This window comes from Triturus cristatus, chromosome 4_1 (genome assembly GCF_964204655.1).
Source record: "Triturus cristatus chromosome 4_1, aTriCri1.1, whole genome shotgun sequence".
NCBI lineage: Eukaryota > Metazoa > Chordata > Amphibia > Caudata > Salamandridae > Triturus > Triturus cristatus.
This window is the reverse complement of record NC_140585.1, coordinates 192630669-192691616: the sequence shown is the minus strand read 5'-3', so window position 1 is coordinate 192691616 and position 60948 is coordinate 192630669. Positions and strand designations below refer to the sequence as shown.

Sequence of the window (60948 nt, the reverse complement as noted above, 5' to 3'; positions counted from 1 at the left end):
AGCCGCCCGGGTGGCCCTGGCCGTGAAAACTCTACACCTACCCACTTCCCCACTTGCCCTGAGTAAGTGACCAGGAGCTCAGCTCCCACAGCCGCGTGGCTTGCCAGTCAGCAGCCACCAACCAAGGCCCCCCTATCCCTCATAGGATAACATTGGGCCTAACTCTCTCTGCACCCGGCCACCCTAGAGCCGCTGAGGGTGAACCAACTTTACCTACCTTACCCTGGGGGACCCCTGAGTCTATGCCCAGAACCTCAACTCTGCCAGTCGAGTACTTACCCTTAAACCGCAAACTCTATTTTCCTCATATGGTAACATTGACTGGCTTTTTCCTGAAATTTCTTCTAAGTGTGGATTTTTCAAATCTTAAAATATTCACTAAAAATCAGCCGAGTAACGAAAACGAAATTACTCACCTTCTCTTAGGTGAGCTCCCTGTGCTGGATCTTGGTACCCAGCACTGACTCTGAAAAATACTTACAACTGCACTTACCCTTAACTCAATTTTCTTCCGTAGGAAACCATTGACTGTTTTTCTGTGAAATTTCTTCAAAGTGTCGATTTCTTCAATCTTTAAATATTCTTCAAAAATCGTATAATATCTTCAAACGTAATTACTTACCTGTTTTGGATAAAGATCCCAGTACTGAGTCCAGGCACCCAGTACTGGATTACAAAAGTAACTAGAAAGTACTATACCTGCAATTTGAATTTCTTGCCATAGAGAATCATTGAATGTTTTCAAGGAAATATTTTCGAAGTGTCAACTTTTGAAATAACTACATATTACTTAAAAATCATCACTGCAATTAATTCGACTTGTATCACTTGATTCAAAGTACTGACCCAGGACTGAATCTGGGATCCAGTCCTGGAATTCCAAAAGTAATCCGAAAAGTAATCTGTGACAAATAACATGAAAATTCCATTGAACTCAATGCACTGTTGTGTTTGAAATAGTGTTGCCTATTGCAACCACTTGTAACTGTTTACAAAAATCAATTGCTCATTGCAAAAGTATTTATATTCAACATCTCATTCTGAGAAAGTATATTTTAATTCCAATTGTTGGTTCGAAAATAAAACAAGCAGATATGTTTTATATAAACTATTGGCCTAGAGTTCAGTTATTGAGTGTGTGAGACCATTTGATGACTGAGTGTGTACAACAAATGCTTTACACTGTCCTCTGGTACTGCCTTACTGCTCGACCAAGCTACCACTTTAGAGAGTAAGGTTATACCTAACTTTAACCTCTCTCAGCCCCTGGGGGACTGTGGACTCTGTACACCCTGTACCTATTAAGGAACAGTATATACAGAGCCACTTTCTCACACACAGAGAAACAGATAGAATCAATGGATTGTCAGGATTTAGTGGAAAAAAATGATGCCATCATTGATAAGGTCATAGAGGAGCACTAACAATACCTCAGAGACAAAAAATGAGAAAGAGCAAGAGGGATGACCGTGATTAGCAGGATGGCGGGATTTACACGTTTGCTAAAAAGTATGATAAGCCCATCAGCAACAAGGATAGAAAAAGGTGCAGGGAAGAAAGTCTAGAAACCAAATCAGCCAGTAGTATCTCTCTGGCATCAAGCGAAAGTACCACCTCCAGCACAGCACAATCAGAAATCCCTTTAGGCGAAGGTACCACCAACTTCCAAAGGGAACTGGAGAGACTACGCATAGGCGACAGGCAGACAATTATAACTTTTCAACATAATGCACAGCAGCCACAATGCTCTACAACATAGTCAAAAGCTCTGGCTAAACACATAAGGTCCAAAAGGCGAGACCTATTGGCTATGCCAATGCTTGCCTATGATTGTCTTTTAAACGCTGGAAGTTGATGACAGCCGCGTGACCGGTAACATAGAGGAAGGACTAGCAAAGTCAAATTTTTTTGGTACTTTAATTTTACAGTGGCGGATTCAGCCTAAACATGGTTGTATTGTTTCCATCACTTGCCTTTTCAGCTTTATATATTCCAATAAAAGATACAAAATGTCGAAAAGTAGACACCGTGAAATCTTTCATAGAATGCAATTTGTTTAAAACGGAAATGGCCCGTGTATTGTCATTCAACTGTCTGACAGTTAGTACCCCCCACGTCAAACGTCATTCTCTCGGCGTCCCGCCCACCGTTTCACAGGCTCACTGGCATATTAACAAATCCCCGAGTTGCTCTGCCCTGCATCCGATTTCCCAGTTCGGTTCCACCTGACGCTTAGCAAGTAACAAATTATGAGAAAAGCAATATTGTGTAAAAATAAAATACGGAAAAATAAACTGAGCTGCCAAATTAAGATGCTCGTAATACAACGTGGCTCTTTCAAATTACACACGGCCGCTTCCAAAACGTAGACCTAGAATGGACTGTGCATGTTGTGAGGGAGAGAACGCGAGCAGCGTTTTCACTGTTTCATTTCTACTTCCTTTGCCTGAGCTTGATTAACTCATGATGTGCTTATTCAAGTGTTTCATCGGCTGCTCGTTTCTGTTGCAAGTTGTCTTCCTCGTGGCTTTGCTTTGATCACGTTAGAAAAGCAGGAAGCAGACGGGTCTCATTTACCCAGAAACCCTTGTTTTAATTTGCATAAATTGAAGATTATCTCCTGAAAGTCTGGCTTCAAGCAGTAAAGATATTCAAACAAATTGACGTGCTATCTCAGAGATAGGGGTGAAGAAAATGGATTACAAATCATCATATACCTTACCCTATTAATAAAGTGTGCTGTATTTTTGGGTTATATATAAGTCTCTACCTAACATCTGTATCTGCCCGGATGAACCCCAGTGGTCTGGGGTGCAGGCTTCAAACCTGTAGCTGTTTAGCGACAGAGTGGTTCAATTCCACCTTCTGGGCGGACTAATTAAATAGATCAGCTGTGTGTTTTGCTACAATAATCATAATTATAGCGTTATTTCTGATGACAGTTCCATGTGATTTATAGACAGACAAACGGAATATCACCTTTGGAATGGCAGGAGGACATAAATAGGTTGGGCTTCGCATATGACGCTGCCTCTGATTTTCGTGTGTACATGATGCTCTCATACTGATCTGCGCAATCACCCTGTGGCACACAAAGTGTGTGTGTATTTGTGTGATTCACTGCCTTTAAGGAGACAGCAATCATTAACTAAGTACCAAGCATTCCTGCCAATATTTGGAAGCAGGAGGAGGGAGATTTAGTAAAAACAAATTTGGGGATTTTATTTTTCACATTGAAGTCTGAAGAGGTCGCAGTTTTAGGCAGCATAATGCTAAAATAAAGCAACTTTTTGCTTTAAAAAATCGGTGCTTTTTGCTACCAGAACCTAGTGTGTTGGCATGCATAAATGAGAAAATTGCCACTGAACTTTTTCTTCAATCTAAAAACAAGGAGTTAATACTGTACCTCGAGGTATTCCTCTGTGCACTATTCACAAAATAGAAAATTATAAATTAAAAGCAGAGTCCTCTACAACATAGCACTCTCTGCCACCACTAAACTCTACACAACTCTACTCTTCACCACTGCACTCTACTCTGCACCACTCTACTCTATGCTGCTCTTCTGTACTCTACCCCAATGCATGTACGCCAATACACTCTATATCTCTCCACTCTACACCAATACACTTTAAACCACTCTAATCTACCGTGCACTACTGCACTCTACAACACTGAACTCTGCGACGCTCTACTCTATGACACTGCACTCTACACCACTCTATTCTACTCTGCTCTATTCCACTCAACGCCACTCCACTCTACGCCACTACAATCTACCCTGTGCCACTCCACTCAATGCCACTCTATTCTACGCCTCTGCACTCTACATCACTGCACTCTACGCCACTGCACTCTATGCCACTGCATTCAAAACCAATGCACTCTACTCCATTGCACTCTACACCAATCCACTCTGCACATCTGCACTGTACGCCACCATATTCTACTTTGCAACACTCGCCGTTGCTCGCCTTCTTCCATTTTGACTTATTGGACCAACCAGCACACACCTGCGCATCCCAGAAACATGCCAAAACTAATCGACAGAAGAGAAGAGATGGCACAGGACCTCTTTGGCAAAGGGTTCAGTGCGGCAGCTGCCGCACCACCAAATGCACAACGTAACACTGGACTATGATCATGCTTTATCAAATTGGAAAGGGTCAAACCGGAGATTTCCCGTCGAAATCAATTGAGCGCCCGAAGGCTCAAAAGCCCTCTGCATCCAGCCGCCCGGGTGGCCCTGGCAGTGAAAACTCTACACCTACCCACTTCCCCACTTGCCCTGAGTAAGTGACCAGGAGCTCAGCTCCCACAGCCGCGTGGCTTGCCAGTCAGCAGCCACCAACCAAGGCCCCCCTATCCCTCATAGGATAACATTGGGCCTAACTCTCTCTGCACCCGGCCGCCCTAGAGCCGCTGAGGGTGAACCAACTTTACCTACCTTACCCTGGGGGACCCCTGAGTCTATGCCCAGAACCTCAACTCTGCCAGTCGAGTACTTACCCTTAAACCGCAAACTCTATTTTCCTCATATGGTAACATTGACTGGCTTTTTCCTGAAATTTCTTCTAAGTGTGGATTTTTCAAATCTTAAAATATTCACTAAAAATCAGCCGAGTAACGAAAACGAAATTACTCACCTTCTCTTAGGTGAGCTCCCTGTGCTGGATCTTGGTACCCAGCACTGACTCTGAAAAATACTTACAACTGCACTTACCCTTAACTCAATTTTCTTCCATAGGAAACCATTGACTGTTTTTCTGTGAAATTTCTTCAAAGTGTCGATTTCTTCAATCTTTAAATATTCTTCAAAAATCGTATAATATCTTCAAACGTAATTACTTACCTGTTTTGGATAAAGATCCCAGTACTGAGTCCAGGCATCCAGTACTGGATTACAAAAGTAACTAGAAAGTACTATACCTGCAATTTGACTTTCTTGCCATAGAGAATCATTGAATGTTTTCAAGGAAATATTTTCGAAGTGTCAACTTTTGAAATAGCTACATATTACTTAAAAATCATCACTGCAATTAATTCGACTTGTATCACTTGATTCAAAGTACTGACCCAGGACTGAATCTGGGATCCAGTCCTGGAATTCCAAAAGTAATCCGAAAAGTAATCTGTGACAAATAACATGAAAATTCCATTGAACTCAATGCACTGTTGTGTTTGAAATAGTGTTGCCTATTGCAACCACTTGTAACTGTTTACAAAAATCAATTGCTCATTGCAAAAGTATTTATATTCAACATCTCATTCTGAGAAAGTATATTTTAATTCCAATTGTTGGTTCTAAAATAAAACAAGCATATATGTTTTATATAAACTATTGGCCTAGAGTTCAGTTATTGAGTGTGTGAGACCATTTGCTGACTGAGTGTGTACAACAAATGCTTTACACTGTCCTCTGGTACTGCCTTACTGCTCGACCAAGCTACCACTTTAGAGAGTAAGGTTATACCTAACTTTAACCTCTCTCAGCCCCTGGGGGACTGTGGACTCTGTACACCCTGTACCTATTAAGGAACAGTATATACAGAGCCACTGTCTCACACACAGAGAAACAGATAGAATCAATGGATTGTCAGGATTTAGTGGAAAAAAATTATGCCATCATTGATAAGGTCATAGAGGAGCACTAACAATACCTCAGAGACAAAAAATGAGAAAGAGCAAGAGGGATGACCGTGATTAGCAGGATGGCGGGATTTACACGTTTGCTAAAAAATATGATAATCCCATCAGCAACAAGGATAGAAAAAGGTGCAGGGAAGAAAGTCTAGAAACCAAATCAGCCAGTAGTATCTCTCTGGCATCAAGCGAAAGTACCACCTCCAGCACAGCACAATCAGAAATCCCTTTAGGCGAAGGTACCACCAATTTCCAAAGGGAACTGGAGAGACTACGCATAGGCGACAGGCAGACAATTATAACTTTTCAACATAATGCACAGCAGCCACAATGCTCTACAACATAGTCAAAAGCTCTGGCTAAACACATAAGGTCCAAAAGGCGAGACCTATTGGCTATGCCAATGCTTGCCTATGATTGTCTTTTAAATGCTGGAAGTTCATGACAGCCGCGTGACCGGTAACATAGAGGAAGGACTAGCAAAGTCAAATTTTTTTGGTACTTTAAATTTACAGTGGCGGATTCAGCCTAAACATGGTTGTATTGTTTCCATCACTTGCCTTTTCAGCTTTATATAATCCAATAAAAGATACAAAATGTCGAAAAGTAGACACCGTGAAATCTTTCATAGAATGCAATTTGTTTAAAACGGAAATGGCCCGTGTATTGTCATTCAACTGTCTGACAGTTAGTACCCCCCACGTCAAACGTCATTCTCTTGGCGTCCCGCCCACCGTTTCACGGGCTCACTGGCATATTAACAAATCCCCGAGTTGCTCTGCCCTGCATCCGATTTCCCAGTTCGGTTCCACCTGACGCTTAGCAAGTAACAAATTATGAGAAAAGCAATATTGTGTAAAAATAAAATACGGAAAAATAAACTGAGCTGCCAAATTAAGATGCTCGTAATACAACGTGGCTCTTTCAAATTACACACGGCCGCTTCCAAAACGTAGACCTAGAATGGACTGTGCATGTTGTGAGGGAGAGAACGCGAGCAGCGTTTTCACTGTTTCATTTCTACTTCCTTTGCCTGAGCTTGATTAACTCATGATGTGCTTATTCAAGTGTTGCATCGGCTGCTCGTTTCTGTTGCAAGTTGTCTTCCTCGTGGCTTTGCTTTGATCACGTTAGAAAAGCAGGAAGCAGACGGGTCTCATTTACCCAGAAACCCTTGTTTTAATTTGCATAAATTGAAGATTATCTCCTGAAAGTCTGGCTTCAAGCAGTAAAGATATTCAAACAAATTGACGTGCTATCTCAGAGATAGGGGTGAAGAAAATGGATTACAAATCATCATATACCTTACCCTATTAATAAAGTGTGCTGTATTTTTGGGTTATATATAAGTCTCTACCTAACATCTGTATCTGCCCGGATGAACCCCAGTGGTTTGGGGTGCAGGCTTCAAACCTGTAGCTGTTTAGCGACAGAGTGGTTCAATTCCACCTTCTGGGCGGACTAATTAAATAGATCAGCTGTGTGTTTTGCTACAATAATCATAATTATAGCGTTATTTCTGATGACAGTTCCATGTGATTTATAGACAGACAAACGGAATATCACCTTTGGAATGGCAGGAGGACATAAATAGGTTGGGCTTCGCATATGACGCTGCCTCTGATTTTCGTGTGTACATGATGCTCTCATACTGATCTGCGCAATCACCCTGTGGCACACAAAGTGTGTGTGTATTTGTGTGATTCACTGCCTTTAAGGAGACAGCAATCATTAACTAAGTACCAAGCATTCCTGCCAATATTTGGAAGCAGGAGGAGGGAGATTTAGTAAAAACAAATTTGGGGATTTTATTTTTCACATTGAAGTCTGAAGAGGTCGCAGTTTTAGGCAGCATAATGCTAAAATAAAGCAACTTTTTGCTTTAAAAAATCGGTGCTTTTTGCTACCAGAACCTAGTGTGTTGGCATGCATAAATGAGAAAATTGCCACTGAACTTTTTCTTCAATCTAAAAACAAGGAGTTAATACTGTACCTCGAGGTATTCCTCTGTGCACTATTCACAAAATAGCAAATTATAAATTAAAAGCAGAGTCCTCTACAACATAGCACTCTCTGCCACCACTAAACTCTACACAACTCTACTCTTCACCACTGCACTCTACTCTGCACCACTCTACTCTATGCTGCTCTTCTGTACTCTACCCCAATGCATGTACGCCAATACACTCTATATCTCTCCACTCTACACCAATACACTTTAAACCACTCTAATCTACCGTGCACTACTGCACTCTACAACACTGAACTCTGCGACGCTCTACTCTATGACACTGCACTCTACACCACTCTATTCTACTCTGCTCTATTCCACTCAACGCCACTCCACTCTACGCCACTACAATCTACCCTGTGCCACTCCACTCAATGCCACTCTATTCTACGCCTCTGCACTCTACATCACTGCACTCTACGCCACTGCACTCTATGCCACTGCATTCAAAACCAATGCACTCTACTCCATTGCACTCTACACCAATCCACTCTGCACATCTGCACTGTACGCCACCATATTCTACTTTGCAACACTCGCCGTTGCTCGCCTTCTTCCATTTTGACTTATTGGACCAACCAGCACACACCTGCGCATCCCAGAAACATGCCAAAACTAATCGACAGAAGAGAAGAGATGGCACAGGACCTCTTTGGCAAAGGGTTCAGTGCCGCAGCTGCCGCACCACCAAATGCACAACGTAACACTGGACTATGATCATGCTTTATCAAATTGGAAAGGGTCAAACCGGAGATTTCCCGTCGAAATCAATTGAGCGCCCGAAGGCTCAAAAGCCCTCTGCATCCAGCCGCCCGGGTGGCCCTGGCCGTGAAAACTCTACACCTACCCACTTCCCCACTTGCCCTGAGTAAGTGACCAGGAGCTCAGCTCCCACAGCCGCGTGGCTTGCCAGTCAGCAGCCACCAACCAAGGCCCCCCTATCCCTCATAGGATAACATTGGGCCTAACTCTCTCTGCACCCGGCCACCCTAGAGCCGCTGAGGGTGAACCAACTTTACCTACCTTACCCTGGGGGACCCCTGAGTCTATGCCCAGAACCTCAACTCTGCCAGTCGAGTACTTACCCTTAAACCGCAAACTCTATTTTCCTCATATGGTAACATTGACTGGCTTTTTCCTGAAATTTCTTCTAAGTGTGGATTTTTCAAATCTTAAAATATTCACTAAAAATCAGCCGAGTAACGAAAACGAAATTACTCACCTTCTCTTAGGTGAGCTCCCTGTGCTGGATCTTGGTACCCAGCACTGACTCTGAAAAATACTTACAACTGCACTTACCCTTAACTCAATTTTCTTCCGTAGGAAACCATTGACTGTTTTTCTGTGAAATTTCTTCAAAGTGTCGATTTCTTCAATCTTTAAATATTCTTCAAAAATCGTATAATATCTTCAAACGTAATTACTTACCTGTTTTGGATAAAGATCCCAGTACTGAGTCCAGGCACCCAGTACTGGATTACAAAAGTAACTAGAAAGTACTATACCTGCAATTTGAATTTCTTGCCATAGAGAATCATTGAATGTTTTCAAGGAAATATTTTCGAAGTGTCAACTTTTGAAATAACTACATATTACTTAAAAATCATCACTGCAATTAATTCGACTTGTATCACTTGATTCAAAGTACTGACCCAGGACTGAATCTGGGATCCAGTCCTGGAATTCCAAAAGTAATCCGAAAAGTAATCTGTGACAAATAACATGAAAATTCCATTGAACTCAATGCACTGTTGTGTTTGAAATAGTGTTGCCTATTGCAACCACTTGTAACTGTTTACAAAAATCAATTGCTCATTGCAAAAGTATTTATATTCAACATCTCATTCTGAGAAAGTATATTTTAATTCCAATTGTTGGTTCGAAAATAAAACAAGCAGATATGTTTTATATAAACTATTGGCCTAGAGTTCAGTTATTGAGTGTGTGAGACCATTTGATGACTGAGTGTGTACAACAAATGCTTTACACTGTCCTCTGGTACTGCCTTACTGCTCGACCAAGCTACCACTTTAGAGAGTAAGGTTATACCTAACTTTAACCTCTCTCAGCCCCTGGGGGACTGTGGACTCTGTACACCCTGTACCTATTAAGGAACAGTATATACAGAGCCACTTTCTCACACACAGAGAAACAGATAGAATCAATGGATTGTCAGGATTTAGTGGAAAAAAATGATGCCATCATTGATAAGGTCATAGAGGAGCACTAACAATACCTCAGAGACAAAAAATGAGAAAGAGCAAGAGGGATGACCGTGATTAGCAGGATGGCGGGATTTACACGTTTGCTAAAAAGTATGATAAGCCCATCAGCAACAAGGATAGAAAAAGGTGCAGGGAAGAAAGTCTAGAAACCAAATCAGCCAGTAGTATCTCTCTGGCATCAAGCGAAAGTACCACCTCCAGCACAGCACAATCAGAAATCCCTTTAGGCGAAGGTACCACCAACTTCCAAAGGGAACTGGAGAGACTACGCATAGGCGACAGGCAGACAATTATAACTTTTCAACATAATGCACAGCAGCCACAATGCTCTACAACATAGTCAAAAGCTCTGGCTAAACACATAAGGTCCAAAAGGCGAGACCTATTGGCTATGCCAATGCTTGCCTATGATTGTCTTTTAAACGCTGGAAGTTGATGACAGCCGCGTGACCGGTAACATAGAGGAAGGACTAGCAAAGTCAAATTTTTTTGGTACTTTAATTTTACAGTGGCGGATTCAGCCTAAACATGGTTGTATTGTTTCCATCACTTGCCTTTTCAGCTTTATATATTCCAATAAAAGATACAAAATGTCGAAAAGTAGACACCGTGAAATCTTTCATAGAATGCAATTTGTTTAAAACGGAAATGGCCCGTGTATTGTCATTCAACTGTCTGACAGTTAGTACCCCCCACGTCAAACGTCATTCTCTCGGCGTCCCGCCCACCGTTTCACAGGCTCACTGGCATATTAACAAATCCCCGAGTTGCTCTGCCCTGCATCCGATTTCCCAGTTCGGTTCCACCTGACGCTTAGCAAGTAACAAATTATGAGAAAAGCAATATTGTGTAAAAATAAAATACGGAAAAATAAACTGAGCTGCCAAATTAAGATGCTCGTAATACAACGTGGCTCTTTCAAATTACACACGGCCGCTTCCAAAACGTAGACCTAGAATGGACTGTGCATGTTGTGAGGGAGAGAACGCGAGCAGCGTTTTCACTGTTTCATTTCTACTTCCTTTGCCTGAGCTTGATTAACTCATGATGTGCTTATTCAAGTGTTTCATCGGCTGCTCGTTTCTGTTGCAAGTTGTCTTCCTCGTGGCTTTGCTTTGATCACGTTAGAAAAGCAGGAAGCAGACGGGTCTCATTTACCCAGAAACCCTTGTTTTAATTTGCATAAATTGAAGATTATCTCCTGAAAGTCTGGCTTCAAGCAGTAAAGATATTCAAACAAATTGACGTGCTATCTCAGAGATAGGGGTGAAGAAAATGGATTACAAATCATCATATACCTTACCCTATTAATAAAGTGTGCTGTATTTTTGGGTTATATATAAGTCTCTACCTAACATCTGTATCTGCCCGGATGAACCCCAGTGGTCTGGGGTGCAGGCTTCAAACCTGTAGCTGTTTAGCGACAGAGTGGTTCAATTCCACCTTCTGTGCGGACTAATTAAATAGATCAGCTGTGTGTTTTGCTACAATAATCATAATTATAGCGTTATTTCTGATGACAGTTCCATGTGATTTATAGACAGACAAACGGAATATCACCTTTGGAATGGCAGGAGGACATAAATAGGTTGGGCTTCGCATATGACGCTGCCTCTAATGTTCGTGTGTACATGATGCTCTCATACTGATCTGCGCAATCACCCTGTGGCACACAAAGTGTGTGTGTATTTGTGTGATTCACTGCCTTTAAGGAGACAGCAATCATTAACTAAGTACCAAGCATTCCTGCCAATATTTGGAAGCAGGAGGAGGGAGATTTAGTAAAAACAAATTTGGGGATTTTATTTTTCACATTGAAGTCTGAAGAGGTCGCAGTTTTAGGCAGCATAATGCTAAAATAAAGCAACTTTTTGCTTTAAAAAATCGGTGCTTTTTGCTACCAGAACCTAGTGTGTTGGCATGCATAAATGAGAAAATTGCCACTGAACTTTTTCTTCAATCTAAAAACAAGGAGTTAATACTGTACCTCGAGGTATTCCTCTGTGCACTATTCACAAAATAGAAAATTATAAATTAAAAGCAGAGTCCTCTACAACATAGCACTCTCTGCCACCACTAAACTCTACACAACTCTACTCTTCACCACTGCACTCTACTCTGCACCACTCTACTCTATGCTGCTCTTCTGTACTCTACCCCAATGCATGTACGCCAATACACTCTATATCTCTCCACTCTACACCAATACACTTTAAACCACTCTAATCTACCGTGCACTACTGCACTCTACAACACTGAACTCTGCGACGCTCTACTCTATGACACTGCACTCTACACCACTCTATTCTACTCTGCTCTATTCCACTCAACGCCACTCCACTCTACGCCACTACAATCTACCCTGTGCCACTCCACTCAATGCCACTCTATTCTACGCCTCTGCACTCTACATCACTGCACTCTACGCCACTGCACTCTATGCCACTGCATTCAAAACCAATGCACTCTACTCCATTGCACTCTACACCAATCCACTCTGCACATCTGCACTGTACGCCACCATATTCTACTTTGCAACACTCGCCGTTGCTCGCCTTCTTCCATTTTGACTTATTGGACCAACCAGCACACACCTGCGCATCCCAGAAACATGCCAAAACTAATCGACAGAAGAGAAGAGATGGCACAGGACCTCTTTGGCAAAGGGTTCAGTGCGGCAGCTGCCGCACCACCAAATGCACAACGTAACACTGGACTATGATCATGCTTTATCAAATTGGAAAGGGTCAAACCGGAGATTTCCCGTCGAAATCAATTGAGCGCCCGAAGGCTCAAAAGCCCTCTGCATCCAGCCGCCCGGGTGGCCCTGGCAGTGAAAACTCTACACCTACCCACTTCCCCACTTGCCCTGAGTAAGTGACCAGGAGCTCAGCTCCCACAGCCGCGTGGCTTGCCAGTCAGCAGCCACCAACCAAGGCCCCCCTATCCCTCATAGGATAACATTGGGCCTAACTCTCTCTGCACCCGGCCGCCCTAGAGCCGCTGAGGGTGAACCAACTTTACCTACCTTACCCTGGGGGACCCCTGAGTCTATGCCCAGAACCTCAACTCTGCCAGTCGAGTACTTACCCTTAAACCGCAAACTCTATTTTCCTCATATGGTAACATTGACTGGCTTTTTCCTGAAATTTCTTCTAAGTGTGGATTTTTCAAATCTTAAAATATTCACTAAAAATCAGCCGAGTAACGAAAACGAAATTACTCACCTTCTCTTAGGTGAGCTCCCTGTGCTGGATCTTGGTACCCAGCACTGACTCTGAAAAATACTTACAACTGCACTTACCCTTAACTCAATTTTCTTCCATAGGAAACCATTGACTGTTTTTCTGTGAAATTTCTTCAAAGTGTCGATTTCTTCAATCTTTAAATATTCTTCAAAAATCGTATAATATCTTCAAACGTAATTACTTACCTGTTTTGGATAAAGATCCCAGTACTGAGTCCAGGCATCCAGTACTGGATTACAAAAGTAACTAGAAAGTACTATACCTGCAATTTGACTTTCTTGCCATAGAGAATCATTGAATGTTTTCAAGGAAATATTTTCGAAGTGTCAACTTTTGAAATAGCTACATATTACTTAAAAATCATCACTGCAATTAATTCGACTTGTATCACTTGATTCAAAGTACTGACCCAGGACTGAATCTGGGATCCAGTCCTGGAATTCCAAAAGTAATCCGAAAAGTAATCTGTGACAAATAACATTAAAATTCCATTGAACTCAATGCACTGTTGTGTTTGAAATAGTGTTGCCTATTGCAACCACTTGTAACTGTTTACAAAAATCAATTGCTCATTGCAAAAGTATTTATATTCAACATCTCATTCTGAGAAAGTATATTTTAATTCCAATTGTTGGTTCTAAAATAAAACAAGCATATATGTTTTATATAAACTATTGGCCTAGAGTTCAGTTATTGAGTGTGTGAGACCATTTGCTGACTGAGTGTGTACAACAAATGCTTTACACTGTCCTCTGGTACTGCCTTACTGCTCGACCAAGCTACCACTTTAGAGAGTAAGGTTATACCTAACTTTAACCTCTCTCAGCCCCTGGGGGACTGTGGACTCTGTACACCCTGTACCTATTAAGGAACAGTATATACAGAGCCACTGTCTCACACACAGAGAAACAGATAGAATCAATGGATTGTCAGGATTTAGTGGAAAAAAATTATGCCATCATTGATAAGGTCATAGAGGAGCACTAACAATACCTCAGAGACAAAAAATGAGAAAGAGCAAGAGGGATGACCGTGATTAGCAGGATGGCGGGATTTACACGTTTGCTAAAAAATATGATAATCCCATCAGCAACAAGGATAGAAAAAGGTGCAGGGAAGAAAGTCTAGAAACCAAATCAGCCAGTAGTATCTCTCTGGCATCAAGCGAAAGTACCACCTCCAGCACAGCACAATCAGAAATCCCTTTAGGCGAAGGTACCACCAATTTCCAAAGGGAACTGGAGAGACTACGCATAGGCGACAGGCAGACAATTATAACTTTTCAACATAATGCACAGCAGCCACAATGCTCTACAACATAGTCAAAAGCTCTGGCTAAACACATAAGGTCCAAAAGGCGAGACCTATTGGCTATGCCAATGCTTGCCTATGATTGTCTTTTAAATGCTGGAAGTTCATGACAGCCGCGTGACCGGTAACATAGAGGAAGGACTAGCAAAGTCTAATTTTTTTGGTACTTTAAATTTACAGTGGCGGATTCAGCCTAAACATGGTTGTATTGTTTCCATCACTTGCCTTTTCAGCTTTATATAATCCAATAAAAGATACAAAATGTCGAAAAGTAGACACCGTGAAATCTTTCATAGAATGCAATTTGTTTAAAACGGAAATGGCCCGTGTATTGTCATTCAACTGTCTGACAGTTAGTACCCCCCACGTCAAACGTCATTCTCTTGGCGTCCCGCCCACCGTTTCACGGGCTCACTGGCATATTAACAAATCCCCGAGTTGCTCTGCCCTGCATCCGATTTCCCAGTTCGGTTCCACCTGACGCTTAGCAAGTAACAAATTATGAGAAAAGCAATATTGTGTAAAAATAAAATACGGAAAAATAAACTGAGCTGCCAAATAAAGATGCTCGTAATACAACGTGGCTCTTTCATATTACACACGGCCGCTTCCAAAACGTAGACCTAGAATGGACTGTGCATGTTGTGAGGGAGAGAACGCGAGCAGCGTTTTCACTGTTTCATTTCTACTTCCTTTGCCTGAGCTTGATTAACTCATGATGTGCTTATTCAAGTGTTGCATCGGCTGCTCGTTTCTATTGCAAGTTGTCTTCCTCGTGGCTTTGCTTTGATCACGTTAGGAAAGCAGGAAGCAGACGGGTCTCATTTACCCAGAAACCCTTGTTTTAATTTGCATAAATTGAAGCTTATCTCCTGAAAGTCTGGCTTCAAGCAGTAAAGATATTCAAACAAATTGACGTGCTATCTCAGAGATAGGGGTGAAGAAAATGGATTACAAATCATCATATACCTTACCCTATTAATAAAGTTTTCTGTATTTTTGGGTTATATATAAGTCTCTACCTAACGTCTGTATCTGCCCGGATGAACCTCAGTGGTCTGGGGTGCAGGCTTCAAACCTGTAGCTGTTTAGCGACAGAGTCGTTCAATTCCACCTTCTGGGCGGGCTAATTAAATAGATCAGCTGTGTGTTTTGCTACAATAATCATAATTATAGCGTTATTTCTGATGACAGTTCCATGTGATTTATAGACAGACAAACGGAATCTCACCGTTGGAATGGCAGGAGGACATAAATAGGTTGGGCTTCGCATATGACGCTGCCTCTGATTTTCGTGTGTACATGATGCACTCATACTGATCTGCGCAGTCACCCTGTGGCACACAAAGTGTGTGTGTATTTGTGTGATTCACTGCCTTTAAGGAGACAGCAATCATTGACTAAGTACCAAGCATTCCTGCCAATATTTGGAAGCAGGAGGAGGGAGATTTAGTGAAAACAAATTTGGGGATTTTATTTTTCACATTGAAGTCTGAAGAGGTCGCTGTTTTAGGCAGCATAATGCTAAAATAAAGCAACTTTTTGCTTTAAAAAACTCGGTGCTTTTTGCTACCAGAACCTATTGGGTTGGAATGCATAAATGAGAAAATTGCCACTGAAATTCATTTTCAATCTAAAAACAAGGCGTTAATACTGTACCTCGAGGTATTCCTCTGTGCACTAATCACAAAATAGCAAATTATAAATTAAAAGCAGAGTCCTCTACAACATAGCACTCTCTGCCGCCACTAAACTCTACACAACTCTACTCTTCACCACTGCACTCTACTCTGCAACACTCTACTCTATGCTGCTCTTGTGTACTCTACCCCCATGCACGTACGCCAATACACTCTATATGTCTCCACTCTACACCAATACACTTTAAACCACTCTAATCTACCGTGCACTACTGCACTCTACAACACTGAACTCTGTGACGCTCTACTCTATGACACTGCACTCTACACCACTCTATTCTACTCTGCTCTATTCCACTCAACGCCACTCCACTCTACGCCACTACAATCTACCCTGTGCCACTCCACTGAATGCCACTCTATTCTACGCCTCTGCACTCTACATCACTGCACTCTACGCCACTGCACTCTATGCCACTGCATTCAAAACCAATGCACTCTACTCCATTGCACTCTACACCAATCCACTCTGCACATCTGCACTGTACGCCACCATATTCTACTTTGCAACACTCTGCCGTTGCTCGCGTTCTTCCATTTTGACTTATTGGACCAACCAGCACACACCTGCGCATCCCAGAAACATGCCAAAACTAATCGACAGAAGAGAAGAGATGGCACAGGACCTCTTTGGCAAAGGGTTCAGTGCGGCAGCTGCCGCACCACCAAATGCACAACGTAACACTGGACTATGATCATGCTTTATCAAATTGGAAAGGGTCAAACCGGAGATTTCCCGTCGAAATCAATTGAGCGCCCGAAGGCTCAAAAGCCCTCTGCATCCAGCCGCCCGGGTGGCCCTGGCAGTGAAAACTCTACACCTACCCACTTCCCCACTTGCCCTGAGTAAGTGACCAGGAGCTCAGCTCCCACAGCCGCATGGCTTGCCAGTCAGCAGCCACCAACCAAGGCCCCCCTATCCCTCATAGGATAACATTGGGCCTAACTCTCTCTGCACCCGGCCGCCCTAGAGCCGCTGAGGGTGAACCAACTTTACCTACCTTACCCTGAGGGACCCCTGAGTCTATGCCCAGAACCTCAACTCTGCCAGTCGAGTACTTACCCTTAAACCGCAAACTCTATTTTCCTCATAGGGTAACATTGACTGGCTTTTTCCTGAAATTTCTTCTAAGTGTGGATTTTTCAAATCTTAAAATATTCACTAAAAATCAGCCGAGTAACGAAAACGAAATTACTCACCTTCTCTTAGGTGAGCTCCCTGTGCTGGATCTTGGTACCCAGCACTGACTCTGAAAAATACTTACAACTGCACTTACCCTTAACTCAATTTTCTTCCATAGGAAACCATTGACTGTTTTTCTGTGAAATTTCTTCAAAGTGTCGATTTCTTCAATCTTTAAATATTCTTCAAAAATCGTATAATATCTTCAAACGTAATTACTTACCTGTTTTGGATAAAGATCCCAGTACTGAGTCCAGGCACCCAGTACTGGATTACAAAAGTAACTAGAAAGTACTATACCTGCAATTTGAATTTCTTGCCATAGAGAATCATTGAATGTTTTCAAGGAAATATTTTCGAAGTGTCAACTTTTGAAATAGCTACATATTACTTAAAAATCATCACTGCAATTAATTCGACTTGTATCACTTGATTCAAAGTACTGACCCAGGACTGAATCTGGGATCCAGTCCTGGAATTCCAAAAGTAATCCGAAAAGTAATCTGTGACAAATAACATGAAAATTCCATTGAACTCAATGCACTGTTGTGTTTGAAATAGTGTTGCCTATTGCAACCACTTGTAACTGTTTACAAAAATCAATTGCTCATTGCAAAAGTATTTATATTCAACATCTCATTCTGAGAAAGTATATTTTAATTCCAATTGTTGGTTCGAAAATAAAACAAGCATATATGTTTTATATAAACTATTGGCCTAGAGTTCAGTTATTGAGTGTGTGAAACCATTTGATGACTGAGTGTGTACAACAAATGCTTTACACTGTCCTCTGGTACTGCCTTACTGCTCGACCAAGCTACCACTTTAGAGAGTAAGGTTATACCTAACTTTAACCTCTCTCAGCCCCTGGGGGACTGTGGACTCTGTACACCCTGTACCTATTAAGGAACAGTATATACAGAGCCACTTTCTCACACACAGAGAAACAGATAGAATCAATGGATTGTCAGGATTTAGTGGAAAAAAATTATGCCATCATTGATAAGGTCATAGAGGAGCACTAACAATACCTCAGAGACAAAAAATGAGAAAGAGCAAGAGGGATGACCGTGATTAGCAGGATGGCGGGATTTACACGTTTGCTAAAAAGTATGATAATCCCATCAGCAACAAGGATAGAAAAAGGTGCAGGGAAGAAAGTCTAGAAACCAAATCAGCCAGTAGTATCTCTCTGGCATCAAGCGAAAGTACCACCTCCAGCACAGCACAATCAGAAATCCCTTTAGGCGAAGGTACCACCAATTTCCAAAGGGAACTGGAGAGACTACGCATAGGCGACAGGCAGACAATTATAACTTTTCAACATAATGCACAGCAGCCACAATGCTCTACAACATAGTCAAAAGCTCTGGCTAAACACATAAGGTCCAAAAGGCGAGACCTATTGGCTATGCCAATGCTTGCCTATGATTGTCTTTTAAACGCTGGAAGTTGATGACAGCCGCGTGACCGGTAACATAGAGGAAGGACTAGCAAAGTCTAATTTTTTTGGTACTTTAAATTTACAGTGGCGGATTCAGCCTAAACATGGTTGTATTGTTTCCATCACTTGCCTTTTCAGCTTTATATAATCCAATAAAAGATACAAAATGTCGAAAAGTAGACACCGTGAAATCTTTCATAGAATGCAATTTGTTTAAAACGGAAATGGCCCGTGTATTGTCATTCAACTGTCTGACAGTTAGTACCCCCCACGTCAAACGTCATTCTCTTGGCGTCCCGCCCACCGTTTCACGGGCTCACTGGCATATAAACAAATCCCCGAGTTGCTCTGCCCTGCATCCGATTTCCCAGTTCGGTTCCACCTGACGCTTAGCAAGTAACAAATTATGAGAAAAGCAATATTGTGTAAAAATAAAATACGGAAAAATAAACTGAGCTGCCAAATTAAGATGCTCGTAATACAACGTGGCTCTTTCAAATTACACACGGCCGCTTCCAAAACGTAGACCTAGAATGGACTGTGCATGTTGTGAGGGAGAGAACGCGAGCAGCGTTTTCACTGTTTCATTTCTACTTCCTTTGCCTGAGCTTGATTAACTCATGATGTGCTTATTCAAGTGTTGCATCGGCTGCTCGTTTCTATTGCAAGTTGTCTTCCTCGTGGCTTTGCTTTGATCACGTTAGAAAAGCAGGAAGCAGACGGGTCTCATTTACCCAGAAACCCTTGTTTTAATTTGCATAAATTGAAGCTTATCTCCTGAAAGTCTGGCTTCAAGCAGTAAAGATATTCAAACAAATTGACGTGCTATCTCAGAGATAGGGGTGAAGAAAATGGATTACAAATCATCATATACCTTACCCTATTAATAAAGTGTTCTGTATTTTTGCGTTATATATAAGTCTCTACCTAACATCTGTATCTGCCCGGATGAACCTCAGTGGTCTGGGGTGCAGGCTTCAAACCTGTAGCTGTTTAGCGACAGAGTGGTTCAATTCCACCTTCTGGGCGGACTAATTAAATAGATCAGCTGTGTGTTTTGCTACAATAATCATAATTATAGCGTTATTTCTGATGACAGTTCCATGTGATTTATAGACAGACAAACGGAATATCACCTTTGGAATGGCAGGAGGACATAAATAGGTTGGGCTTCGCATATGACGCTGCCTCTGATTTTTGTGTGTACATGATGCTCTTATACTGATCTGCGCAATCACCCTGTGGCACACAAAGTGTGTGTGTATTTGTGTGATTCACTGCCTTTAAGGAGACAGCAATCATTGACTAAGTACCAAGCATTCCTGCCAATATTTGGAAGCAGGAGGAGGGAGATTTAGTAAAAACAAATTTGGGGATTTTATTTTTCACATTGAAGTCTGAAGAGGTCGCAGTTTTAGGCAGCATAATGCTAAAATAAAGCAACTTTTTGCTTTAAAAAATCGGTGCTTTTTGCTACCAGAACCTAGTGTGTTGGCATGCATAAATGAGAAAATTGCCACTGAACTTTTTCTTCAATCTAAAAACAAGGAGTTAATACTGTACCTCGAGGTATTCCTCTGTGCACTATTCACAAAATAGAAAATTATAAATTAAAAGCAGAGTCCTCTACAACATAGCACTCTCTGCCGCCACTAAACTCTACACAACTCTACTCTTCACCACTGCACTCTACTCTGCACCACTCTACTCTATGCTGCTCTTCTGTACTCTACCCCAATGCATGTACGCCAATACACTCTATATCTCTCCACTCTACACCAATACACTTTAAACCACTCTAATCTACCGTGCACTACTGCACTCTACAACACTGAACTCTGCGACGCTCTACTCTATGACACTGCACTCTACACCACTCTATTCTACTCTGCTCTATTCCACTCAATGCCACTCCACTCTACGCCACTACAATCTACCCTGTGCCACTCCACTCAATGCCACTCTATTCTACGCCTCTGCACTCTACATCACTGCACTCTACGCCACTGCACTCTATGCCACTTCATTAAAAACCAATGCACTCTACTCCATTGCGCTCTACACCAATCCACTCTGCACATCTGCACTGTACGCCACCATATTCTACTTTGCAACACTCTGCCGTTGCTCGCCTTCTTCCATTTTGACCTATTGGACCAACCAGCACACACCTGCGCATCCCAGAAACATGGCAAAACTAATCGACAGAAGAGAAGAGATGGCACAGGACCTCTTTGGCAAAGGGTTCAGTGCGGCAGCTGCCTCACCACCGAATGCACAACGTAACACTGGACTATGATCATGCTTTATCAAATTGGAAAGGGTCAAACCGGAGATTTCCCATTGAAATCAATTGAGCGCCCGAAGGCTCAAAAGCCCTCTGCATCCAGCCGCCCCGGTGGCCCTGGCAGTGAAAACTCTACACCTACCCACTTCCCCACTTGCCCTGAGTAAGTGACCAGGAGCTCAGCTCCCACAGCCGCATGGCTTGCCAGTCAGCAGCCACCAACCAAGGCCCCCCTATCCCTCATAGGATAACATTGGGCCTAACTCTCTCTGCACCCGGCCGCCCTAGAGCCGCTGAGGGTGAACCAACTTTACCTACCTTACCCTGGGGGACCCCTGAGTCTATGCCCAGAACCTCAACTCTGCCAGTCGAGTACTTACCGTTAAACCGCAAACTCTATTTTCCTCATATGGTAACATTGACTGGCTTTTTCCTGAAATTTCTTCTAAGTGTGGATTTTTCAAATCTTAAAATATTCACTAAAAATCAGCCGAGTAACGAAAACGAAATTACTCACCTTCTCTTAGGTGAGCTCCCTGTGCTGGATCTTGGTACCCAGCACTGACTCTGAAAAGTACTTACAACTGCACTTACCCTTAACTCAATTTTCTTCCATAGGAAACCATTGACTGTTTTTCTGTGAAATTTCTTCAAAGTGTCGATTTCTTCAATCTTTAAATATTCTTCAAAAATCGTATAATATCTTCAAACGTAATTACTTACCTGTTTTGGATAAAGATCCCAGTACTGAGTCCAGGCACCCAGTACTGGATTACAAAAGTAACTAGAAAGTACTATACCTGCAATTTGAATTTCTTGCCATAGAGAATCATTGAATGTTTTCAAGGAAATATTTTCGAAGTGTCAACTTTTGAAATAGCTACATATTACTTAAAAATCATCACTGCAATTAATTCGACTTGTATCACTTGATTCAAAGTACTGACCCAGGACTGAATCCGGGATCCAGTCCTGGAATTCCAAAAGTAATCCGAAAAGTAATCTGTGACAAATAACATGAAAATTCCATTGAACTCAATGCACTGTTGTGTTTGAAATAGTGTTGCCTATTGCAACCACTTGTAACTGTTTACAAAAATCAATTGCTCATTGCAAAAGTATTTATATTCAACATCTCATTCTGAGAAAGTATATTTTAATTCCAATTGTTGGTTCTAAAATAAAACAAGCATATATGTTTTATATAAACTATTGGCCTAGAGTTCAGTTATTGAGTGTGTGAGACCATTTGCTGACTGAGTGTGTACAACAAATGCTTTAAACTGTCCTCTGGTACTGCCTTACTGCTCGACCAAGCTACCACTTTAGAGAGTAAGGTTATACCTAACTTTAACCTCTCTCAGCCCCTGGGGGACTGTGGACTCTGTACACCCTGTACCTATTAAGGAACAGTATATACAGAGCCACTGTCTCACACACAGAGAAACAGATAGAATCAATGGATTGTCAGGATTTAGTGGAAAAAAATTATGCCATCATTGATAAGGTCATAGAGGAGCACTAACAATACCTCAGAGACAAAAAATGAGAAAGAGCAAGAGGGATGACCGTGATTAGCAGGATGGCGGGATTTACACGTGTGCTAAAAAATATGATAATCCCATCAGCAACAAGGATAGAAAAAGGTGCAGGGAAGAAAGTCTAGAAACCAAATCAGCCAGTAGTATCTCTCTGGCATCAAGCGAAAGTACCACCTCCAGCACAGCACAATCAGAAATCCCTTTAGGCGAAGGTACCACCAATTTCCAAAGGGAACTGGAGAGACTACGCATAGGCGACAGGCAGACAATTATAACTTTTCAACATAATGCACAGCAGCCACAATGCTCTACAACATAGTCAAAAGCTCTGGCTAAACACATAAGGTCCAAAAGGCGAGACCTATTGGCTATGCCAATGCTTGCCTATGATTGTCTTTTAAATGCTAGAAGTTCATGACAGCCGCGTGACCGGTAACATAGAGGAAGGACTAGCAAAGTCTAATTTTTTTGGTACTTTAAATTTACAGTGGCGGATTCAGCCTAAACATGGTTGTATTGTTTCCATCACTTGCCTTTTCAGCTTTATATAATCCAATAAAAGATACAAAATGTCGAAAAGTAGACACCGTGAAATCTTTCATAGAATGCAATTTGTTTAAAACGGAAATGGCCCGTGTATTGTCATTCAACTGTCTGACAGTTAGTACCCCCCACGTCAAACGTCATTCTCTTGGCGTCCCGCCCACCGTTTCACGGGCTCACTGGCATATAAACAAATCCCCGAGTTGCTCTGCCCTGCATCCGATTTCCCAGTTCGGTTCCACCTGACGCTTAGCAAGTAACAAATTATGAGAAAAGCAATATTGTGTAAAAATAAAATACGGAAAAATAAACTGAGCTGCCAAATTAAGATGCTCGTAATACAACGTGGCTCTTTCAAATTACACACGGCCGCTTCCAAAACGTAGACCTAGAATGGACTGTGCATGTTGTGAGGGAGAGAACGCGAGCAGCGTTTTCACTGTTTCATTTCTACTTCCTTTGCCTGAGCTTGATTAACTCATGATGTGCTTATTCAAGTGTTGCATCGGCTGCTCGTTTCTATTGCAAGTTGTCTTCCTCGTGGCTTTGCTTTGATCACGTTAGAAAAGCAGGAAGCAGACGGGTCTCATTTACCCAGAAACCCTTGTTTTAATTTGCATACATTGAAGCTTATCTCCTGAAAGTCTGGCTTCAAGCAGTAAAGATATTCAAACAAATTGACGTGCTATCTCAGAGATAGGGGTGAAGAAAATGGATTACAAATCATCATATACCTTACCCTATTAATAAAGTGTTCTGTATTTTTGGGTTATATATAAGTCTCTACCTAACATCTGTATCTGCCCGGATGAACCTCAGTGGTCTGGGGTGCAGGCTTCAAACCTGTAGCTGTTTAGCGACAGAGTGGTTCAATTCCACCTTCTGGGCGGACTAATTAAATAGATCAGCTGTGTGTTTTGCTACAATAATCATAATTATAGCGTTATTTCTGATGACAGTTCCATGTGATTTATAGACAGACAAACGGAATATCACCTTTGGAATGGCAGGAGGACATAAATAGGTTGGGCTTCGCATATGACGCTGCCTCTGATTTTCGTGTGTACATGATGCTCTCATACTGATCTGCGCAATCACCCTGTGGCACACAAAGTGTGTGTGTATTTGTGTGATTCACTGCCTTTAAGGAGACAGCAATCATTGACTAAGTACCAAGCATTCCTGCCAATATTTGGAAGCAGGAGGAGGGAGATTTAGTAAAAACAAATTTGGGGATTTTATTTTTCACATTGAAGTCTGAAGAGGTCGCAGTTTTAGGCAGCATAATGCTAAAATAAAGCAACTTTTTGCTTTAAAAAATCGGTGCTTTTTGCTACCAGAACCTAGTGTGTTGGCATGCATAAATGAGAAAATTGCCACTGAACTTTTTCTTCAATCTAAAAACAAGGAGTTAATACTGTACCTCGAGGTATTCCTCTGTGCACTATTCACAAAATAGAAAATTATAAATTAAAAGTAGAGTCCTCTACAACATAGCACTCTCTGCCGCCACTAAACTCTACACAACTCTACTCTTCACCACTGCACTCTACTCTGCACCACTTTACTCTATGCTGCTCTTCTGTACTCTACCCCAATGCATGTACGCCAATACACTCTATATCTCTCCACTCTACACCAATACACTTTAAACCACTCTAATCTACCGTGCACTACTGCACTCTACAACACTGAACTCTGCGACGCTCTACTCTATGACACTGCACTCTACACCACTCTATTCTACTCTGCTCTATTCCACTCAACGCCACTCCACTCTACGCCACTACAATCTACCCTGTGCCACTCCACTCAATGCCACTCTATTCTACGCCTCTGCACTCTACATCACTGCACTCTACGCCACTGCACTCTATGCCACTGCATTCAAAACCAATGCACTCTACTCCATTGCACTCTACACCAATCCACTATGCACATCTGCACTGTACGCCACCATATTCTACTTTGCAACACTCGCCGTTGCTCGCCTTCTTCCATTTTGACTTATTGGACCAACCAGCACACACCTGCGCATCCCAGAAACATGCCAAAACTAATCGACAGAAGAGAAGAGATGGCACAGGACCTCTTTGGCAAAGGGTTCAGTGCGGCAGCTGCCTCACCACCGAATGCACAACGTAACACTGGACTATGATCATGCTTTATCAAATTGGAAAGGGTCAAACCGGAGATTTCCCATTGAAATCAATTGAGCGCCCGAAGGCTCAAAAGCCCTCTGCATCCAGCCGCCCGGGTGGCCCTGGCAGTGAAAACTCTACACCTACCCACTTCCCCACTTGCCCTGAGTAAGTGACCAGGAGCTCAGCTCCCACAGCCGCATGGCTTGCCAGTCAGCAGCCACCAACCAAGGCCCCCCTATCCCTCATAGGATAACATTGGGCCTAACTCTCTCTGCACCCGGCCGCCCTAGAGCCGCTGAGGGTGAACCAACTTTACCTACCTTACCCTGGGGGACCCCTGAGTCTATGCCCAGAACCTCAACTCTGCCAGTCGAGTACTTACCCTTAAACCGCAAACTCTATTTTCCTCATATGGTAACATTGACTGGCTTTTTCCTGAAATTTCTTCTAAGTGTGGATTTTTCAAATCTTAAAATATTCACTAAAAATCAGCCGAGTAACGAAAACGAAATTACTCACCTTCTCTTAGGTGAGCTCCCTGTGCTGGATCTTGGTACCCAGCACTGACTCTGAAAAATACTTACAACTGCACTTACCCTTAACTCAATTTTCTTCCATAGGAAACCATTGACTGTTTTTCTGTGAAATTTCTTCAAAGTGTCGATTTCTTCAATCTTTAAATATTCTTCAAAAATCGTATAATATCTTCAAACGTAATTACTTACCTGTTTTGGATAAAGATCCCAGTACTGAGTCCAGGCACCCAGTACTGGATTACAAAAGTAACTAGAAAGTACTATACCTGCAATTTGAATTTCTTGCCATAGAGAATCATTGAATGTTTTCTAGGAAATATTTTCGAAGTGTCAACTTTTGAAATAGCTACATATTACTTAAAAATCATCACTGCAATTAATTCGACTTGTATCACTTGATTCAAAGTACTGACCCAGGACTGAATCTGGGATCCAGTCCTTGAATTCCAAAAGTAATCCGAAAAGTAATCTGTGACAAATAACATGAAAATTCCATTGAACTCAATGCACTGCTGTGTTTGAAATAGTGTTACCTAGTGCAACCATTTGTAACTGTTTACAAAAATCAATTGCTCATTGCAATAGTATTTATATTCAACATCTCATTCTGAGAAAGTATATTTTAATTCCAATTGTTGTTTCTAAAATAAAACAAGCATATATGTTTTTTATAAACTATTGGCCTAGAGTTCAGTTATTGAGTGTGTGAGACCATTTGCTGACTGAGTGTGTACAACAAATGCTTTACACTGTCCTCTGGTACTGCCTTACTGCTCGACCAAGCTACCACTTTAGAGAGTAAGGTTATACCTAACTTTAACCTCTCTCAGCCCCTGGGGGACTGTGGACTCTGTACACCCTGTACCTATTAAGGAACAGTATATACAGAGCCACTTTCTCACACACAGAGAAACAGATAGAATCAATGGATTGTCAGGATTTAGTGGAAAAAAATTATGCCATCATTGATAAGGTCATAGAGGAGCGCTAACAATACCTCAGAGACAAAAAATGAGAAAGAGCAAGAGGGATGACCGTGATTAGCAGGATGGCGGGATTTACACGTTTGCTAAAAAGTATGATAATCCCATCAGCAACAAGGATAGAAAAAGGTGCAGGGAAGAAAGTCTAGAAACCAAATCAGCCAGTAGTATCTCTCTGGCATCAAGCGAAAGTACCACCTCCAGCACAGCACAATCAGAAATCCCTTTAGGCGAAGGTACCACCAATTTCCAAAGGGAACTGGAGAGACTACGCATAGGCGACAGGCAGACAATTATAACTTTTCAACATAATGCACAGCAGCCACAATGCTCTACAACATAGTCAAAAGCTCTGGCTAAACACATAAGGTCCAAAAGGCGAGACCTATTGGCTATGCCAATGCTTGCCTATGATTGTCTTTTAAATGCTGGAAGTTGATGACAGCCGCGTGACCGGTAACATAGAGGAAGGACTAGCAAAGTCTAATTTTTTTGGTACTTTAAATTTACAGTGGCTGATTCAGCCTAAACATGGTTGTATTGTTTCCATCACTTGCCTTTTCAGCTTTATATATTCCAATAAAAGATACAAAATGTCGAAAAGTAGACACCGTGAAATCTTTCATAGAATGCAATTTGTTTAAAACGAAATGGCCCGTGTATTGTCATTCAACTGTCTGACAGTTAGTACCCCCAACGTCAAACGTCATTCTCTCGGCGTCCCGCCCACCGTTTCATGGGCTCACTGGCATATTAACAAATCCCCGAGTTGCTCTGCCCTGCATCCGATTTCCCAGTTCGGTTCCACCTGACGCTTAGCAAGTAACAAATTATGAGAAAAGCAATATTGTGTAAAAATAAAATACGGAAAATAAACTGAGCTGCCAAATTAAGATGCTCGTAATACAACGTGGCTCTTTCAAATTACACACGGCCGCTTCCAAAACCTAGACCTAGAATGGACTGTGCATGTTGTGAGGGAGAGAACGCGAGCAGCGTTTTCACTGTTTCATTTCTACTTCCTTTGCCTGAGCTTGATTAACTCATGATGTGCTTATTCAAGTGTTGCATCGGCTGCTCGTTTCTATTGCAAGTTGTCTTCCTCGTGGCTTTGCTTTGATCACGTTAGTAAAGCAGGAAGCAGACGGGTCTCATTCACCCAGAAACCCTTGTTTTAATTTGCATAAATTGAAGCTTATCTCCTGAAAGTCTGGCTTCAAGCAGTAAAGATATTCAAACAAATTGATGTGCTATCTCAGAGATAGGGGTGAAGAAAATGGATTACAAATCATCATATACCTTACCCTATTAATAAAGTGTTCTGTATTTTTGGGTTATATATAAGTCTCTAACTAACATCTGTATCTGCTCGGATGAACCTCAGTGGTCTGGGGTGCAGGCTTCAAACCTGTAGCTGTTTAGCGACGGAGTGGTTCAATTCCACCCTCTGGGCGGACTAATTAAATAGATCAGCTGTGTGTTTTGCTACAATAATCATAATTATAGCGTTATTTCTGATGACAGTTCCATGTGATTTATAGACAGACAAACGGAATATCACCGTTGGAATGGCAGGAGGACATAAATAGGTTGGGCTTCGCATATGACGCTGCCTTTGATTTTCGTGTGTACATGATGCTCTCATACTGATCTGCGCAATCACCCTGTGGCACACAAAGTGTGTGTGTATTTGTGTGATTCACTGCCTTTAAGGAGACAGCAATCATTGACTAAGTACCAAGCATTCCTGCCAATATTTGGAAGCAGGAGGAGGGAGATTTAGTAAAAACAAATTTGGGATTTTATTTTTCACATTGAAGTCTGAAGAGGTCGCAGTTTTAGGCAGCATAATGCTAAAATAAAGCAACTTTTTGCTTTAAAAAATCGGTGCTTTTTGCTACCAGAACCTATTGTGTTGGCATGCATAAATGAGAAAATTGCCACTGAACTTTTTCTTCAATGTAAAAACAAGGCGTTAATACTGTACCTCAAGGTATTCCTCTGTGCACTATTCACAAAATAGCAAATTATAAATTAAAAGCAGAGTCCTCTACAACATAGCACTCTCTGCCGCCACTAAACTCTACACAACTCTACTCTTCACCACTGCACTCTACTCTGCACCACTCTACTCTATGCTGCTCTTCTGTACTCTACCCCAATGCATGTACGCCAATACACTCTATATCTCTCCACTCTACAACCACTCTAATCTACCGTGCACTACTGCACTCTACAACACTGAACGCTGCGACGCTCTACTCTATGACACTGCACTCTACACCACTCTATTCTACTCTGCTCTATTCCACTCAACGCCACTCCACTCTACGGCACTACAATCTACCCTGTGCCACTCCACTCAATGCCACTCTATTCTACGCCTCTGCACTCTACATCACTGCACTCTACGCCACTGCACTCTATGCCACTGCATTCAAAACCAATGCACTCTACTCGATTGCACTCTACACCAATCCACTCTGTACATCTGCACTGTACGCCACCATATTCTACTTTGCAACACTCTGCCGTTGCTCGCCTTCTTCCATTTTGACTTATTGGACCGACCAGCACACACCTGCGCATCCCAGAAACATGCCAAAACTAATCGACAGAAGAGAAGAGATGGCACAGGACCTCTTTGGCAAAGGGTTCAGTGCGGCAGCTGCCGCACCACCGAATGCACAACGTAACACTGGACTATGATCATGCTTTATCAAATTGGAAAGGGTCAAACCGGAGATTTCCCATTGAAATCAATTGAGCGCCCGAAGGCTCAAAAGCCCTCTGCATCCAGCCGCCCGGGTGGCCCTGGCAGTGAAAACTCTACACCTACCCACTTCCCCACTTGCCCTGAGTAAGTGACCAGGAGCTCAGCTCCCACAGCCGCGTGGCTTGCCAGTCAGCAGCCACCAACCAAGGCCCCCCTATCCCTCATGGGATAACATTGGGCCTAACTCTCTCTGCACCCGGCCGCCCTAGAGCCGCTGAGGGTGAACCAACTTTACCTACCTTACCCTGGGGGACCCCTGAGTCTATGCCCAGAACCTCAACTCTGCCAGTCGAGTACTTACCCTTCAACCGCAAACTCTATTTTCCTCATAGGGTAACATTGACTGGCTTTTTCCTGAAATTTCTTTTAAGTGTGGACTTTTCAAATCTTAAAATATTCACCAAAAATCAGCCGAGTAACGAAAACGAAATTACTCACCTTCTCTTAGGTGAGCTCCCTGTGCTGGATCTTGGTACCCAGCACTGACTCTGAAAAATACTTACAACTGCACTTACCCTAACTCAATTTTCTTCCATAGGAAACCATTGACTGTTTTTCTGTGAAATTTCTTCAAAGTGTCGATTTCTTCAATCTTTAAATATTCTTCAAAAATCGTATAATATCTTCAAACGTAATTACTTACCTGTTTTGGATAAAGATCCCAGTACTGAGTCCAGGCACCCAGTACTGGATTACAAAAGTAACTAGAAAGTACTATACCTGCAATTTGAATTTCTTGCCATAGAGAATCATTGAATGTTTTCTAGGAAATATTTTCGAAGTGTCAACTTTTGAAATAGCTACATATTACTTAAAAATCATCACTGCAATTAATTCGACTTGTATCACTTGATTCAAAGTACTGACCCAGGACTGAATCTGGGATCCAGTCCTGGAATTCCAAAAGTAATCCGAAAAGTAATCTGTGACAAATAACCTGAAAATTCCATTGAACTCAATGCACTGTTGTGTTTGAAATAGTGTTGCCTATTGCAACCACTTGTAACTGTTTACAAAAATCAATTGCTCATTGCAAAAGTATTTATATTCAACATCTCATTCTGAGAAAGTATATTTTAATTCCAATTGTTGGTTCTAAAATAAAACAAGCATATATGTTTTATATAAACTATTGGCCTAGAGTTCAGTTATTGAGTGTGTGAGACCATTTGCTGACTGAGTGTGTACAACAAATGCTTTACACTGTCCTCTGGTACTGCCTTACTACTCGACCAAGCTACCACTTTAGAGAGTAAGGTTATACCTAACTTTAACCTCTCTCAGCCCCTGGGGGACTGTGGACTCTGTACACCCTGTACCTATTAAGGAACAGTATATACAGAGCCACTTTCTCACACACAGAGAAACAGATAGAATCAATGGATTGTCAGGATTTAGTGGAAAAAAATTATGCCATCATTGATAAGGTCATAGAGGAGCACTAACAATACCTCAGAGACAAAAAATGAGAAAGAGCAAGAGGGATGACCGTGATTAGCAGGATGGCGGGATTTACACGTTTGCTAAAAAGTATGATAATCCCATCAGCAACAAGGATAGAAAAAAGTGCAGGGAAGAAAATCTAGAAACCAAATCAGCCAGTAGTATCTCTCTGGCATCAAGCGAAAGTACCACCTCCAGCACAGCACAATCAGAAATCCCTTTAGGCGAAGGTACCACCAATTTCCAAAGGGAACTGGAGAGACTACGCATAGGCGACAGGCAGACAATTATAACTTTTCAACATAATGCACAGCAGCCACAATGCTCTACAACATAGTCAAAAGCTCTGGCTAAACACATAAGGTCCAAAAGGCGAGACCTATTGGCTATGCCAATGCTTGCCTATGATTGTCTTTTAAATGCTGAAAGTTGATGACAGCCGCGTGACCGGTAACATAGAGGAAGGACTAGCAAAGTCTAATTTTTTTGGTACTTTAAATTTACAGTGGCTGATTCAGCCTAAACATGGTTGTATTGTTTCCATCACTTGCCTTTTCAGCTTTATATATTCCAATAAAAGATACAAAATGTCAAAAAGTAGACACCGTGAAATCTTTCATAGAATGCAATTTGTTTAAAACAGAAATGGCCCGTGTATTGTCATTCAACTGTCTGACAGTTAGTACCCCCCACGTCAAACGTCATTCTCTCGTCGTCCCGCCCACCGTTTCATGGGCTCACTGGCATATTAACAAATCCCCGAGTTGCTCTGCCCTGCATCCGATTTCCCAGTTCGGTTCCACCTGACGCTTAGCAAGTAACAAATTATGAGAAAAGCAATATTGTGTAAAAATAAAATACGGAAAAATAAACTGAGCTGCCAAATTAAGATGCTCGTAATACAACGTGGCTCTTTCAAATTACACACGGCCGCTTCCAAAACGTAGACCTAGAATGGACTGTGCATGTTGTGAGGGAGAGAACGCGAGCAGCGTTTTCACTGTTTCATTTCTACTTCCTTTGCCTGAGCTTGATTAACTCATGATGTGCTTATTCAAGTGTTGCATCGGCTGCTCGTTTCTATTGCAAGTTGTCTTCCTCGTGGCTTTGCTTTGATCACGTTAGAAAAGCAGGAAGCAGACGGGTCTCATTTACCCAGAAACCCTTGTTTTAATTTGCATAAATTGAAGCTTATCTCCTGAAAGTCTGGCTTCAAGCAGTAAAGATATTCAAACAAATTGACGTGCTATCTCAGAGATAGGGGTGAAGAAAATGGATTACAAATCATCATATACCTTACCCTATTAATAAAGTGTTCTGTATTTTTGTGTTATATATAAGTCTCTACCTAACATCTGTATCTGCCCGGATGAACCTCAGTGGTCTGGGGTGCAGGCTTCAAACCTGTAGCTGTTTAGCGATAGAGTGGTTCAATTCCACCTTCTGGGCGGACTAATTAAATAGATCAGCTGTGTGCTTTACTACAATAATCATAATTATAGCGTTATTTCTGATGACAGTTCCATGTGATTTATAGACAGACAAACGGAATATCACCGTTGGAATGGCAGGAGGACATAAATAGGTTGGGCTTCGCATATGACGCTGCCTCTGATTTTCGTGTGTACATGATGCTCTCATACTGATCTGCGCAATTACCCTGTGGCACACAACGTGTGTGTGTATTTGTGTGATTCACTGCCTTTAAGGAGACAGCAATCATTGACTAAGTACCAAGCATTCCTGCCAATATTTGGAAGCAGGAGGAGGGAGATTTAGTAAAAACAAATTTGGGGATTTTATTTTTCACATTGAAGTCTGAAGAGGTCGCAGTTTTAGGCAGCATAATGCTAAAATAAAGCAACTTTTTGCTTTAAAAAATCGGTGCTTTTTGCTACCAGAACCTATTGTGTTGGCATGCATAAATGAGAAAATTGCCACTGAACTTTTTCTTCAATCTAAAAACAAGGCGTTAATACTGTACCTCAAGGTATTCCTCTGTGCACTATTCACAAAATAGCAAATTAAAAATTAAAAGCAGAGTCCTCTACAATATAGCACTCTCTGCCGCCACTAAACTCTACGCAACTCTACTCTTCACCACTGCACTCTACTCTGCACCACTCTACTCTATGCTGCTCTTCTGTACTCTACCCCAATGCATGTAGCCAATACACTCTATATCTCTCCACTCTACACCAATTCACTTTAAACCACTCTAATCTACCATGCAGTACTGCACTCTACAACATTGAACTCTGCGACGCTCTACTCTATGACACTGCACTCTACACCACTCTATTCTACTCTGCTCTATTCCACTCAACGCCACTCCACTCTACGGCACTACAATCTACCCTGTGCCACTCCACTCAATGCCACTCTATTCTACGCCTCTGCACTCTACATCACTGCACTCTACGCCACTGCACTCTATGCCACTGCATTCAAAACCAATGCACTCTACTCCATTGCACTCTACACCAATCCACTCTGTACATCTGCACTGTACGCCACCATATTCTACTTTGCAACACTCTGCCGTTGCTCGCCTTCTTCCATTTTGACTTATTGGACCAACCAGCACACACCTGCGCATCCCAGAAACATGCCAAAACTAATCGACAGAAGAGAAGAGATGGCACAGGACCTCTTTGGCAAAGTGTTCAGTGCGGCAGCTGCCGCACCACCGAATGCACAACGTAACACTGGACTATGATCATGCTTTATCAAATTGGAAAGGGTCAAACCGGAGATTTCCCATTGAAATCAATTGAGCGCCCGAAGGCTCAAAAGCCCTCTGCATCCAGCCGCCCGGGTGGCCCTGGCAGTGAAAACTCTACACCTACCCACTTCCCCACTTGCCCTGAGTAAGTGACCAGGAGCTCAGCTCCCACAGCCGCGTGGCTTGCCAGTCAGCAGCCACCAACCAAGGCCCCCCTATCCCTCATAGGATAACATTGGGCCTAACTCTCTCTGCACCCGGCCGCCCTAGAGCCGCTGAGGGTGAACCAACTTTACCTACCTTACCCTGGGGGACCCCTGAGTCTATGCCCAGAACCTCAACTCTGCCAGTCGAGTACTTACCCTTAAACCGCAAACTCTATTTTCCTCATAGGGTAACATTGACTGGCTTTTTCCTGAAATTTCTTTAACCCCTTGCATGCCCGCCCCTTTCCCCGCCCAGTGCCGCGCCTTCCATTAGCGGGCGGAGTTCATGACGAGCTGGACTCGTCATGGGCACAGCGCCACCGCAGCCCATGACGAGTCCAGCTCGTCATGGGCACTGAAGGGGTTAAAGTGTGGACTTTTCAAATCTTAAAATATTCACCAAAAATCAGCCGAGTAACGAAAACAAAATTACTCACCTTCTCTTAGGTGAGCTCCCTGTGCTGGATCTTGGTACCCAGCACTGACTCTGAAAAATACTTACAACTGTACTTACCCTTAACTCAATTTTCTTCCATAGGAAACCATTGACTGTTTTTCTGTGAAATTTCTTCAAAGTGTCGATTTCTTCAATCTTTAAATATTCTTCAAAAATCGTATAATATCTTCAAACGTAATTACTTACCTGTTTTGGATAAAGATCCCAGTACTGAGTCCAGGCACCCAGTACTGGATTACAAAAGTAAAAACCAAGGGAAATGATGGACGGAGTGTTGAACAATGCAAGCACTCACCCCCAGTCAACTGATCTGGGTTTAATCCATCACCGTTCTTTAGCCCACTCTGCCACCCCAGTTTAGACATGGCCATATGCAAATCAGTCTGACCCTGTGCCTCACGGGAACAGTCCAGCCCGAACTGCCAAGCCATGTCTTCCCTGGACCGGAAACAAGCTTCCTAGGACCGGTTTCTGGCATTTCAGCCGTCTTCAGCCAGGTTTGCTTGAATCCAGTGGCAAAGTGAGCAAGGGACTCACGTCTGAGCATACCCTGCCAGCTTATGGCGAACAAAGCAAAAACCAAGGGAAATGATGGACGGAGTGTTGAACAATGCAAGCACTCACCCCCAGTCAACTGATCTGGGTTTAATCCATCACCGTTCTTTAGCCCACTCTGCCACCCCAGTTTAGACATGGCCATATGCAAATCAGTCTGACCCTGTGCCTCACGGGAACAGTCCAGCCCGAACTGCCAAGCCATGTCTTCCCTGGACCGGAAACAAGCTTCCTAGGACCGGTTTCTGGCATTTCAGCCGTCTTCAGCCAGGTTTGCTTGAATCCAGTGGCAAAGTGAGCAAGGGACTCATGTCTGAGCATACCCTGCCAACTTATGGCGAACAAAGCAAAAACCAAGGGAAATGATGGACGGAGTGTTGAACAATGCAAGCACTCACCCCCAGTCAACTGATCTGGGTTTAATCCATCACCGTTCTTTAGCCCACTCTGCCACCCCAGTTTAGACATGGCCATATGCAAATCAGTCTGACCCTGTGCCTCACGGGAACAGTCCAGCCCGAACTGCCAAGCCATGTCTTCCCTGGACCGGAAACAAGCTTCCTAGGACCGGTTTCTGGCATTTCAGCCGTCTTCAGCCAGGTTTGCTTGAATCCAGTGGCAAAGTGAGCAAGGGACTCACGTCTGAGCATACCCTGCCAACTTATGGCGAACAAAGCAAAAACCAAGGGAAATGATGGACGGAGTGTTGAACAATGCAAGCACTCACCCCCAGTCAACTGATCTGGGTTTAATCCATCACCGTTCTTTAGCCCACTCTGCCACCCCAGTTTAGACATGGCCATATGCAAATCAGTCTGACCCTGTGCCTCACGGGAACAGTCCAGCCCGAACTGCCAAGCCATGTCTTCCCTGGACCGGAAACAAGCTTCCTAGGACCGGTTTCTGGCATTTCAGCCGTCTTCAGCCAGGTTTGCTTGAATCCAGTGGCAAAATGAGCAAGGGACTCACGTCTGAGCATACCCTGCCAACTTATGGCGAACAAAGCAAAAACCAAGGGAAATGATGGACGGAGTGTTGAACAATGCAAGCACTCACCCCCAGTCAACTGATCTGGGTTTAATCCATCACCGTTCTTTAGCCCACTCTGCCACCCCAGTTTAGACATGGCCATATGCAAATCATTCTGACCCTGTGCCTCACGGGAACAGTCCAGCCTGAACTGCCAAGCCATGTCTTCCCTGGACCGGAAACAAGCTTCCTAGGACCGGTTTCTGGCATTTCAGCCGTCTTCAGCCAGGTTTGCTTGAATCCAGTGGCAAAGTGAGCAAGGGACTCACGTCTGAGCATACCCTGCCAACTTATGGCGAACAAAGCAAAAACCAAGGGAAATGATGGACGGAGTGTTGAACAATGCAAGCACTCACCCCCAGTCAACTGATCTGGGTTTAATCCATCACCGTTCTTTAGCCCACTCTGCCACCCCAGTTTAGACATGGCCATATGCAAATCAGTCTGACCCTGTGCCTCACGGGAACAGTCCAGCCCGAACTGCCAAGCCATGTCTTCCCTGGACCGGAAACAAGCTTCCTAGGACCGGTTTCTGGCATTTCAGCCGTCTTCAGCCAGGTTTGCTTGAATCCAGTGGCAAAGTGAGCAAGGGACTCACGTCTGAGCATACCCAGCCAACTTATGGCGAACAAAGCAAAAACCAAGGGAAATGATGGACGGAGTGTTGAACAATGCAAGCACTCACCCCCAGTCAACTGATCTGGGTTTAATCCATCACCGTTCTTTAGCCCACTCTGCCACCCCAGTTTAGACATGACCATATGCAAATCAGTCTGACCCTGTGCCTCACGGGAACAGTCCAGCCCGAACTGCCAAGCCATGTCTTCCCTGGACCGGAAACAAGCTTCCTAGGACCGGTTTCTGGCATTTCAGCCGTCTTCAGCCAGGTTTGCTTGAATCCAGTGGCAAAGTGAGCAAGGGACTCACGTCTGAGCATACCCTGCCAACTTATGGCGAACAAAGCAAAAACCAAGGGAAATGATGGACGGAGTGTTGAACAATGCAAGCACTCACCCCCAGTCAACTGATCTGGGTTTAATCCATCACCGTTCTTTAGCCCACTCTGCCACCCCAGTTTAGACATGGCCATATGCAAATCATTCTGACCCTGTGCCTCACGGGAACAGTCCAGCCCGAACTGCCAAGCCATGTCTTCCCTGGACCGGAAACAAGCTTCCTAGGACCGGTTTCTGGCATTTCAGCCGTCTTCAGCCAGGTTTGCTTGAATCCAGTGGCAAAGTGAGCAAGGGACTCACGTCTGAGCATACCCTGCCAACTTATGGCGAACAAAGCAAAAACCAAGGGAAATGATGGACGGAGTGTTGAACAATGCAAGCACTCACCCCCAGTCAACTGATCTGGGTTTAATCCATCACCGTTCTTTAGCCCACTCTGCCACCCCAGTTTAGACATGGCCATATGCAAATCAGTCTGACCCTGTGCCTCACGGGAACAGTCCAGCCCGAACTGCCAAGCCATGTCTTCCCTGGACCGGAAACAAGCTTCCTAGGACCGGTTTCTGGCATTTCAGCCGTCTTCAGCCAGGTTTGCTTGAATCCAGTGGCAAAGTGAGCAAGGGACTCACGTCTGAGCATACCCTGCCAACTTATGGCGAACAAAGCAAAAACCAAGGGAAATGATGGACGGAGTGTTGAACAATGCAAGCACTCACCCCCAGTCAACTGATCTGGGTTTAATCCATCACCGTTCTTTAGCCCACTCTGCCACCCCAGTTTAGACATGGCCATATGCAAATCAGTCTGACCCTGTGCCTCACGGGAACAGTCCAGCCCGAACTGCCTAGCCATGTCTTCCCTGGACCGGAAACAAGCTTCCTAGGACCGGTTTCTGGCATTTCAGCCGTCTTCAGCCAGGTATGCTTGAATCCAGTGGCAAAGTGAGCAAGGGACTCACGTCTGAGCATACCCTGCCAACTTATGGCGAACACAGCAAAAACCAAGGGAAATGATGGCAAACTCTATTTTCCTCATAGGGTAACATTGACTGGCTTTTTCCTGAAATTTCTTCTAAGTGTGGATTTTTCAAATCTTAAAATATTCACTAACAATCAGCCGAGTAACGAAAACGAAATTACTCACCTTCTCTTAGGTGAGCTCCCTGTGCTGGATCTTGGTACCCAGCACTGACTCTGAAAAATACTTACAACTATGGAAGAAACTCAATTTTCTTCCATAGGAAACCATTGACTGTTTTTCTGTGAAATTTCTTCAAAGTGTCGATTTCTTCAATCTTTAAATATTCTTCAAAAATCGTATAATATCTTCAAACGTAATTACTTACCTGTTTTGGATAAAGATCCCAGTACTGAGTCCAGGCACCCAGTACTGGATTACAAAAGTAACTAGAAAGTACTATACCTGCAATTTGAATTTCTTGCCATAGAGAATCATTGAATGTTTTCTAGGAAATATTTTCGAAGTGTCAACTTTTGAAATAGCTACATATTACTTAAAAATCATCACTGCAATTAATTCGACTTGTATCACTTGATTCAAAGTACTGACCCAGGACTGAATCTGGGATCCAGTCCTGGAATTCCAAAAGTAATCCGAAAAGTAATCTGTGAGAAATAACATAAAAATTCCATTGAACTCAATGCACTGTTGTGTTTGAAATAGTGTTGCCTATTGCAACCACTTGTAACTGTTTACAAAAATCAATTGCTCATTGCAATAGTATTTATATTCAACATCTCATTCTGAGAAAGTATATTTTAATTCCAATTGTTGGTTCTAAAATAAAACAAGCATATATGTTTTTTATAAACTATTGGCCTAGAGTTCAGTTATTGAGTGTGTGAGACCATTTGCTGACTGAGTGTGTACAACAAATGCTTTACACTGTCCTCTGGTACTGCCTTACTGCTCGACCAAGCTACCTCTTTAGAGAGTAAGGTTATACCTTACTTTAACCTCTCTCAGCCCCTGGGGGACTGTGGACTCTGTACACCCTGTACCTATTAAGGAACAGTATATACAGAGCCACTTTCTCACACACAGAGAAACAGATAGAATCAATGGATTGTCAGGATTTAGTGGAAAAAAATTATGCCATCATTGATAAGGTCATAGAGGAGCACTAACAATACCTCAGAGACAAAAAATGAGAAAGAGCAAGAGGGATGACCGTGATTAGCAGGATGGCGGGATTTACACGTTTGCTAAAAAGTATGATAATCCCATCAGCAACAAGGATAGAAAAAGGTGCAGGGAAGAAAGTCTAGAAACCAAATCAGCCAGTAGTATCTCTCTGGCATCAAGCGAAAGTACCACCTCCAGCACAGCACAATCAGAAATCCCTTTAGGCGAAGGTACCACCAATTTCCAAAGGGAACTGGAGAGACTACGCATAGGCGACAGGCAGACAATTATAACTTTTCAACATAATGCACAGCAGCCACAATGCTCTACAACATAGTCAAAAGCTCTGGCTAAACACATAAGGTCCAAAATGCGAAACCTATTGGCTATGCCAATGCTTGCCTATGATTGTCTTTTAAATGCTGGAAGTTGATGACAGCCGCGTGACCGGTAACATAGAGGAAGGACTAGCAAAGTCTAATTTTTTTGGTACTTTAAATTTACAGTGGCGGATTCAGCCTAAACATGGTTGTATTGATTCCATCACTTGCCTTTTCAGCTTTATATATTCCAATAAAAGATACAAAATGTCGAAAAGTAGACACCGTGAAATCTTTCATAGAATGCAATTTGTTTAAAACGGAAATGGCCCGTGTATTGTCATTCAACTGTCTGACAGTTAGTACCCCCCCACGTCAAACGTCATTCTCTCGGCGTCCCGCCCACCGTTTCATGGGATCACTGGCATATTAACAAATCCCCCAGTTGCTCTGCCCTGCATCCGATTTCCCAGTTCGGTTCCACCTGACGCTTAGCAAGTAACAAATTATGAGAAAAGCAATATTGTGTAAAAATAAAATACGGAAAAATAAACTGAGCTGCCAAATTAAGATGCTCGTAATACAACGTGGCTCTTTCAAATTACACACGGCCGCTTCCAAAACATAGACCTAGAATGGACTGTGCATGTTGTGAGGGAGAGAACGCGAGCAGCGTTTTCACTGTTTCATTTCTACTTCCTTTGCCTGAGCTTGATTAACTCATGATGTGCTTATTCAAGTGCTGCATCGGCTGCTCGTTTCTATTGCAAGTTGTCTTCCTCGTGGCTTTGCTTTGATCACGTTAGAAAAGCAGGAAGCAGACGGGTCTCATTTACCCAGAAACCCTTGTTTTAATTTGCATAAATTGAAGCTTATCTCCTGAAAGTCTGGCTTCAAGCAGTAAAGATATTCAAACAAATTGACGTGCTATCTCAGAGATAGGGGTGAAGAAAATGGATTACAAATCATCATATACCTTACCCTATTAATAAAGTGTTCTGTATTTTTGGGTTATATATAAGTCTCTACCTAACATCTGTATCTGCCCGGATGAACCTCAGTGGTCTGGGGTGCAGACTTCAAACCTGTAGCTGTTTAGCGACAGAGTGGTTCAATTCCACCTTCTGGGCGGACTAATTAAATAGATCAGCTGTGTGTTTTGCTACAATAATCATAATTATAGCGTTATTTCTGATGACAGTTCCATGTGATTTATAGACAGACAAACGGAATCTCACCATTGGAATGGCAGGAGGACATAAATAGGTTGGGCTTCGGATATGACGCTGCCTCTGATTTTCGTGTGTACATGATGCTCTCACACTGATCTGCGCAATCACCCTGTGGCACACAAAGTGTGTGTGTATTTGTGTGATTCACTGCCTTTAAGGAGACAGCAATCATTGACTAAGTACCAAGCATTCCTGCCAATATTTGGAAGCAGGAGGAGGGAGATTTAGTAAAAACAAATTTGGGGATTTTATTTTTTACATTGAAGTCTGAAGAGGTCGCAGTTTCAGGCAGCATAATGCTAAAATAAAGCAACTTTTTGCTTTAAAAAATCGGTGCTTTTTGCTACCAGAACCTATTGTGTTGGCATGCATAAATGAGAAAATTGCCACTGAACTTTTTCTTCAATCTAAAAACAAGGCGTTAATACTGTACCTCAAGGTATTCCTCTGTGCACTATTCACAAAATAGCTAATTAATAAATTAAAAGCAGAGTCCTCTACAACATAGCACTCTCTGCCGCCACTAAACTCTACACAACTCTACTCTTCACCACTGCACTCTACACTGCACCACTCTACTCTATGCTGCGCTTCTGTACTCTACCCCAATGCATGTAGCCAATACACTCTATATCTCTCCACTCTACACCAATACACTTTAAACCACTCTAATCTACCATGCACTACTGCACTCCACAACATTGAACTCTGCGACGCTCTACTCTATGACACTGCACTCTACACCACTCTATTCTACTCTGCTCTATTCCACTCAACGCCACTCCACTCTACGGCACTACAATCTACCCTGTGCCACTCCACTCAATGCCACTCTATTCTACGCCTCTGCACTCTACATCACTGCACTCTACGCCACTGCACTCTATGCCACTGCATTCAAAACCAATGCACTCTACTCCATTGCACTCTACACCAATCCACTCTGTACATCTGCACTGTACGCCACCATATTCTACTTTGCAACACTCTGCCGTTGCTCGCCTTCTTCCATTTTGACTTATTGCACCAACCAGCACACACCTGCGCATCCCAGAAACATGCCAAAACTAATCGACAGAAGAGAAGAGATGGCACAGGACCTCTTTGGCAAAGAGTTCAGTGCGGCAGCTGCCGCACCACCGAATGCACAACGTAACACTGGACTATGATCATGCTTTGTCAAATTGGAAAGGGTCAAACCGGAGATTTCCGATTGAAATCAATTGAGCGCCCGAAGGCTCAAAAGCCCTCTGCATCCAGCCGCCCGGGTGGCCCTGGCAGTGAAAACTCTACACCTACCCACTTCCCCACTTGCCCTGAGTAAGTGACCAGGAGCTCAGCTCCCACAGCCGCGTGGCTTGCCAGTCAGCAGCCACCAACCAAGGCCCCCCTATCCCTCATAGGATAACATTGGGCCTAACTCTCTCTGCACCCGGCCGCCCTAGAGCCGCTGAGGGTGAACCAACTTTACCTACCTTACCCTGGGGGACCCCTGAGTCTATGCCCAGAACCTCAACTCTGCCAGTCGAGTACTTACCCTTAAACCGCAAACTCTATTTTCCTCATAGGGTAACATTGACTGGCTTTTTCCTGAAATTTCTTTAAAGTGTGGACTTTTCAAATCTTAAAATATTCACCAAAAATCAGCCGAGTAACGAAAACGAAATTACTCACCTTCTCTTAGGTGAGCTCCCTGTGCTGGATCTTGGTACTCAGCACTGACTCTGAAAAATACTTACAACTGTACTTACCCTTAACTCAATTTTCTTCCATAGGAAACCATTGACTGTTTTTCTGTGAAATTTCTTGAAAGTGTCGATTTCTTCAATCTTTAAATATTCTTCAAAAATCGTATAATATCTTCAAACGTAATTACTTACATGTTTTGGATAAAGATCCCAGTACTGAGTCCAGGCACCCAGTACTGGATTACAAAAGTAACTAGAAAGTACTATACCTGCAATTTGAATTTCTTGCCATAGAGAATCATTGAATGTTTTCTAGGAAATATTTTCGAAGTGTCAACTTTTGAAATAGCTACATATTACTTAAAAATCATCACTGCAATTAATTCGACTTGTATCACTTGATTCAAAGTACTGACCCAGGACTGAATCTGGGATCCAGTCCTGGAATTCCAAAAGTAATCCGAAAAGTAATCTGTGAGAAATAACATGAAAATTCCATTGAACTCAATGCACTGTTGTGTTTGAAATAGTGTTGCCTATTGCAACCACTTGTAACTGTTTACAAAAATCAATTGCTCATTGCAATAGTATTTATATTCAACATCTCATTCTGAGAAAGTATATTTTAATTCCAATTGTTGGTTCTAAAATAAAACAAGCATATATGTTTTATATAAACTATTGGCCTAGAGTTCAGTTATTGAGTGTGTGAGACCATTTGCTGACTGAGTGTGTACAACAAATGCTTTACACTGTCCTCTGGTACTGCCTTACTGCTCGACCAAGCTACCACTTTAGAGAGTAAGGTTATACCTTACTTTAACCTCTCTCAGCCCCTGGGGGACTGTGGACTCTGTACACCCTGTACCTATTAAGGAACAGTATATACAGAGCCACTTTTTCACACACAGAGAAACAGATAGCATCAATGGATTGTCAGGATTTAGTGGAAAAAAATTATGCCATCATTGATAAGGTCATAGAGGAGCACTAACAATACCTCAGAGACAAAAAATGAGAAAGAGAAAGAGGGATGACCGTGATTAGCAGGATGGCGGGATTTACACGTTTGCTAAAAAGTATGATAATCCCATCAGCAACAAGGATAGAAAAAGGTGCAGGGAAGAAAGTCTAGAAACCAAATCAGCCAGTAGTATCTCTCTGGCATCAAGCAAAAGTACCACCTCCAGCACAGCACAATCAGAAATCCCTTTAGGCGAAGGTACCACCAATTTCCAAAGGGAACTGGAGAGACTACGCATAGGCGACAGGCAGACAATTATAACTTTTCAACATAATGCACAGCAGCCACAATGCTCTACAACATAGTCAAAAGCTCTGGCTAAACACATAAGGTCCAAAAGGCGAGACCTATTGGCTATGCCAATGCTTGCCTATGATTGTCTTTTAAATGCTGGAAGTTGATGACAGCCGCGTGACCGGTAACATAGAGGAAGGACTAGCAAAGTCTAATTTTTTTGGTACTTTAAATTTACAGTGGCTGATTCAGCCTAAACATGGTTGTATTGTTTCCATCACTTGCCTTTTCAGCTTTATATATTCCAATAAAAGATACAAAATGTCGAAAAGTAGACACCGTGAAATCTTTCATAGAATGCAATTTGTTTAAAACGGAAATGGCCCGTGTATTGTCATTCAACTATCTGATAGTTAGTACCCCCCACCTCAAACGTCATTCTCTCGGCATCCCGCCCACCGTTTCATGGGCTCACTGGCATATTAACAAATCCCCGAGTTGCTCTGCCCTGCATCCGATTTCCCAGTTCGGTTCCACCAGACTTTTAGCAAGTAACAAATTATGAGAAAATCAATATTGTGTAAAAATAAAATACGGAATAATAAACTGAGCTGCCAAATTAAGATGCTCGTAATACAATGTGGCTCTTTCAAATTACACACGGCCGCTTCCAAAACGTAGACCTAGAATGGACTGTGCATGTTGTGAGGGAGAGAACGCGAGCAGCGTTTTCACTGTTTCATTTCTTCTTCCTTTGCCTGAGCTTGATTAACTCATGATGTGCTTATTCAAGTGTTGCATCGGCTGCTCGTTTCTATTGCAAGTTGTCTTCCTCGTGGCTTTGCTTTGATCACGTTAGAAAAGCAGGAAGCAGACGGGTCTCTTTTACCCAGAAACCCTTGTTTTAATTTGCATAAATTGAAGCTTATCTCCTGAAAGTCTGGCTTCAAGCAGTAAAGATATTCAAACAAATTGACGTGCTATCTCAGAGATAGGGGTGAAGAAAATGGATTACAAATCATCATATACCTTACCCTATTAATAAAGTGTTCTGTATTTTTGGGTTATATATAAGTCTCTACCTAACATCTGTATCTGCCCGGATGAACCTCAGTGGTCTGGGGTGCAGGCTTCAAACCTGTAGCTGTTTAGCGACAGAGTGGTTCAATTCCACCTTCTGGGCGGACTAATTAAATAGATCAGCTGTGTGTTTTGCTACAATAATCATAATTATAGCGTTATTTCTGATGACAGTTCCATGTGATTTATAGACAGACAAACGGAATATCACCGTTGGAATGGCAGGAGGACATAAATAGGTTGGGCTTCGCATATGACGCTGCCTCTGATTTTCGTGTGTACATGATGCTCTCATACTGATCTGCGCAATCACCCTGTGGCACACAAAGTGTGTGTGTATTTGTGTGATTCACTGCCTTTAAGGAGACAGCAATCATTGACTAAGTACCAAGCATTCCTGCCAATATTTGGAAGCAGGAGGAGGGAGATTTAGTAAAAACAAATCTGGGGAATTTATTTTTCACATTGAAGTCTGAAGAGGTCGCAGTTTTAGGCAGCATAATGCTAAAATAAAGCAACTTTTTGCTTTAAAAAATCGGTGCTTTTTGCTACCAGAACCTATTGTGTTGGCATGCATAAATGAGAAAATTGCCACTGAACTTTTTCTTCAATCTAAAAACAAGGCGTTAATACTGTACCTCGAGGTATTCCTCTGTGCACTATTCACAAAATAGCAAATTATAAATTAAAAGCAGAGTCCTCTACAACATAGCACTCTCTGCCGCCACTAAACTCTACACAACTCTACTCTTCACCACTGCACTCTACTCTGCACCACTCTACTCTATGCTGCTCTTCTGTACTCTACACCAATGCATGTAGCCAATACACTCTATATCTCTCCACTCTACAACAATACACTTTAAACCACTCTAATCTACCGTGCACTACTGCACTCTACAACACTGAACTCTGCGACGCTCTACTCTATGACACTGCACTCTACACCACTCTATTCTACTCTGCTCTATTCCACTCAACGCCACTCCACTCTACGCCACTACAATCTACCCTGTGCCACTCCACTCAATGCCACTCTATTCTACGCCTCTGCACTCTACATCACTGCACTCTACGCCACTGCACTCTATGCCACTGCATTCAAAACCAATGCACTCTACTCCATTGCACTCTACACCAATCCACTCTGTACATCTGCACTGTACGCCACCATATTCTACTTTGCAACACTCTGCCGTTGCTCGCCTTCTTCCATTTTGACTTATTGGACCAACCAGCACACACCTGCGCATCCCAGAAACATGCCAAAACTAATCGACAGAAGAGAAGAGATGGCACAGGACCTCTTTGGCAAAGGGTTCAGTGCGGCAGCTGCCGCACCACCGAATGCACAACGTAACACTGGACTATGATCATGCTTTATCAAATTGGAAAGGGTCAAACCGGAGATTTCCCATTGAAATCAATTGAGCGCCCGAAGGCTCAAAAGCCCTCTGCATCCAGCCGCCCGGGTGGCCCTGGCAGTGAAAACTCTACACCTACCCACTTCCCCACTTGCCCTGAGTAAGTGACCAGGAGCTCAGCTCCCACAGCCGCGTGGCTTGCCAGTCAGCAGCCACCAACCAAGGCCCCCCTATCCCTCATAGGATAATATTGGGCCTAACTCTCTCTGCACCCAGCCGCCCTAGAGCCGCTGAGGGTGAACCAACTTTACCTACCTTACCCTGGGGGACCCCTGAGTCTATGCCCAGAACCTCAACTCTGCCAGTCGAGTACCTACCCTTAAACCGCAAACTCTATTTTCCTCATAGGGTAACATTGACTGGCTTTTTCCTGAAATTTCTTCCGTGTGGACTTTTCAAATCTTAAAATATTCACCAAAAATCAGCCGAGTAACGAAAACGAAATTACTCACCTTCTCTTAGGTGAGCTCCCTGTGCTGGATCTTGGTACCCAGCACTGACTCTGAAAAATACTTACAACTGCACTTACCCTTAACTCAATTTTCTTCCATAGGAAACCATTGACTGTTTTTCTGTGAAATTTCTTCAAAGTGTCGATTTCTTCAATCTTTAAATATTCTTCAAAAATCGTATAATATCTTCAAACGTAATTACTTACCTGTTTTGGATAAAGATCCCAGTACTGAGTCCAGGCACCCAGTACTGGATTACAAAAGTAACTAGAAAGTACTATACCTGCAATTTGAATTTCTTGCCATAGAGAATCATTGAATGTTTTCTAGGAAATATTTTCGAAGTGTCAACTTTTGAAATAGCTACATATTACTTAAAAATCATCACTGCAATAATTCGACTTGTATCACTTGATTCAAAGTACTGACCCAGGACTAAATCTGGGATCCAGTCCTGGAATTCCAAAAGTAATCCGAAAAGTAATCTGTGACAAATAACATGAAAATTCCATTGAACTCAATGCACTGTTGTGTTTGAAATAGTGTTGCCTATTGCAACCACTTGTAACTGTTTACAAAAATCAATTGCTCATTGCAAAAGTATTTATATTCAACATCTCATTCTGAGAAAGTATATTTTAATTCCAATTGTTGGTTCTAAAATAAAACAAGCATATATGTTTTATATAAACTATTGGCCTAGAGTTCAGTTATTGAGTGTGTGAGACCATTTGCTGACTGTGTGTGTACAACAAATGCTTTACACTGTCCTCTGGTACTGCCTTACTGCTCGACCAAGCTACCACTTTAGAGAGTAAGGTTACACCTAACTTTAACCTCTCTCAGCCCCTGGGGGACTGTGGACTCTGTACACCCTGTACCTATTAAGGAACAGTATATACAGAGCCACTTTCTCACACACAGAGAAACAGATAGAATCAATGGATTGTCAGGATTTAGTGGAAAAAAATTATGCCATCATTGATAAGGTCATAGAGGAGCACTAACAATACCTCAGAGACAAAAAATGAGAAAGAGCAAGAGGGATGACCGTGATTAGCAGGATGGCGGGATTTACACGTTTGCTAAAAAGTATGATAATCCCATCAGCAACAAGGATAGAAAAAGGTGCAGGGAAGAAAATCTAGATACCAAATCAGCCAGTAGTATCTCTCTGGCATCAAGCGAAAGTACCACCTCCAGCACAGCACAATCAGAAATCCCTTTAGGCGAAGGTACCACCAATTTCCAAAGGGAACTGGAGAGACTACGCATAGGCGACAGGCAGACAATTATAACTTTTCAACATAATGCACAGCAGCCACAATGCTCTACAACATAGTCAAAAGCTCTGGCTAAACACATAAGGTCCAAAAGGGGAGACCTATTGGCTATGCCAATGCTTGCCTATGATTGTCTTTTAAATGCTGGAAGTTGATGACAGCCGTGTGACCGGTAACATAGAGGAAGGACTAGCAAAGTCTAATTTTTTTGGTACTTTAAATTTACAGTGGCTGATTCAGCCTAAACATGGTTGTATTGTTTCCATCACTTGCCTTTTCAGCTTTATATATTCCAATAAAAGATACAAAATGTCGAAAAGTAGACACCGTGAAATCTTTCATAGAATGCAATTTGTTTAAAACGGAAATGGCCCGTGTATTGTCATTCAACTATCTGACAGTTAGTACCCCCCACGTCAAAGTCATTCTCTCGGCGTCCCACCCACCGTTTCATGGGCTCACTGGCATATTAACAAATCCCCGAGTTGCTCTGCCCTGCATCCGATTTCCCAGTTCGGTTCCACCTGATGCTTAGCAAGTAACAAATTATGAGAAAAGCAATATTGTGTAAAAATAAAATACGGAAAAATAAACTGAGCTGCCAAATTAAGATGCTCGTAATACAACGTGGCTCTTTCAAATTACACACGGCCGCTTCCCAAACGTAGACCTAGAATGGACTGTGCATGTTGTGAGGGAGAGAACGCGAGCAGCGTTTTCACTGTTTCATTTCTACTTCCTTTGTCTGAGCTTGATTAACTCATGATGTGCTTATTCAAGTGTTGCATCGGCTGCTCGTTTCTATTGCAAGTTGTCTTCCTCGTGGCTTTGCTTTGATCACCTTAGAAAAGCAGGAAGCAGACGGGTCTCATTTACCCAGAAACCCTTGTTTTAATTTGCATAAATTGAAGCTTATCTCCTGAAAGTCTGGCTTCAAGCAGTAAAGATATTCAAACAAATTGACGTGCTATCTCAGAGATAGGGGTGAAGAAAATGGATTACAAATCATCATATACCTTACCCTATTAATAAAGTGTTCTGTATTTTTGGGTTATATATAAGTCTCTACCTAACATCTGTATCTGCCCGGATGAACCTCAGTGGTCTGGGGTGCAGGCTTCAAACCTGTAGCTGTTTAGCGACAGAGTGGTTCAATTCCACCTTCTGGGCGGACTAATTAAATAGATCAGCTGTGTGTTTTGCTACAATAATCATAATTATAGCGTTATTTCTGATGACAGTTCCATGTGATTTATAGACAGACAAACGGAATATCACCGTTGGAATGGCAGGAGGACATAAATAGGTTGGACTTCGCATATGACGCTGCCTCTGATTTTCGTGTGTACATGATGCTCTCATACTGATCTGCGCAATCACCCTGTGGCACACAAAGTGTGTGTGTATTTGTGTGATTCACTGCCTTTAAGGATACAACAATCATTGACTAAGTATCAAGCATTCCTGCCAATATTTGGAAGCAGGAGGAGGGAGATTTAGTAAAAACAAATTTGGGGATTTTATTTTTCACATTGAAGTCTGAAGAGGTCGCAGTTTTAGGCAGCATAATGCTAAAATAAAGCAACTTTTTGCTTTAAAAAATCGGTGCTTTTTGCTACCAGAATCTATTGTGTTGGCATGCATAAATGAGAAAATTACCACTGAACTTTTTCTTCAATCTAAAAACAAGGCGTTAATACTGTACCTCAAGGTATTCCTCTGTGCACTATTCACAAAATAGCAAATTATAAATTAAAAGCAGAGTCCTCTACAACATAGCACTCTCTGCCGCCACTAAACTCTACACAACTCTACTCGTCACCACTGCACTCTACTCTGCACCACTCTACTCTATGCTGCTCTTCTGTACTCTACCCCAATGCATGTAGCCAATACACTCTATATCTCTCCCTACACCAATACACTTTAAACCACTCTAATCTACCATGCACTACTGCACTCTACAACATTGAACTCTGCGACGCTCTACTCTATGACACTGCACTCTACACCACTCTATTCTACTCTGCTCTATTCCACTCAACGCCACTCCACTCTACGGCACTACAATCTACCCTGTGCCACTCCACTCAATGCCACTCTATTCTACGCCTCTGCACTCTACATCACTGCACTCTACACCACTGTACTCTATGCCACTGCATTCAAAACCAATGCACTCTACTCCATTGCACTCTACACCAATCCACTCTGCACATCTGCACTGTACGCCACCATATTCTACTTTGCAACACTCTGCCGTTGCTCGCCTTCTTCCATTTTGACTTATTGGACCAACCAGCACACACCTGCGCATCCCAGAAACATGCCAAAACTAATCGACAGAAGAGAAGAGATGGCACAGGACCTCTTTGGCAAAGGGTTCAGTGCGGCAGCTGCCGCACCACCGAATGCACAACGTAACACTGGACTATGATCATGCTTTATCAAATTGGAAAGGGTCAAACCGGAGATTTCCCATTGAAATCAATTGAGCGCCCGAAAGCTCAAAAGCCCTCTGCATCCAGCCGCCCGGGTGGCCCTGGCAGTGAAAACTCTACACCTACCCACTTCCCCACTTGCCCTGAGTAAGTGACCAGGAGCTCAGCTCCCACAGCCGCGTGGCTTGCCAGTCAGCAGCCACCAAACAAGGCCCCCCTATCCCTCATAGGATAACATTGGGCCTAACTCTCTCTGCACCCGGCCGCCCTAGAGCCGCTGAGGGTGAACCAACTTTACCTACCTTACCCTGGGGGACCCCTGAGTCTATGCCCAGAACCTCAACTCTGCCAGTCGAGTACTTACCCTTAAACCGCAAACTCTATTTTCCTCATAGGGTAACATTGACTGGCTTTTTCCTGAAATTTCTTCTAAGTGTGGACTTTTCAAATCTTAAAATATTCACCAAAAATCAGCCGAGTAACAAAAACAAAATTACTCACCTGCTCTTAGGTGAGCTCCCTGTGCTGGATTTTGGTGCCTAGCACTGACTCTGAAAAATACTTACAACTGTACTTACCCTTAACTCAATTTTCTTCCATAGGAAACCATTGACTGTTTTTCTGTGAAATTTCTTCAAAGTGTCGATTTCTTCAATCTTTAAATATTCTTCAAAAATCGTATAATATCTTCAAACGTAATTACTTACCTGTTTTGGATAAAGATCCCAGTACTGAGTCCAGGCACCCAGTACTGGATTACAAAAGTAACTAGAAAGTACTATACCTGCAATTTGAATTTCTTGCCATAGAGAATCATTGAATGTTTTCTAGGAAATATTTTCGAAGTGTCAACTTTTGAAATAGCTACATATTACTTAAAAATCATCACTGCAATTAATTCAACTTGTATCACTTGATTCAAAGTACTGACCCAGGACTGAATCTGGGATCCAGTCCTGGAATTCCAAAAGTAATCCGAAAAGTAATCTGTGACAAATAACATGAAAATTCCATTGAACTCAATGCACTGTTGTGTTTGAAATAGTGTTGCCTAGTGCAACCACTTGTAACTGTTTACAAAAATCAATTGCTCATTGCAATAGTATTTATATTCAACATCTCATTCTGAGAAGTATATTTTAATTCCAATTGTTGGTTCTAAAATAAAACAAGCATATATGTTTTTTATAAACTATTGGCCTAGAGTTCAGTTATTGAGTGTGTGAGACCATTTGCTGACTGAGTGTGTACAACAAATGCTTTACACTGTCCTCTGGTACTGCCTTACTGCTCGACCAAGCTACCACTTTAGAGAGTAAGGTTATACCTAACTTTAACCTCTCTCAGCCCCTTGGGGACTGTGGACTCTGTACACCCTGTACCTATTAAGGAACAGTATATACAGAGCCACTTTCTCACACACAGAGAAACAGATAGAATCAATGGATTGTCAGGATTTAGTGGAAAAAAATTATGCCATCATTGATAAGGTCATAGAGGAGCACTAACAATACCTCAGAGACAAAAAATGAGAAAGAGCAAGAGGGATGACCGTGATTAGCAGGATGGCGGGATTTACACGTTTGCTAAAAAGTATGATAATCCCATCAGCAACAAGGATAGAAAAAGGTGCAGGGAAGAAAGTCTAGAAACCAAATCAGCCAGTAGTATCTCTCTGGCATCAAGCGAAAGTACCACCTCCAGCACAGCACAATCAGAAATCCCTTTAGGCGAAGGTACCACCAATTTCCAAAGGGAACTGGAGAGACTACGCATAGGCGACAGGCAGACAATTATAACTTTTCAACATAATGCACAGCAGCCACAATGCTCTACAACATAGTCAAAAGCTCTGGCTAAACACATAAGGTCCAAAAGGCGAGACCTATTGGCTATGCCAATGCTTGCCTATGATTGTCTTTTAAATGCTGGAAGTTGATGACAGCCGCGTGACCGGTAACATAGAGGAAGGACTAGCAAAGTCTAATTTTTTTGGTACTTTAAATTTACAGTGGCTGATTCAGCCTAAACATGGTTGTATTGTTTCCATCACTTGTCTTTTCAGCTTTATATATTCCAATAAAAGATACAAAATGTCGAAAAGTAGACACCGTGAAATCTTTCATAGAATGCAATTTGTTTAAAACGGAAATGGCCCGTGTATTGTCATTCAACTGTCTGACAGTTAGTACCCCCCACGTCAAACGTCATTCTCTCGGCGTCCCGCCCACCGTTTCATGGGCTCACTGGCATATTAACAAATCCCCGAGTTGCTCTGCCCTGCATCCGATTTCCCAGTTCGGTTCCACCTGACGCTTAGCAAGTAACAAATTATGAGAAAAGCAATATTGTGTAAAAATAAAATACGGAATAATAAACTGAGCTGCCAAATTAAGATGCTCGTAATACAACGTGGCTCTTTCAAATTACACACGGCCGCTTCCAAAACGTAGACCTAGAATGGACTGTGCATGTTGTGAGGGAGAGAACGCGAGCAGCGTTTTCACTGTTTCATTTCTACTTCCTTTGCCTGAGCTTGATTAGCTCATGATGTGCTTATTCAAGTGTTGCATCGGCTGCTCGTTTCTATTGCAAGTTGTCTTCCTCGTGGCTTTGCTTTGATCACGTTAGAAAAGCAGGAAGCAGACGGGTCTCATTTACCCAGAAACCCTTGTTTTAATTTGCATAAATTGAAGCTTATCTCCTGAAAGTCTGGCTTCAAGCAGTAAAGATATTCAAACAAATTGACGTGCTATCTCAGAGATAGGGGTGAAGAAAATGGATTACAAATCATCATATACCTTACCCTATTAATAAAGTGTTCTGTATTTTTGGGTTATATATAAGTCTCTACCTAACATCTGTATCTGCCCGGATGAACCTCAGTGGTCTGGGGTGCAGGCTTCAAACCTGTAGCTGTTTAGCGACAGAGTGGTTCAATTCCACCTTCTGGGCGGACTAATTAAATAGATCAGCTGTGTGTTTTGCTACAATAATCATAATTATAGTGTTATTTCTGATGACAGTTCCATGTGATTTATAGACAGACAAACGGAATATCACCGTTGGAATGGCAGGAGGACATAAATAGGTTGGACTTCGCATATGACGCTGCCTCTGATTTTCGTGTGTACATGATGCTCTCATACTGATTTGCGCAATCACCCTGTGGCACACAAAGTGTGTGTGTATTTGTGTGATTCACTGCCTTTAAGGATACAGCAATCATTGACTAAGTACCAAGCATTCCTGCCAATATTTGGAAGCAGGAGGAGGGAGATTTAGTAAAAACAAATTTGGGGATTTTATTTTTCACATTGAAGTCTGAAGAGGTCGCAGTTTTAGGCAGCATAATGCTAAAATAAAGCAACTTTTTGCTTTAAAAAATCGGTGCTTTTTGCTACCAGAACCTATTGTGTTGGCATGCATAAATGAGAAAATTGCCACTGAACTTTTTCTTCAATCTAAAAACAAGGCGTTAATACTGTACCTCGAGGTATTCCTCTGTGCACTATTCACAAAATAGCAAATTATAAATTAAAAGCAGAGTCCTCTACAACATAGCACTCTCTGCCGCCACTAAACTCTACACAACTCTACTCTTCACCACTGCACTCTACTCTGCACCACTCTACTCTATGCTGCTCTTCTGTACTCTACCCCAATGCATGTAGCCAATACACTCTATATCTCTCCACTCTACACCAATACACTTTAAACCACTCTAATCTACCATGCACTACTGCACTCTACAACATTGAACTCTGCGACGCTCTACTCTTTGACACTGCACTCTACACCACTCTATTCTACTCTGCTCTATTCCACTCAACGCCACTCCACTCTACGGCACTACAATCTACCCTGTGCCACTCCACTCAATGCCACTCTATTCTACGCCTCTGCACTCCTACATCACTGCACTCTACGCCACTGCACTCTATGCCACTGCATTCAAAACCAAGGCACTCTACTCCATTGCACTCTACACCAATCCACTCTGCACATCTGCACTGTACGCCACCATATTCTACTTTGCAACACTCTGCCGTTGCTCGCCTTCTTCCATTTTGACTTATTGGACCAACCAGCACACACCTGCGCATCCCAGAAACATGCCAAAACTAATCGACAGAAGAGAAGAGATGGCACAGGACCTCTTTGGCAAAGGGTTCAGTGCGGCAGCTGCCGCACCACCGAATGCACAACGTAACACTGGACTATGATCATGCTTTATCAAATTGGAAAGGGTCAAACCGGAGATTTCCCATTGAAATCAATTGAGCGCCCGAAAGCTCAAAAGCCCTCTGCATCCAGCCGCCCGGGTGGCCCTGGCAGTGAAAACTCTACACCTACCCACTTCCCCACTTGCCCTGAGTAAGTGACCAGGAGCTCAGCTCCCACAGCCGCGTGGCTTGCCAGTCAGCAGCCACCAACCAAGGCCCCCCTATCCCTCTTAGGATAACATTGGGCCTAACTCTCTCTGCACCCGGCCGCCCTAGAGCCGCTGAGGGTGAACCAACTTTACCTACCTTACCCTGGGGGACCCCTGAGTCTATGCCCAGAACCTCAACTCTGCCAGTCGAGTACTTACCCTTAAACCGCAAACTCTATTTTCCTCATAGGGTAACATTGACTGGCTTTTTCCTGAAATTTCTTCTAAGTGTGGACTTTTCAAATCTTAAAATATTCACCAAAAATCAGCCGAGTAACGAAAACGAAATTACTCACCTTCTCTTAGGTGAGCTCCCTGTGCTGGATCTTGGTACCCAGCACTGACTCTGAAAAATACTTACAACTGCACTTACCCTTAACTCAATTTTCTTCCGTAGGAAACCATTGACTGTTTTTCTGTGAAATTTCTTCAAAGTGTCGATTTCTTCAATCTTTAAATATTCTTCAAAAATCGTATAATATCTTCAAACGTAATTACTTACCTGTTTTGGATAAAGATCCCAGTACTGAGTCCAGGCACCCAGTACTGGATTACAAAAGTGACTAGAAAGTACTATACCTGCAATTTGAATTTCTTGCCATAGAGAATCATTGAATGTTTTCTAGGAAATATTTTCGAAGTGTCAACTTTTGAAATAGCTACATATTACTTAAAAATCATCACTGCAATTAATTCGACTTGTATCACTTGATTCAAAGTACTGACCCAGGACTGAATCTGGGATCCAGTCCTGGAATTCCAAAAGTAATCCGAAAAGTAATCTGTGACAAATAACATGAAAATTCCATTGAACTCAATGCACTGTTGTGTTTGAAATAGTGTTGCCTAGTGCAACCACTTGTAACTGTTTACAAAAATCAATTGCTCATTGCAATAGTATTTATATTCAACATCTCATTCTGAGAAGTATATTTTAATTCCAATTGTTGGTTCTAAAATAAAACAAGCATATATGTTTTTTATAAACTATTGGCCTAGAGTTCAGTTATTGAGTGTGTGAGACCATTTGCTGACTGAGTGTGTACAACAAATGCTTTACACTGTCCTCTGGTACTGCCTTACTGCTCGACCAAGCTACCACTTTAGAGAGTAAGGTTATACCTAACTTTAACCTCTCTCAGCCCCTTGGGGACTGTGGACTCTGTACACCCTGTACCTATTAAGGAACAGTATATACAGAGCCACTTTCTCACACACAGAGAAACAGATAGAATCAATGGATTGTCAGGATTTAGTGGAAAAAAATTATGCCATCATTGATAAGGTCATAGAGGAGCACTAACAATACCTCAGAGACAAAAAATGAGAAAGAGCAAGAGGGATGACCGTGATTAGCAGGATGGCGGGATTTACACGTTTGCTAAAAAGTATGATAATCCCATCAGCAACAAGGATAGAAAAAGGTGCAGGGAAGAAAGTCTAGAAACCAAATCAGCCAGTAGTATCTCTCTGGCATCAAGCGAAAGTACCACCTCCAGCACAGCACAATCAGAAATCCCTTTAGGCGAAGGTACCACCAATTTCCAAAGGGAACTGGAGAGACTACGCATAGGCGACAGGCAGACAATTATAACTTTTCAACATAATGCACAGCAGCCACAATGCTCTACAACATAGTCAAAAGCTCTGGCTAAACACATAAGGTCCAAAAGGCGAGACCTATTGGCTATGCCAATGCTTGCCTATGATTGTCTTTTAAATGCTGGAAGTTGATGACAGCCGCGTGACCGGTAACATAGAGGAAGGACTAGCAAAGTCTAATTTTTTTGGTACTTTAAATTTACAGTGGCTGATTCAGCCTAAACATGGTTGTATTGTTTCCATCACTTGTCTTTTCAGCTTTATATATTCCAATAAAAGATACAAAATGTCGAAAAGTAGACACCGTGAAATCTTTCATAGAATGCAATTTGTTTAAAACGGAAATGGCCCGTGTATTGTCATTCAACTGTCTGACAGTTAGTACCCCCCACGTCAAACGTCATTCTCTCGGCGTCCCGCCCACCGTTTCATGGGCTCACTGGCATATTAACAAATCCCCGAGTTGCTCTGCCCTGCATCCGATTTCCCAGTTCGGTTCCACCTGAAGCTTAGCAAGCAACAAATTATGAGAAAAGCAATATTGTGTAAAAATAAAATACGGAAAAATAAACTGAGCTGCCAAATTAAGATGCTCGTAATACAACGTGGCTCTTTCAAATTACACACGGCCGCTTCCAAAACGTAGACCTAGAATGGACTGTGCATGTTGTGAGGGAGAGAACGCGAGCAGCGTTTTCACTGTTTCATTTCTACTTCCTTTGCCTGAGCTTGATTAACTCATGATGTGCTTATTCAAGTGTTGCATCGGCTGCTCGTTTCTATTGCAAGTTGTCTTCCTCGTGGCTTTGCTTTGATCACGTTAGAAAAGCAGGAAGCAGACGGGTCTCATTTACCCAGAAACCCTTGTTTTAATTTGCATAAATTGAAGATTATCTCCTGAAAGTCTGGCTTCAAGCAGTAAAGATATTCAAACAAATTGACGTGCTATCTCAGAGATAGGGGTGAAGAAAATGGATTACAAATCATCATATACCTTACCCTATTAATAAAGTGTTCTGTATTTTTGGGTTATATATAAGTCTCTACCTAACATCTGTATCTGCCTGGATGAACCTCAGTGGTCTGGGGTGCAGGCTTCAAACCTGTAGCTGTTTAGCGACAGAGTGGTTCAATTCCCCCTTCTGGGCGGACTAATTAAATAGATCAGCTGTGTGTTTTGCTACAATAATCATAATTATAGCGTTATTTCTGAGGACAGTTCCATGTGATTTATAGACAGACAAACGGAATATCACCGTTGGAATGGCAGGAGGACATAAATAGGTTGGGCTTAGCATATGACGCTGCCTCTGATTTTCGTGTGTACATGATGCTCTCATACTGATCTGCGCAATCACCCTGTGGCACACAAAGTGTGTGTATATTTGTGTGATTCACTGCCTTTAAGGAGACAGCAATCATTGACTAAGTACCAAGCATTCCTGCCAATATTTGGAAGCAGGAGGAGGGAGATTTAGTAAAAACAAATTTGGGGATTTTATTTTTCACATTGAAGTCTGAAGAGGTCGCAGTTTTAGGCAGCATAATGCTAAAATAAAGCAACTTTTTGCTTTAAAAAATCGGTGCTTTTTGCTACCAGAACCTATTGTGTTGGCATGCATAAATGAGAAAATTGCCACTGAACTTTTTCTTCAATCTAAAAACAAGGCGTTAATACTGTACCTCGAGGTATTCCTCTGTGCACTATTCACAAAATAGCAAATTATAAATTAAAAGCAGAGTCCTCTACAACATAGCACTCTCTGCCGCCACTAAACTCTACACAACTCTACTCTTCACCACTGCACTCTACTCTGCACCACTCTACTCTATGCTGCTCTTCTGTACTCTACCCCAATGCATGTACGCCAATACACTCTATATCTCTCCACTCTACACCAATACACTTTAAACCACTCTAATCTACCATGCACTACTGCACTCTACAACATTGAACTCTGCGACGCTCTACTCTATGACACTGCACTCTACACCACTCTATTCTACTCTGCTCTATTCCACTCAACGCCACTCCACTCTACGGCACTACAATCTACCCTGTGTCACTCCACTCAATGCCACTCTATTCTACGCCTCTGCACTCTACATCACTGCACTCTACGCCACTGCACTCTATGCCACTGCATTCAAAACCAAGGCACTCTACTCCATTGCACTCGACACCAATCCACTCTGCACATCTGCACTGTACGCCACCATATTCTACTTTGCAACACTCTGCCGTTGCTCGCCTTCTTCCATTTTGACTTATTGGACCAACCAGCACACACCTGCGCATCCCAGAAACATGCCAAAACTAATCGACAGAAGAGAAGAGATGGCACAGGACCTCTTTGGCAAAGGGTTCAGTGCGGCAGCTGCCGCACCACCAAATGCACAACGTAACACTGGACTATGATCATGCTTTATCAAATTGGAAAGGGTCAAACCGGAGATTTCCCATTGAAATCAATTGAGCGCCCGAAAGCTCAAAAGCCCACAGCCGCGTGGCTTGCCAGTCAGCAGCCACCAACCAAGGCCCCCCTATCCCTCTTAGGATAACATTGGGCCTAACTCTCTCTGCACCCGGCCGCCCTAGAGCCGCTGAGGGTGAACCAACTTTACCTACCTTACCCTGGGGGACCCCTGAGTCTATGCCCAGAACCTCAACTCTGCCAGTCGAGTACTTACCCTTAAACCGCAAACTCTATTTTCCTCATAGGGTAACATTGACTGGCTTTTTCCTGAAATTTCTTCTAAGTGTGGACTTTTCAAATCTTAAAATATTCACCAAAAATCAGCCGAGTAACAAAAACGAAATTACTCACCTGCTCTTAGGTGAGCTCCCTGTGCTGGATTTTGGTGCCCAGCACTGACTCTGAAAAATACTTACAACTGTACTTACCCTTAACTCAATTTTCTTCCATAGGAAACCATTTACTGTTTTTCTGTGAAATTTCTTCAAAGTGTCGATTTCTTCAATCTTTAAATATTCTTCAAAAATCGTATCATATCTTCAAACGTAATTACTTACCTGTTTTGGATAAAGATCCCAGTACTGAGTCCAGGCACCCAGTACTGGATTACAAAAGTAACTAGAAAGTACTATACCTGCAATTTGAATTTCTTGCCATAGAGAATCATTGAATGTTTTCTAGGAAATATTTTCGAAGTGTCAACTTTTGAAATAGCTACATATTACTTAAAAATCATCACTGCAATTAATTCGACTTGTATCACTTGATTCAAAGTACTGACCCAGGACTGAATCTGGGATCCAGTCCTGGAATTCCAAAAGTAATCCGAAAAGTAATCTTTGACAAATAACATGAAAATTCCATTGAACTCAATGCACTGTTGTGTTTGAAATAGTGTTGCCTAGTGCAACCACTTGTAACTGTTTACAAAAATCAATTGCTCATTGCAATAGTATTTATATTCAACATCTCATTCTGAGAAAGTATATTTTAATTCCAATTGTTGGTTCTAAAATAAAACAAGCATATATGTTTTTTATAAACTATTGGCCTAGAGTTCAGTTATTGAGTGTGTGAGACCATTTGCTGACTGAGTGTGTACAACAAATGCTTTACACTGTCCTCTGGTACTGCCTTACTGCTCGACCAAGCTACCACTTTAGAGAGTAAGGTTATACCTAACTTTAACCTCTCTCAGCACCTGGGGGACTGTGGACTCTGTACACCCTGTACCTATTAAGGAACAGTATATACAGAGCCACTATCTCACACACAGAGAAACAGATAGAATCAATGGATTGTCAGGATTTAGTGGAAAAAAATTATGCCATCATTGATAAGGTCATAGAGGAGCACTAACAATACCCCAGAGACAAAAAATGAGAAAGAGCAAGAGGGATGACCGTGATTAGCAGGATGGCGGGATTTACACGTTTGCTAAAAAGTATGATAATCCCATCAGCAACAAGGATAGAAAAAAGTGCAGGGAAGAAAATCTAGAAACCAAATCAGCCAGTAGTATCTCTCTGGCATCAAGCGAAAGTACCACCTCCAGCACAGCACAATCAGAAATCCCTTTAGGCGAAGGTACCACCAATTTCCAAAGGGAACTGGAGAGACTACGCATAGGCGACAGGCAGACAATTATAACTTTTCAACATAATGCACAGCAGCCACAATGCTCTACAACATAGTCAAAAGCTCTGGCTAAACACATAAGGTCCAAAAGGCGAGACCTATTGGCTATGCCAATGCTTGCCTATGATTGTCTTTTAAATGCTGGAAGTTGATGACAGCCGCGTGACCGGTAACATAGAGGAAGGACTAGCAAAGTCTAATTTTTTTGGTACTTTAAATTTACAGTGGCTGATTCAGCCTAAACATGGTTGTATTGTTTCCATCACTTGCCTTTTCAGCTTTATATATTCCAATAAAAGATACAAAATGTCGAAAAGTAGACACCGTGAAATCTTTCATAGAATGCAATTTGTTTAAAACGGAAATGGCCCGTGTATTGTCATTCAACTGTCTGACAGTTAGTACCCCCCTACGTCAAACGTCATTCTCTCGGCGTCCCGCCCACCGTTTCATGGGCTCACTGGCATATTAATAAATCCCCGAGTTGCTCTGCCCTGCATCCGATTTCCCAGTTCGGTTCCACCTGA

General features: G+C 42.5%; 13 non-coding genes across 13 annotated transcripts; all 13 read left to right on the top strand.

Annotated features, from left to right (window-relative positions):
• Nucleotides 1-2785: 2785 nt before the first annotated feature.
• TRNASTOP-UCA (transfer RNA opal suppressor (anticodon UCA)) lies at nucleotides 2786-2872 on the top strand. The gene has a single exon. It is a non-coding gene; the product is annotated as a tRNA-Sec (tRNA).
• Nucleotides 2873-7015: 4143 nt separating this feature from the next.
• Nucleotides 7016-7102, top strand: TRNASTOP-UCA (transfer RNA opal suppressor (anticodon UCA)). The gene has a single exon. It is a non-coding gene; the product is annotated as a tRNA-Sec (tRNA).
• Nucleotides 7103-11245: 4143 nt separating this feature from the next.
• TRNASTOP-UCA (transfer RNA opal suppressor (anticodon UCA)) lies at nucleotides 11246-11332 on the top strand. The gene has a single exon. It is a non-coding gene; the product is annotated as a tRNA-Sec (tRNA).
• A 4143-nt stretch (nucleotides 11333-15475) lies between these two features.
• Nucleotides 15476-15562, top strand: TRNASTOP-UCA (transfer RNA opal suppressor (anticodon UCA)). The gene has a single exon. It is a non-coding gene; the product is annotated as a tRNA-Sec (tRNA).
• A 4145-nt stretch (nucleotides 15563-19707) lies between these two features.
• On the top strand, nucleotides 19708-19794 carry TRNASTOP-UCA (transfer RNA opal suppressor (anticodon UCA)). The gene has a single exon. It is a non-coding gene; the product is annotated as a tRNA-Sec (tRNA).
• A 4144-nt stretch (nucleotides 19795-23938) lies between these two features.
• On the top strand, nucleotides 23939-24025 carry TRNASTOP-UCA (transfer RNA opal suppressor (anticodon UCA)). Its single transcript has one exon. It is a non-coding gene; the product is annotated as a tRNA-Sec (tRNA).
• A 4141-nt stretch (nucleotides 24026-28166) lies between these two features.
• On the top strand, nucleotides 28167-28253 carry TRNASTOP-UCA (transfer RNA opal suppressor (anticodon UCA)). The gene has a single exon. It is a non-coding gene; the product is annotated as a tRNA-Sec (tRNA).
• Nucleotides 28254-32381: 4128 nt separating this feature from the next.
• On the top strand, nucleotides 32382-32468 carry TRNASTOP-UCA (transfer RNA opal suppressor (anticodon UCA)). The gene has a single exon. It is a non-coding gene; the product is annotated as a tRNA-Sec (tRNA).
• A 7987-nt stretch (nucleotides 32469-40455) lies between these two features.
• TRNASTOP-UCA (transfer RNA opal suppressor (anticodon UCA)) lies at nucleotides 40456-40542 on the top strand. Its single transcript has one exon. It is a non-coding gene; the product is annotated as a tRNA-Sec (tRNA).
• A 4144-nt stretch (nucleotides 40543-44686) lies between these two features.
• On the top strand, nucleotides 44687-44773 carry TRNASTOP-UCA (transfer RNA opal suppressor (anticodon UCA)). The gene has a single exon. It is a non-coding gene; the product is annotated as a tRNA-Sec (tRNA).
• A 4139-nt stretch (nucleotides 44774-48912) lies between these two features.
• TRNASTOP-UCA (transfer RNA opal suppressor (anticodon UCA)) lies at nucleotides 48913-48999 on the top strand. Its single transcript has one exon. It is a non-coding gene; the product is annotated as a tRNA-Sec (tRNA).
• A 4139-nt stretch (nucleotides 49000-53138) lies between these two features.
• Nucleotides 53139-53225, top strand: TRNASTOP-UCA (transfer RNA opal suppressor (anticodon UCA)). The gene has a single exon. It is a non-coding gene; the product is annotated as a tRNA-Sec (tRNA).
• A 4143-nt stretch (nucleotides 53226-57368) lies between these two features.
• TRNASTOP-UCA (transfer RNA opal suppressor (anticodon UCA)) lies at nucleotides 57369-57455 on the top strand. Its single transcript has one exon. It is a non-coding gene; the product is annotated as a tRNA-Sec (tRNA).
• Nucleotides 57456-60948: the final 3493 nt, after the last annotated feature.